This window comes from Lampetra fluviatilis, chromosome 33 (genome assembly GCF_964198595.1).
Source record: "Lampetra fluviatilis chromosome 33, kcLamFluv1.1, whole genome shotgun sequence".
NCBI lineage: Eukaryota > Metazoa > Chordata > Hyperoartia > Petromyzontiformes > Petromyzontidae > Lampetra > Lampetra fluviatilis.
In genome coordinates this window covers 12,545,214-12,616,952 of record NC_136307.1, presented here as the reverse complement: position 1 = coordinate 12,616,952, position 71,739 = coordinate 12,545,214, and the positions used below count along the sequence as shown (strand labels likewise).

The 71,739-nt window shown below is 53.2% G+C and overlaps 1 protein-coding gene across 2 annotated transcripts; it reads right to left on the bottom strand.

Moving 5' to 3' along the window:
* Positions 1–31,949: 31,949 nt before the first annotated feature.
* LOC144944094 (cytosolic 5'-nucleotidase 1A-like) lies at positions 31,950–70,772 on the bottom strand. Of its 2 annotated transcripts, none has more exons than XM_078872166.1 (7): positions 70,727–70,772; positions 69,919–70,327; positions 47,448–47,615; positions 35,349–35,478; positions 33,673–33,795; positions 33,349–33,533; positions 31,950–33,019 (listed from the first exon to the last, which is right to left on the bottom strand). In XM_078872166.1, the coding sequence occupies exons 2-7, from the start codon at positions 70,060–70,062 to the stop codon at positions 32,672–32,674; spliced, it is 1,098 nt and encodes a 365-aa protein (XP_078728292.1). In that variant the 5' UTR covers positions 70,063–70,327; positions 70,727–70,772; the 3' UTR covers positions 31,950–32,671. The 2 variants fall into 2 exon arrangements, with proteins under 2 accessions (XP_078728292.1, XP_078728290.1); XM_078872164.1 differs by having other exon boundaries at positions 69,919–70,189.
* Between the last annotated feature and the right edge of the window lie 967 nt (positions 70,773–71,739).

Here is a 71,739-nt window from a genome sequence, read left to right as displayed (position 1 = left end):
GGATCGGAGGCACACTTATTTATTGACACCAACTTGTGTACACACAGTACTTAAGGGGTTAACGTCCCCTTTACTCAACTAACAGGGAGAAACGACATCTAACCCCGCTAACCTAAGCCCGAGTCCTCCACTACGGAGCTAAGGGAGGCTACCTATCCCAGCCCTGGTCAAGCTGGAATCCCGGCACCCTGAGTCTGGGCTCTCGGGGCCACGCCACCGGCTTGCCCTGGTCGGCCCTGACAAGGACAGCGAGCCAGGGGAGCTCTGGGGCCTATGCTAGCTGGTCTTCGGTCTTCGCTAGTTAAAGCTGATACTCCGACCTCGAGCACTCCGGCTCACCACCTTTTATAGTACTCGGCTCCCGGGAGGGGCCCGTGGGGGATGCAGGTGTGGACGTCGGTGTGAGCACCTCCTCTGTGTACGGCCCTAACCACGCCCCTTGTGTTTGTTAGCCATCCGCGCCCATACACAATTACACCTCTACACATGTATAAATCACCTCATTACACCCCTGCTAATAACCGAACGAGGAAGAAGGTCGCACAGACAAACGAGTCGCCTTGTAACGAGTGCGTGGTCTCGGTGCGTGCGTGGTGAAGTCGGCGCGGGAGGTCGGGGGGCAAAAGGACGCGGAGGCGGGCGTAGACGCCGCCTCCGCGTGTCGTCTGCGGAGTCCCTCTCGCGTCTGTGGCCACAGCGAGACCCCCGCGACTCGACGGCGGCGCCAAGTGGAGACCTCGGGTCTGCCCTGTGATGTCACCGCCTTGCCACGCGGTGGCGCCACAGCGCGGCAGCAGCGGCAGCAGTGGCACCTCGCGGGTTTGTTGGTCGTAGCACCGAAATAAACTTACTAGCGTAGCAGCTACACGCTGTGTGGGCTCGGTGCGTGGGTGTAGAGGCGCTTGTGAAACGTGGACCCCCCTAATGAAATATCTGCGCTGATTAGAAACGTCTAGGCTGTCCTGCCTACGATCCATCCTGGGGTTAACCAGGCTGGATTGTGTGAGGAGCTCACAATTCCTTGAAAGATCTGGACAAAGTCCCTGCAGGCAAGGCTGCGTTGGCTGGGTCATGTAGCCCGCATGCCCAGCCACTGCATGGCCAAGCAGCTTCTGTTTGGCCGGATAGACTGGCCTAAACAGGCACGACATGTTCTTTGGGTCTTTCGGTAAAGTCACGTAGACAGGTTCAAAGAAAGAAGCAGTCACGAAAGCGTTAAGTCAAGATTTGGGCACGACATGGGCTGGAGTAGAGATTAACTGATGCGGTACGGGAGCATGTGGAGCTGAGTGGTCTTGCCTCTCTCCATTGTACCCACTACATTAGTATGTTGAAGGGTGTGTGTAAGTGTGTGTAAGTGTATAGAGGTGTGTGTGTATGTGTGAGTGTATAGATGTGTGTGTAGGTGTGTGTAGGTGTGTGTGAGTGTATAGAGGTGTGTAGGTGTGTGTGGGTGTGTGTGAGTGTATAGAAGTGTGTGTGTAGGTGTGTGTGTAAGTGTATAGAGGTGTGTGTGTAGGTGTGTGTAAGTGTAAAGAGGTGTGTAGGTGTGTGTAAGTGTCTAGAGGTGTGTGTGTGAGTGTATAGAGGCGTGTGCGTAGAGGTGTGTGTGTGTAGGTGTGTGAGTGTATAGAGGTGTGTGTAGGTGTGTGTGAGTGTATATAGGAGTGTGTGAGTGTATAGAGGTGTGTGTGTGTAAGTGTGTGTGAGTGTATAGAGGTGTGTGTAAGTGTCTAGAGGTGTGTGTAGGTGTGTGTGTGAATGTATCGAGGTGTATGTGTAGGTATGTAAGTGTATAGAGGTGTGTGTAGGTGTGTGTAAGTGTATAATGGTGTGTGTAGGTGTGTGTGAGTGTATAGAGGTGTGTGTAGGTGTGTGTAGGTGTGTGTGAGTGTATAGAGGTGTGTAGGTGTGTATGGGTGTGTGTGAGTGTATAGAAGTGTGTGTGTAGGTGTGTGTGTAAGTGTATAGAGGTGTGTGTGTAGGTGTGTGTAAGTGTATAGAGGTGTGTGTGTGAGTGTATAGGCCTGTGCGTAGAGGTGTGTGTGTGTAGGTGTGTGAGTGTATAGAGGTGTGTGTAGGTGTGTGTGAGTGTATATAGGAGTGTGTGAGTGTATAGAGGTGTGTGTGTGTGTAGGTGTGTGTGAGTGTATAGAGGTGTGTGTAAGTGTCTAGAGGTGTGTGTAGGTGTGTGTGTGAATGTATCGAGGTGTATGTGTAGGTATGTAAGTGTATAGAGGTGTGTGTAGATGTGTGTAAGTGTATAGTGGGGTGTGTAGGTGTGTGTGAGTGTATAGAGGTGTGTGTAGGTGTGTGTAAGTGTATAGAGGTGTGTGTGTAGGTGTGTGTAAAACAACCTCCTACCTCCTCGCGGTGCCGGACGGGCAACACTGTCGTGGGCAGTGCTGTGGGGGGAGGGCCAATGCCCATTGGCCTCTCCCCTCATGGCGTCTGTGACCACCACAGTGGCTAAACGGGGGCTCTGGACGGGTGCGAGGGGCTGGTAACCCCTCCACCTTCAATTAACCACCACTAAACTACGAATTAAACATAAACCTGTAATTAATAAGCTTGTGCCGGAGGCCCCGGGGGGTCAGGCTTTTATGACGTCTCCTGGCCAAACCCCATTTGGCGGAGCCAGGAGATTGAATTTTAACCCTCGGGGCTCCTCCAGAAACAACGAAAAACCATTGCGGATGGCCACGTGGAATGTTCGAACGCTCACTGCGGAGGAGAGGCTGCCACTCCTCTGTCGGGAGCTGGACCGGTACCGCCTGGATCTCTGTGGCATTCAGGAGGTCCGGTGGACCGGTTCTGGCTCCTGCCACCATGAGGGGTGGACAGTCCTCTACTCGGGGCAGGAGACTGCCAAACAACAGGGTGTGGCTCTTCTTCTGAACAAAAGAATGAAGGGGGCGTGGGAGCGTGGCGGTGAGGTGTGGGAAGCTGTAAGCCCCAGGATACTTTGGGCTCGCCTTCCCATCAACCAGAGGCGAGGAGTGGTGGTCGTGGTTACTTATGCCCCCACCGAAGACGAGGGATGCAGGCAAAGCCGATGAGTCGGACGCTTTCTATGACCTCCTGTCACAGGTGCTGGCTAAAGTGGCCACTCGGGACAGAGTCATCTTGTTGGGTGACTTCAATGCCCGAGTTGGTCATGATGCTGGCACCTGGTCTGGAGTGATTGGAAGGCATGGGCCAGATCAGCTCAATAATAACGGTAGGAGGCTGCTAGATTTTTGTGCAGCCCATGGGCTTGTAATTACCAACACGCTCTTCCGGCATCGGCGCATCCACACAACATCATGGATGCATGCCGGGTCCAAGCAAGAACATCTGCTGGACTACGTAGTGACGGACCAGCGGATGCGAGCCCATGTCCTTGACACCAGGACCTACCGTGGAGCTGATCTGCCCTCTGACCATCGACTAGTCATCTGTAAGATGCGCCTGCCATTCTTCCACTCCGGTGGTGGGTGTACACCCAGGATCCCATTCCAACCAAAAGTGGCCTGGTCTAAGTTAGCTGATGAAAGTTGCAAGTGAGAATTTCATCATCGCTTGCAGCTGGGGTTGGCATCGTCCCCAACTCCACCTGATGTCGAGGGTAAATGGGCGAGGTTTAAGACTGTGACTCATGCAGCTGCAATGGCTGCTTTGGGTACGCGGTCCAGACCTCCCCGGGAACCCTGGCTGACGGAGGAGGTGTTCAGGTTAATTGAGAAAAAGCGACAGGCCCACTCTCATCGCCTACAGCATCCCACGTCAGAGAATGAGGAGGTTTACCGCAGTCTTCGCTCGGAGGTTCGGAGAGCCGTGAGGCGCTGTAAGGATGGGTGGTGGTCACGGGTTGCTGAGGAGATGGAGTCTGCCTCAGTAGCCCGCGATCACAAATCACTATTTAACTCCATCAAAAAAGTAACCTGTAGCGCCACACCTATTACCATCATTAGAGGAAAAAACGGTGATCCAATCTCCAACCCCCAGGAACAGGTTTGCAGATTTGCTGAGCATTTCTGTGAGGTCCTGGGGGAGGGAAAATCTCTCAGCCAGGAAAACATCATGGCACAAAGTGGGGATAACCCTGCTGAGGCTGCGGTGCCTCAAATATTGGAAGAGGTCACCCCCTGTGAGTGGCTGGCTGAGGTACCAGCTGTTGAGGAAGTACTGAGGGCGATCCGGAGTCTGAGACCAGGGAAGGCACCGGGCAGAGATGATCTCCCAGGCGAAATGCTGAGGGAGGGTGGCGTTTGTGCACAGACTGCCCTATATGACATCATAACAACAGTCTGGACCACTGGACGGGTTCCGCAGGACTGGAAGGATGCCCTGGTGGTCCCCCTCTTTAAGAAGGGGGACCGTACCGACTGTAACAACTACAGGGGCATCTCACTCCTCAGTGTGCCGGGTAAGGTCCTGGCAAAGATTATTCAACATCGCCTTGCTAGGCATGCTGAGGAGAGGCTTGCGGAGCCCCAATGTGGTTTCAGGAAAGGGCGGTCCTGCACAGATGCCATATTTTCTGTCCGTCTGCTACAGCAGAGGTGTAGGGAATTCCAAAAAGACCTACATCTCTGCTTTATTGACCTGGTCAAGGCCTATGATACCATCAGTAGGACTGGGCTCTGGGTTGTTCTTCGTGCTTTCGGAGTCCCTGACCCTCTGCTCACGATCATTAAGGACCTTCATGATGGTGAGCGGGCCCGGGTAAAACTACGTGGCCGGGAGTCGGAGCCTTTCCCTGTACACCTTGGGGTGCGACAGGGATGTCCTCTGGCTCCCACATTATTTAACATCTATTTCGACTGCGTAGTTCGTGAAGCCTTCAATAGCTGTACCGGGGGAATTACCATTTGGTACAGATATAATGGGAGGCTGATCGACGCCCGGGTGCGATCAAGGGATGGCTCCCTATTTGTCAACCACGTTATGTATGCCGATGATTTGGTAATAGCTGCTCATTCAGAAGAGGAGTTGGAGACGCTGCTGCTGAGACTGGAGTGTGCCACTAAGAGGTGGGGCCTTACCATCAGCCCCACCAAAACTAAGCACCTGCCTGGGTATTTTGTACCATCGGGCACTCCGCCCCCACAACTCCCAATCGGTGATGGGGCGGTTGTGGAGAGAGTACAGAGTTTCCCATACCTGGGCAGTGTGCTCATGACCGGCTCCAGTTTATCAGCAGAGGTCTCACTCCGAATCAGTCGAGCGGCAATATCTTTTCATCGGTTGCGTAACGCTGTGTGGAAGCTACCTGGTCTGTCGCTCCGCACGAAGCTTCAGGTCTTCTCGGCCACGGTCATTCCCTCCCTTCTCTACGCTTGCGAAACGTGGACCCCCCTAGTGGAGCATCTTCGCCGGTTGGAAACATTTAGGCTGGCCTGCCTACGATCCATCCTGGGTTTAACCAGGCTGGATTGTGTGAGGAGCTCACAAGTCCTTGAAAGATCTGGGCAAAGTCCCATCAGTGAGCTCCTGCGGCAGGCAAGGCTGCGTTGGCTGGGTCATGTAGCCCGCATGCCCAGCCACCGCATGCCTAAACAGCTTTTGTTCGGCCGGATCGAGGGGGCTAAACGGGCGCGGCACGGGCTAGAGAAGAGATGGAGTGATGTGGTACAGGAGGACGTGGAGCTGAGTGGACTTGCCGATGACTGGTACCAGCGGTGTCAAGATCGGCCTCAGTGGAGGAGGCTCGTGAAGGACGCTACTGGGCAGTTGGAGGCAGTCGCCCTCCAACAACAACGGAGGGCGGAGGAGCGACGCTCACAACAATGAGCGGAGCGCCGGGTGGCTAAAGCACAGCAAGTTGGCACAGTAGGGGGCACAGGTGGTGCATCAGCCAGTCATCTCGGTCATCTCGGTCAGTCGACCCGTGGCACCTGGGTCTGCCCCGTGACCTCCTGCCAGCGGGCGTTCGACACTTCACGTGGCCTCAGGGTGCACATGGCCTGGCACAAGCGTCGTGGTGACGTCACCGCCACTTAGTGGCGAATGGCGGTTGTTGTTGTAAGTGTCTAGAGGTGTGTGTGTAGGTGTGTGGAAGTGTATATAGGTGTGTGTGTAGGTGTGTGTAAGTGTATAGAGGTGTGTGTGTAGGTGTGTGTGAGTGTATAGAGGTGTGTGTAGGTGTGTGTAAGTGTATAGAGGTGTGTGTGTAGGTGTGTGTAAGTGTATAGAGGTGTGTGTGTAGGTGTGTGTGAGTGCATATAGGAGTGTGTGAGTGTATAGAGGTGTGTGTGTGTAGGTGTGTGTGAGTGTATAGAGGTGTGTGTAAGTGTCTAGAGGTGTGTGTAGGTGTGTGTGTGAATGTATCGAGGTGTATGTGTAGGTATGTAAGTGTATAGAGGTGTGTGTAGATGTGTGTAAGTGTATAGTGGTGTGTGTAGGTGTGTGTGAGTGTATAGAGGTGTGTGTAGGTGTGTGTAAGTGTATAGAGGTGTGTGTGTAGGTGTGTGTAAGTGTCTAGAGGTGTGTGTGTAGGTGTGTGGAAGTGTATATAGGTGTGTGTGTGTAGGTGTGTGTAAGTGTATAGAGGTGTGTGTAGGTGTGTGTAAGTGTATAGAGGTGTGTGTGTAGGTGTGTGTGAGTGTATAGAGGTGTGTGTAGGTGTGTGTAAGTGTATAGAGGTGTGTGTGTAGGTGTGTGTAAGTGTTTAGAGGTGTTTGGGTGAGTAACCCTGGCAGCGCAACGCTGCTGGCGTCTCGTGCTGCCGCCTGTACCGCGCCTTGTCCACCAGAGGGCATCGCCTACCCACGGGTTGTGTGGCGTCAGGGTGAGAAGTGGAGGGTGGGGGAGGGGTCCGGGGGTGGGGGGGCGGCTGCTGCTCCAGCGCTCAGCAAGGGGTCGTGCTTGGTGCACCACTGCCAATTCTTTATTGCATCGATCTATCTCATTCTTTGTCTCTGCTTCTATTTCCTTGCGCCCGAGTATGCACCGCTACTTGTGGTACCCTCTCTGTACTCATTGGAGAGCCACGTCCAAACCACTAAATCTTCTTGTTTCTTGTGTGAAGCCCTCTCCAATATTTTATTTGATTTCTGCAAAAGGGCTGCTGCCATGACTGTGGAATGGTTGTCACGATTAACTTAAAATGTTGCGGTTCGATCTCCCAGCCTGGCCTTGAAAACATTGACCAGGATTCTTACAATTCCCTGTTTTTGTCCACCCACAGTCCATCGGTGGGTCGCGTGCAGTGGGCTAAATGGCGAGTACTCCCACCTCTTTCAAGACGTATGATCAGTGTGGAAAAGTTGGCCAAAAATACCCACCGGATCGGCACTCTAGACCTTTCTCTAGTGGAGGTTCTTTCACCAGCAGTTGCATGAGCAAGTAATTACAGGGCTGCAGCATTAACCTCACGTGTATAACAATCATCTGGTTTCCGTGCATTTCAGAACTCCTTGATCCAGACCCCAGCATCCCAGTGCTGCAGGCTCAGTGCTCTGCATCAGTGTTACCATTGCGCCGTTGCTCCTCTGCAACCCCGTGCCACCCGTTGCCGCGTGTAACGTCGCTGCGCCCTGTGCACCGCACGTGTCCCCAGCCACTGCCGCTGCTCCGCCGGGACACCGGCTTGATGCTGACGATGTCTCAGGAGCAGGCCGCCTGCCTCCTGGCCAACGCCTTCTTCTGCACGTTCCCCCGGAGCAACGCCACCGGGACCCGGAGCGAGGACTCTGCCTGCCCCGACATCAACGTCAACAGGTGCAGCAGCAGCAGCCCATCACTGTGCATTACACACCGTACACCGTGTGTCATGCAGTACACATACACAGATGCCATGCTCTCTCTATGTAGAGTATTTCTTGCTGTATATGTAGCGTCAGAAATGCAAAGCATACACCACACTGTATGCTTACCTGTAGTTGCAGGCACGAGGCTGCAGGGGGTGCCACCCTGAGTTAGAGAGAGAACCGGGACCGTTGAGAGGCCGAGTTCCCCCCCCTCCCTGACCCCAGGTGAGGGGTTGGGGGGTTATTCCAGAGCCACCTGGAAGGTTCCAGAAAGGGGGCGGTACCGGGGGTGGAGAGTCCCTGAGGTGGGTATAAAAGACGGACCCCAGGACGGCCCGAGGCAGTGCTCTGAAGACGAAGACTGAAGACCGGCTAGGCTAGGACCCTGGGACCCCGGGACCCGATGTCCTTTTATGGGCCGGGGCCGAGCACGGACCAGTGGTCGAGACCCGCACCTTGGCTGGGTCGGGTCAGCATAGCCTCCCCTAGGCCACCCTTAGTCGGAGGACTCAGAGCCCGTAGCCCCAGTGATAGGGCACGTTAGCCCGGAGGCCATACCTCCCCAAGTAGTGGGAGTAAAAGGGGCTTCTGTTATAAGATTTAAATAAACCGTGTTGCCTCTAAGCTACGTCTCCAGTCTCCGTGGGAACCCACTACATATACACAAGAAATGCTGTTCTACACATAACGGCCATGCCACGTTTCAGTTCAAAGTAACGCTGCAGTACGTGCACAGGCTACGCTCCTTTACACATACTCTGTATTATACGGCACACACTTTCATGGTGCTGTGTACACGGTATATGATGCGTTACACATAGGCCATGCTGTATTATAAACTCCGTGCAAAGTATCAGTTTATACATAGCCAATGCCACTGTACAAAGACAAAGATCCCCCTCATAGCCTTAACAGATGTTTGAGTCAAGTGGTGTTAGTGAGGACCTAATGAGGACTGGCACAGTACACAGGGGAGTGGGTAGCTAACACCACGCATTTGTCTCCCTCGTGGTGATGTGTACACACTGCATCAGGTACTCATTTGAGGCTGAGTCGACCAATGGGAGGCCCAGGACTGGTTTAGATATTTCCCACTGTTATACCGGTAGGAACAACAGATTCCACACTGCCTACCAGGGATTATTTGTCTGTCGTGCATATGGGGAGGGGAGGGTGGGGGTGGGAGGGGTGGGGCTGGGTGGGGAGGGTGGGGAGGGGCTGGGGGAGGAGGGGATGGTGGGGAGGGGCTGGGTGGGGAGGGTGGGGCTGGGTGGGGGGTGGGAGGGGTGGGGCTGGGTGGGAAGGGGCTGGTCACCCCGTAGTGCCCTTGTAAAACTCAACGTTTAACCTACACACTACACTATGCACGACACGATACACTACACTTATACAAGTGTAGTGAGTTCTCAGGGAGACAGACGACGTAGTTGAGGCACACTCTTTTATTTAACCAAAAGGCGGTAACATTACTTGAAGGGGTAACGGCCCCTTCACCCGTACTCAATGGGAAACACCCCTAGCACTATCCCCTGACTGTCCTATTCCCAGTCCTCCGCTATGAGTGCTAGGGGAGGCTATCTGATCCGGCCCTGGTCAAGCACGGATCCCGGCACCCAGCTAACCAGGCCGTGCTCTTACAAGAGCAGCGGTCCTGGAGCTCTTGGGGCCGCGCCACTTGCCCTGCTCGGCTGACAAGGACAGCGAACCAGGGGAGTTCCAGGGCCTATTCTGCCGGTCTTCAGTCTTCACTGGTAAGCTTCTCACACACTGGCCTCGAGCCCTCTGGCTCCCCGCCTTTTATAAGAATCCTCTCCGAGGGGTGGGGCTATGGGGGATCACAACGCCCCCATGCCCCCCCAGGGTTAACCGATGCGGACGTAGATGTAGAGACCCGTGTGTGGGTCCAGACACCCTTGTGTTTCTGTCCGCCTTTCTCCCCGTAACAACCCCTACATTTGTATTTAGTGTTGAAAAACTGGCAGGATTTTACGTACTTTATGCTTATTAAATCCTTTATATTAAGTTAACTTGCTTGCTTGCTTGCGTGCTTGCGTGCTTGCTTTCTTGCTTATGACAGTGCAAATCTTTCGGTCGTTTTTTAACCCACTTCCCGTGATCCACGTGAGGCGATTTCATCGGCGGTTTTGTGGATGCAGACGCTCTTCCCGACGCCACCACCGCCGTGCATCATGAGCAACTTCTGTCCGGGCACGTCGACGATTTCCAATACGACACAGTACTGGCCATCGGTCAGAAAGCACGGCCCGATTTTGACCATGGCCTCGTCATGGAACATCGGATCTACAGGGCCGCCGTTTCTTCCACAGCCACTGGCGGCGCCAACGTCGCCGTGATCGGTTTGGTGCGGTTCGAGGGCATGGATCTGTTTGCGCATGTCGCTCAGCGACAGTCGGACGTCATCAGCGGCCCCCTCGCCGTGCAGCAAATCGTAGTTGTCGGGTGGGGCATACACCGGCACCGACGGCGCCGGTCCCTTGCTAGCCGTGAGTTGGTGGGCACTCACGAGAACGGTATCGTTGAAGAGCTCATCGCACGAAGCCGTCAGTTCCACATGGGACGCTCGTCGCTGAACATCGGGGCTGGCTGCTGCTGCGATTAACTCATACATCTCCGATGGACAGAGACGACCCGTGTGCTCGGCATCCCCGTCCCCGTCGGCGTTGTCAGGTCGCAGGCCAGGGCCCCTGGACTTGCCAATGCGGACGGTGGCCCAGTAGTTGGTATTGCGCTGCCTCCAGAGACTGGTGATCAGCTCATTGCGACTGCTCCGATGCCGCTTCAACATCAGGTGGTAAAGAGATCGGAAGCGCTGTCGATTGACGACGGACTCCGAGCGCCGATCCCATGCATGAATCATCTCGGCGAGACCGTCGCCGTTGCGGGCGAACCGTGGCTCGTCGGCACTCTGCCATGGTACGAGCAGATCCAGGACGTATTTGGCGAATGGTTCGAGATTGCGCAGAGACTCGAGCGGGATCGTCGGGTTTGTTCCCCGGAAACGACGGCGGCGGTCGGCCGGCGAGAACAGCGGTGCGCATCTTGAGGCGAATGACCGCGTTATACTCGGCGAACAGAGGATGTTTGGGCCCCAGATCAAACACGTTGCCGACCAGGTCGACCTGCCCCGGCAGGCTGAGCCGCAGCAAGGCGCTGCTTGTTAGGGACCAGCTCGACGATGCTCTCGAACTCGAGCGCCGAGTATTCGGCAAAGTGAATCCCGCGGTTGTCATATGATTCGGCCTGCGACATGAAGACGACTTTGCCGGACGGCAGCTTGTACGCCGTCGCGCCGCCGACGCTGCCATCGCCCTTATCGTCAGGGTCGACAGCGAACACCAGGGCGTCCAGGGCCTCGTCGACGAACTGGTCGTCATCGACAGGCGGGTCAACGTCAGGCGCCGGAGGATCGTCGTTTTCACCGTCCTTGTCGATGGCGCGATCCAATTGCTGATCGACGTAGGCGACAGCTGCGTGTGGGAAGACGTACCGGAATGTTTCCGTCTGGACTTCTGACGTGGCGCCCAGCAGGGCATGTACCATCAAGGGCATGGACCATTGGTGGGCGCCGGTGAACGCGTTGACCGTCCGCGACGCAAAGTGCTTCCCCGTGCGGTGTGCCGTGCCTGTGTCGTCGGCCACGCTTGGGTGTTGCGCAATGTCGTCCAGGGTGGACAGGAGCACAGCAGCGGCCTGGCGCAAAGGAACGCCCTCGTTTGTCATATACGCCGCCTCGTACTCCTCGACGGTTTCGCCGGCATCCTGACCGCTAATGACGGACGAGTTGTTGTGGCAACCGACCAGATTGGTCGTGATCAGGTTCGATTCTACAAGCATCGCATCGGTCGCAGGGCGCTGCATTTCCCATACGATCGGGCCAACAAGATGCGGGCGGATGAGCTGGCCGCCCAACGGGTCGTACGGGCCGTCAATCATGTCCAGCGTTGCTTGATCGACGGGCAGGCCGACCAGAATGGCACGCTGATTGTCCTTGTGCTCCGGGCGCTTGTGCATAGCGATTATGAGAGGGCAGGTATGCTCCTCATGAACGCCACGTGGCATGCACAAGCGGCACATATACAGGCCCTTCGGTGGCTTTTCGCAGGAAAATCCATGTTTGTGGTGCTGCGACAGGGCGGACTTGTGTTGCCCCACGGCGACGAACTCACCGTAGTGGGCCATCGCATCCGGCACATTCAGGTCGGCAGCGCGCGGGCGCGCGACGTTGCTGTCTTGCGCGACAATCCCGTCGCACCATTCGCGCACAGCAGGAGCCAGGTGTGTACAAGCCGTACTGTCTAGAATGTTGCCGATGACGATCTCAACGTCGGTTGGCGCGGCAGCCAACCGAGTCAGTAGCGATGGCGTCAGGACCGAGCTGTATGTATTCAGATGCTAATGCAACCGTCCGCCCTTCTGCGGCTCAATCACGCCGCTGACGGTGGCAATATTGAGATACGCGCCGCGCTCCCACTGCAAGTAGTTACGCGAGACACGAAAATATGCAGAGCAGCCATCAGACACCGTACGACGTCATCGAGCCGGATGCGCATGTGGTTGGCGAAAGACATTGCGGCCAGAGCAGGATGGGGACGCGTCACCGCCATCCTCGCGCCGGCGTTGGAAACGAAATCGTCGGGCAGGTCGGCGCGCGTGAAACCTGTCCGCTGCAGCGGGCAGTTGACGTTGTTCCATTGGCGAGTATCGCGCATGATGGCCAGGCGCAGGACGGATAAGTCCTCAAACTCGGGCGGCAACCCGTCAGAAAATGACTCCCGATCTCGTACCTGAGACGCATCGCAGCCAGTTTGGGGCGCGTGGCCTCGCGCTCAAACGGGCTAAACGGGACAGTCGATCCGACCATGGACATGATGCGGCACACCTTGGCGTTCAGCTTCTTGGCCTCATCTGACAGCGGGTTGTCGTGCGCCCAGAGCAGGCGTTGTCGGAATGCCGACGAATTGGCCAGCTCGCCGAGTTTCTGAAGTTGCGAAGCTCGTTTGGCACCTATGCGCGCCGTCTGCCGGACGCATGTATGCCGCTGCAGCTGATTGAACGCGGTCGCAATGAAGAGCGGGTCCTCGAACCGGCCATCGTAGTAGAGAAAGAGATGGCGCAGGGACTTTTTGTTGAGAGAGCCCTTGGACAATCCCTTGCCCAGAAGGAACAAAGACGCGAAAACCGCCGACATGAGGACGTCGTTCTCGTCCCACTCGACTATTGGGTCTTCGCCGCGTGAAACCACCGCGATAGGAGGGGGAACACGATCTCCGGCATTATTGTCGTCGGGGTGAATGATGTAGTTCAGCGCCTGCAGCGCCAGGTTGACGCCGCCACTGAGGAGAGATTGTTTGGGCAAGACCGCCGCGTGAACAAGGTCACAGCCCATGTTGCTGGCCGGTGACTCTGGCACGTCGTTGTTGACGTCGTCATCGTCGACGTGCGCATTCATTGCAGCGACGTCAACATCGTCATTGCAGATGGCGTCGTTCTCGATGGTGGCACCCTCCTCGTCCAGGCGTCGGCGCATTTCGGAGGAATTGTCGATGGTAATGCCGTCGAATCGCGGATGTTTGACCCCGGTCCAGAACTCGAGCCACTGGTACGCTCCGGTGACGTCGATGTTGTACATGTCGCGGAAACGAGCCTGCGCCTTCCGCCAGGCGTCGCACGGCCCGAGAAAGGTCACCTGCGGGTGTTGCACCGGGGAAACCCGGGGCAGCACGTTGGCCACCTCGACAGGACCGTCTTGCATGAAACAAATGGCGTTCCCCGTTGAGTGGCTGGCCCTTATCAAGATGTCAATATTGAAGGCTCGGGCGGGTAAAAATGCGTTGAGCGTCGTGCTGTTCACTTTGGGCAGCGACCCCCGCCGACCATAGTCGTGCCCGTTGTAGAGGCTGAAGTCGTGATCGGCCGGATTTTTCGCACAGGTCGAGCACAGGACGACGTTGTTGATGTCGGGCACGAGATCCGGATTGAGATGGTACCGGACGTCGTTCACGCGCAGCACGGAGACGTGCCGTTCAATGAGATGCTCCGGCAGGGTGCACTGCTTGGCGACTTGCTCATTGGTGAGGCGGAACACAATGGGAAGCTGTTCGACGGGGCCGGCGTCGACGATGGTCTTATTGGCCTCAAAGAGAAACTCATTGCACGACGCGCACGCCACGATGCGCCCCGTGCCGGGGTCACGGGCAGCCGCACTGCGCTGACAGTGCACAGCGTCGTCGTGGCCTACCGCGCCGCCAATGACTCGCAGGATCCGCTCGCAGACCGCAGGTCCGTTAGGCCCATGCAGGCTCTCATCATTGAAAACAAAGGCGTTGGGATGGTTTGCGCACAGGTGGAAATACAGCAGCGCCAGACGCGGATCCTTCGCGAAATTTTGCGACTTCGCCAGGAACCTGACGGTCTCCCCACTAGGGTCCTGCTCAGCGAGAGCGGTCTCGGCCAGAGACGCGAGCATGGCGTCCTCAGTATCGACGCTGACGCGTCGCTTCTCGGCCTTCGCGACGCGCGCGCGCTCCAGTCAGGCAGCACGCTTTTCGGGCGTCTGGGGCGCGGCACGTCGGGCAGCCAACGCGACGCACGCCGCGCTCCAGTCGGGCAGCACGCTCTTCGGGCGTCTGGGGCGCGGCACGTCGGGTAGCCATCGAGACGCGCGCGCGCTCCAGTCGGGCAGCACGCTCTTTGGGCGTCTGGGGCGCGGCACGTCGGGCAGCCATCGAGACGCGCTCCAGTCGGGCAGCACGCTCTTCGGGCGTCTGGGGCGTGGCACGTTGGGCAGCCAACGAGACGCGCGCGCGCTCCAGTCAGGCAGCACGCTCTTCGGGCGTCTGGGGCGCGGCACGTCGGGCAGCCAACGAGACGCGCGCGCGCTCCAGTCGGGCAGCACGCTCTTCGGGCATCTCGTCCTTTATTGTGCGCCCGCCGCCGTACTGTGGCCAGACGTCGCCGATGGTTGCGAACACCCCCACTTTCTCCACACCGCCGATGGTTGCACTGAACGTCGACGACCGCGCCAGAAAACTTTTGCAGTCAAGCAAACTGCAATATGCCAAGACAGTCACAGTCACTGAACTGCGCAGAGTGCACGACAGACAAATATGCACGACAGACAGCCAAATAATCCCTGGTGGGCAGTGTGGAACCTGTTGTTCCTCCCTGTATAAGATTCAAATACTGTCAATAATAGCTGTATAATAATAAAATACTGTCAATTATCCTTTTTCACACTCACGATGTATGTATCATGTCAGAATAATTTATAAATAAGAAATGTCAAACCTATTTTTTTTCAAATTAAGAAATGGCAACCTCGTGTCTTACCCACAATAGTAGCAACTACCCAAAGCGTTGAGTAGGCACGTAAAATAAATTCATCAACTGAAATTGATTATGCTCCTGACAAATAAACAAGTCACGTGAGATTAGATTATTTACAATGCATGTACATTACATGCCAATGTTCATCATCATCAGCCATGCTCAATCTACTGCTGGGAGAAAAGGTTCCCCAATATTTTCCCCGATATTGTCACCATCCCTCATGATCTTGTGATCCACCCAGCTCATGCGCATGAGATTATCTCATTGCTTCATCTCTGTGGTGGTTATTTTCTCACACGTGTTTTTTTCATCGGTTGACATTCCATCCCAAGTTCTGTCCACTTGATATTATCCCTTTTAGCCACGATGTGTCTTGGCCAAGCCCAATTAAAACTCTACTTGCATTTTTGCAATGTTGCATTGAGGAGAAAGTAAAGTAATCAAAAAATAACTGTATGAATTAAAATAGAGATGGTCAAAATGAAATAAAAATAATGAAATAATGACTGTAAATCTATCACAATTAATTGAAAAACTGGAAAGTGTGCTGGGAGTGGGGGGGGACTCCAGTTGAATCGTAAACATGGCCACAGGCAGCCATTGCCACCATGCACACATGTCCAGTTAGGGATGTGCATTGAATTTTTAAGGGTGTTGCGATAATTGCATGCACAAAAGCCTATTAAAAAAACATTACCAATCTTCAGCACACCCACAATGACCGGAGTGAAGTATGGTCAAAACAAGCTCAATGACTGACATGGCGTGGTTAGGCCTTCATCTAGCAATGGCTTGACCAAGTGGTGTACGTTTATTATATTGTTTATATCAGAACAATGACATTGCAACATGCGCCTGTAAAAATGCGTGCCATGCGCCAAGCAGTTTGATCAAGTACTCAAAAAGTAGAAGATTAGAGATTCCATGACTTAGGAATCAATACAATATTCCATAAGCAAACGGTACAAATCGATAATAAAAGTGCAGGAGATACAAAACACTGAGTACGCTTCGCCAGTACTCTAACTTACAATACGATATTGTATGCGCAAAGGCAGCTTATTCTGCGTCAAGAGATACGAGAAAAAAGCTTATCAATATACTCATGGTGATTTTAGTGATAAAGCAAATATCTGTGGAGTCACGTACCGCCTTGAAGACTCTTAATAGAAGACTCTTAATATTTACGTTGAAGCCTATTCGCCATTGTTTGAAGCACCATCGGTGGGGGAGGGAGAGAGCACAGAGGTGGTGGGGTGGGAAAGGACTGGCACCAATATGGCCTCGAGCAGTGGCGGCTCCTGCAAAATCTCTAAGGGGGGGCAAATGTCTGGATGATTGATAAGGATAAGGTCCACCCATGCAAAGGATAAATTAACAGCTTAAGCATGTAAAGGCAACTTCACTTCTTTAATATTAATGAAAAATAAAGTGACTCTTACAATACATCTTGTTTGTTTTTATACTCACTATTAATACAATCCACTCATGTTTCTTTTATTAAAGATTCCACTAGGTGGCGACAAATAATTTTGTTGGATGAAACGTGCTTACGTATGATGACGTAAGCACGTTAGTGCGAGCCCTCCCGGAAGCCATAGAGAATGCATTGCAGCGCCCCCCGTTCGAAAAAAAACATCTTTGAATGTAAGTCTATGGGACCACTCGGGGCGATTCTCAGCCGGAGGGAAATCGCCCAAAAAGAGGCGGTACTCCACAGAACGTAGCATGACGCTGATTGGACTATATCCAGAGGCACAGTGACGGCTAGCGTGACTCTGTGGTTGAATGACATTGGTGGTGCGTCGCCCAATCGCCCGAATGAAGAAACCGCCCCTGGCCTCGAGTGGCATGGGAGAGTTAACGCAGCGAATAAGATTCACGACAGACAGACAGACAAATAATCCCTGGTGGGCAGTGTGGAACCTGTTGTTCCTACCTGTATGTATAAACAGGACCCTGCGGGGTGGGCTGGTAGGAACGAATAACCAAAGAATATAAACATAATGTATTATTACACTTGTTTAGCCAGGAAAGCCCCACTGAGTCTAAAGGTTTTTGTAGGGTCCTGCCAAATGTTTGCAGTAGGGGGTGATGTTGCTACACCTAATCGGACGATACGAAGGGAGACTTTGAGGCCTAGTTCTAGGCTTCAGGCCTAGCTGTAGGCTTTAGGTCGCTGTGAGTTGATTTTTAATTTAAATGTTTTAATTATTAATGTAAAAGCTTGAAATTTAAATGTTTCTATTTAAAAAAATCAGGGAATGTAACATTGTGAAACATTAACTCCCTTTCACACACGCGGGGGTACGATACGAAGGGAGAGTTTGTGGCCTAGTTCTAGGCTTTAGGTCTAGCTGTAGGCTTTAGGTCGCTGTGAGTTAATTTTTAATTTAAATGTTTTAATTATTAATGTATAATTTAAATGTTTTAATTATTAATGTAAAAGCTTTAAATGTAAATGTTTCTATTTTAAAACATTAGGGAATGTAATATTGTTAAACATTAACTCCCTTTCACACACGCGGGGGTACGATACGAAGGGAGACTGTGAGGCCTAGTTCTAGGCTTTAGGCCTAGCTGTAGGCTTTAGGGCGCTGTGAGTTATTTTTTAATTTCAAAGTTTTAATTAAAAGCTATCTCAGGGAATTATAAGGGAATGTTACACTTGTTTAGCCAGGAAAGCCTCACTGAGTCTAAAGGTTTTTGTAGGGTCATGCCAAGTGTTTTCAGTAGGAAGCGATGTTGCTACACGTAATCGGACATCGGACGGACGGACGGACGATATTATTTTTTTATTTCAAAGTTTTCATTAAAAGCTATCTCAGGGAATTATAAGGGAATGTTACACTTGTTTAGCCAGGAAAGCCTCATTAATTTAAATGTTTTAATTAAAAGCTATCTTAGGGAATTATAAGGGAATGTTACACTTGTTTAGCCAGGAAAGCGTCACTGAGTCTAAAGGTTTTTGTAGGGTCATGCCAAGTGTTTGCAGTAGGGGGCGATGTTGCTACACGGTCGGACGGACGGTCGGACGGACGGACTCACAGGGTCACGGAAGCACGGGAGGCGGTGAGACTTGCTACGGCGAGGACCCAGGCCCGTAACGAGCGGTGCGCTCGTTGATCGCGACGTGAGATGCCATGGGTTGTGGGCGACCGGGCCTGGATCCACTGTCCCCAGGTACCGGTGGGTACTTCTCCCAAATTACACAGGCCATGGCAGCGGCCTGTTGAGTTGATCGAGGTACGGAGCCCTCAATGTGTACGTATTCAGTCGGGTTCGCGCCGCTGGTTCGCTCACACTTCGCGGTTAAAACCTTTCTTTGTACCACACGTTGCTCCCTCATCCCCATTAACTACCCTGCCGGGGTCTGATGCGTCCAATGGGCCACCTCGGTTGCCGGTCGATCCCCAGAAGGGGTCTGGTTTGCCTTCCACAGACCCACAGACACTGAATGCTCCGGATGCGGCGGATGATCCTGCTCCGGCGGGATCTTCTTTTGCCAAGTCGGACGTTCCATGCCCCATTTTTCCGTCTCCTGCGACATCGGGACCGGCAGCGCGTTGCCCTGCGGCGGCGCATGGCCCTGCATCGCATACATGCTCGAAATCTGTTCCCTTTCGTTAATAACTGTTATACCTTCTTGCATTACGTGTTCATATGCATCTTATCGATTCTGTTGTTGAGTTAATTGTGTTCTTACTGCCCTTGCCTTGTGTGCTTGTGGGGCACCTTTTTATTGTTTTTGTTGTTGTATTGTCTTCATGCTCTACGGCTCTCGTATTGTTGTTGCTTGTTTTAGCCGGGATGGCTTTTACACCGTAATACGAAAGTTCACTGACGAGCGCCGATCAGTGGATAGGCTCCGCCGCTTAGGCCATCACCCAATCAGAGGGATGGGCCGAGGTTAGGGGCGGAGCTCAAAAGGCTCTGGGGAAGTAACCATCTAGAAGGTTCGTGAGGGGGCGTGGCTGTAGGCGGGGATTGGTGACGTAGGCCAGGGGATATAAGGGAAAGCAGAAGAGAGCTCGGGGTCAGTGTGTGGAGTCAGAGAGCTGGACCACGTCGCTCGCCTCCGGGACACCAGCGGCCACGTGGCGGGCCGGAGGCTTCCTCCCAGCGCACCGCCTGTCAGCAGCACGCGGGAGAGGTTGAGAGAGAGCAGGTGTGAGTAACCACCCAGCTGCGCGGAACGGAGTGCAACCATGTCAGAGAGAGAGCGGAGCTGTGGGAAAGAAATAATAAAGACGAAGACACAAGCCCAGATCGTCGTCGCAGTGGTTTATTTCACGTGTAACGCGTCAAGCAGGGGATCGACCTCGGCTCGGGCCAGGTCCTGGTTGTCCTAGGGGCAACCGGGGTCCTCAGCTCAGAGTGCAAACACCGAGTCGTTAGAGTGGCGCGCGTGTAGGGGGTGTACGGTGGCTACCGTGGTGCGCCGTCGCAGCATTGCCGGGGTGCTGTGGGGGTTGAATACCCGCATGAACAATCGGCCCCCATCTGCATTTACCAGCGTGGCTGATCCCACAACCCTATACCGTTCCGCTAATTCAGGGTGAGGAGTTAGCATTACCTCACCCGATGGTCGGTGCGCGGGGTCAGGGGAGGGTGTTGTTACTGGCACCAGCATCTCTACGAGCGGCCCGATGGTGACGGCCGTCACCAGGGTAGCGGCCACGGGTGCGAAGAGGGGGCGATTCGGCTCTCGTCCCAGGAAGGGAATCCGCTCCCCGCTGCCCTCCATGGTGGCACATCGCTGGCAGGGCTGCACGTTGAGCCCCAACTTTTCTAGGGGGTTGGTACCTGCAATACACTCGTGGCACAACACACTCGAGACATAGAACTGGGTGCACACCTGGCGTCCTATGCGGACCTCCAGGGTGACCCTTTCCAGTAGTCCCATTCCAGCTCCGCTCGCCGTGTGCAGCACGCGGTCCGGGGCCTGTAGACGGCTCACGTCGACCCCGATCACGCTGCAGTGCGCCGCGCTCACAAGCGAGGCCACCGCCCCCGTGTCCAACAGGATCCGGGTATGCCTGCCCTTCCACCAGCGATGTGGCCCCCGTGAACCCCGCCACCAGCTCCCGCAGCCAGTCGCCAGGAGTCGCCACGTTTCTTGGTGTCGTGGCCGGAATCTGCGTGGGGGTCACTCGCTCGCCATTATCATTACAGCTTATTTGTGTTGGGACCACGTCGATTGCACCCTTCGGTGGTCCCCTCTTTAGGGAGGCCGTAGTGTTTGCCCTTAGCTCTTGTCTAGCTTGGGCGATCTGGGCACAGTCCCTCACGCGGTGCCCCCGTTGGTCGCATATATGGCATGCCTGGGAAGGGTGCTGGTTCCATAGGAGGCGTCCTGGCCACTCCCTATCCCCCGAGTACACCACTGCCCAGACTCTGTCTCTAGTCAGGCTACCCGTCCAGTTAGCCCCCCTACCTCGGCCTGGACTGTCTCTACCGTAGTCTGCAGCGTGGTCATATGCGCCCGTACTTGGGTCACCTTATCGTCTATTTCGGTTACCTGCTCGCGGGTTTGGGTTACCTTCCCGCACGAGTGGGTCACATGGCCGTCTATATACCCTATGCCGGTCTGAAGCCCTGCCACCCATCCCGGGGCTGTCTCGCGGGATTCCCGGAGGCTCACTTGCCCATCCCTTTATCGTTCTGGCGAGCTCCTCCTCTGGGAGCAGGCTCGCGATGGCGTACTCTCGTCCCGATCCTCGGAGTTGCGTGCGCTCGCTGGAGAGTTCCTCGCACTCGAGCGCGCGCTCGACAAGGGTGTCAAAGGGGAGGCATGCGCTGCCCACTTTGGGCTGCCACCACGTGGTGCGAGCTAAATACCGGAGGATCTTGTCTGTGGCTAGCTCCTCAATTACCTCTGTCGCGAACCCTGGGCGGGCGATCCGTGTCAGCGATCGCACGTCCTCGGCATGATCGCGAAAATCCTCGCCGGGTTGGCGGCGCACTCTAAGGCAGCCTTTGCCTTTCTCTCATTATTCGCGCCGAAGCGCAGGTCGAGTCGGCGCAGGTCGAGTCGGTGCTTGCGGGTAGAGCTTCCACAAAGTCGGCTGCCCACCCATCCAAATGCATATTAAGTTGCTTTAACGCCTGCGCGTCCGTCCAGCCATTAATTTTTTTAGCACACGTCATGCTGCGGGCGAACGATTTCCATCAAGGAATCCCTCGCCCGGTGAATACATGTCTTACCTTAGCAGGGGGTGACGCGCCTTTTTCCTTTGGAGGTGCGGGGGATAGTACCACCTCTGACACCATTTTGTTGGAGCTGCTGCCCCCCGATTCCGCAAAGTCGCGGAGCGGTGAGGCTGCTTGTGTAGGGGCTGCTGCCCCCCGATTCCTCTCTGTGAGACATAACTCTCGGCTGGCCCCTTTGGCCACCTTGGTCATTCACACACCCTCCACGCGCACGCTACTGCTCAACCCCGTGCACACGCTAAAAATAGCACGGCAGCTGGGGGTCGGAGGTCAGAGGGCAGTGGCGTTGCTCGCACACGCGCGGCCGCCGTGGGCGGGTGATAGCGCTCGTTTAAAGGGCCGTGGGACAGGTGTTCGCGGTGGGTGCGAGCCCTCACGCAGCACGGGCATCCACAGCCACAGAACGCAGCGTGCACCCGCGGAAGCACCGACCACCCACGTTACGAGCGCACACACACAGCACCACGCACTTTCCACACACTCGTAGAATTCACACGAGGCTGTGATCAATTCCTCAGCGTGCATCCGCGGAAGCGCCGACCACCCACGTTACGAGCGCACACACACAGCACCACACACTTTCCATACACTCGTAGAATTCACACGAGGCTGTGATCAATTCCTCAGCGTGCATCCGCGGAAGCGCCGACCGCACACGTACGAGCACACACACAAACAGCGCCACGCGCTTTCCACACACTCACCGAATCCACACGAGGCTGTGATCAGTTACTAACAATGTATTATCGGCGCGACTGTGAGCCACTCTCACCGAATCAGTCGGAATCGGCAAGGCAGGATTAAACTATCACCCGATGATTCTAGATTTGAAGCTTTCGTGACTGCAAGGATTCATACTCTTAGTTCTTTCGGTAAAGTCACGTAGGTAAAAAATGAAATTATTAAAAATAAAACAATAAAAATCACGACGTTTCGGAGGCAACACAAGCTTCCGTCTTCAGGTGAAACCGTCACAGCAAAATATCTGTACCTTATATAGTGGTTAAGGGGGGAGGAGCCAGGAAGGGCAGCGGGGGAGGAGGAGTTGTGAAGTGGTCAATTACTGCTTTTGTTATACTGCTGGGTGGGTAAATGAATTAGATACGATTAAGCCGCTCTTTGTTATGCTGTTTGTGCGCAAATCACTGTGGGATGAATGGACTCGTGGTCAGGGACGTGTTGCGCAAGTAACTGTGGATGTACATAATAGAAAAGGAGCGGAAATGCCCATGTTTATACCAGTGTTGGCTGACAATAAAGAGTACTGTTAAACGTTAGGGATGTTAACACTCGGTGAAGTAAAATAGTGCCTGTCAGATAAGATAGTCCAAAAATGTGTAATTACATCTTTTTTGCATGGTTGATAACATCTTTCCAATGATTACTAAGTTTGTACCCATCATCACGGTTGAAATTATGTCTGTGTTTGTATATCTGAATGGCTTCGTGTACAAACCTTTGATGGTAGGCCCGATGGTCTGTACCCGATTTACCTAGTTTGATAGGACTTAAGCTGCTTTGACTTTTAGGCTAAATCTCAACTCTCTCTCTCTTACTCACAGTTCGATGCGTATGGCGCTCCGGCAGGCCCGTCCTCTCTGCACACCTAGACTCGTCGCACGGATGTCCGAGTGGCCGAACTGGAGAGCGTCCCGATGGCTGACTTGAGGAGCAAGAGACCTTTTTCCCTTTCTACGGTCCCTTTTATTGTTACTTACATAAAAGAAAAGCCGTCGCTGATCCAATGCCTTTCCCGGCCAATCAGATTGCTCGTCTGTCCTACAGCATTCGGCGCTCTCAGCGCCGTCCACATGCCGGTTTCCATATCAAAGGGACTGCCGCTGGGCTGCTGCGTTGGCAGCCGTGCACAAGCACATTTGTCCTGCCAATCAGATGCTTACCCTGGTTTCCCACCGCTGGTGGCTCTGCCCCCCTACTTGCCTGCCGACCCGTGTGTGGGGTGTGTGTGTTAACTGCGGTGGCTGGGCAGCCCCGTCGTGACCATGTAATTTCAACCCAAGTCACAGCGCAGCGGTGCGAGTTAGCATCGATGGAGATCGCCCAATTCCCTGGCCGCAGGAAACCGTGAAGATTATCCCTATGAGAGGGCTTCTGGGTGAAAACCTGTCGGCCAGGTGACCTCCCCTCGGAGCTCTATGTGGGGGGAAATGTGTGAGGGTATGTGGGGGGTGGCGAGGGGGAAGCAGCGTTGGCCAGTAGGTCGTCAGTTTCCCCACCTGCCCGGCTCCGATGCGAGGGGTGTGTAGCCACACCTTAGTGCCTGTCGGCAACAAGGGGGACTCCACGCGATGTCGAGTGCCCTGTTCCTGTCGCCGATGCGCGGCTTCCCCTTGCAGGTAGGCTTGGCCTCGGGCCCCTTGCAGGGTCTTCATCAGGTGCTCCACGGGGCGACTCCCTTCCTCCGGTTGGGGTGGAGGAACGCCGAACAGCAGGTCTCCGGGTAAACGAGACTCACGGCTGAACATCATTAAGAACGGGGTTTGTCCTTTCGACGTGTGTACGGTGGTGGCGTAGGCGAATAGGGCGTAGGGGAGGTGTTCGTCCCAATCCCGTTGATTTGCGGCCGCCATATGTTTGAGCTTCCCGGCTAAGGTCTGATTCATACGTTCCACTATACCGAACGCCGTGGTTCGGTCCTTCTGAATTCTGAACTTTCTGCACAGCGCCTGAAACAGCTCGGCCTTGAACTCCCTACTTTGGTCGGTAAGGACTCGTCCCGGGATCCCATGCTTAAGTACGTAATGCTTCACAAATGCCCAGGCCACCACAAAAGCCGTTTTATCGGGGATGGCCACTACCACGGGATAGCGGGTGAAATACTCCACCGCTACGAGGATATACCAGTTGCCTCGGTGGGATCGCGGAAATGGCCCCAGTAGGCCGATCCCGACCAGCTGGTTTGTACGGCTGATGTGGAACGGCCTTAGGGGTACCTGATATTGTGCCGATTTCAGTCCGCACTGCTGACACGCGTGGCAGCCCTGTACCCAGGCGGCCACGTCTTGCGCCAATTTGGGCCAGAGATACTGGCGACGCAAGGTCTCCCGAGTGCGCCGTTCCCTGTCATGGCCCCCAAGCGGGTGGTCGTGCTCCAGCCGTAGCAGATGGGGACGCACCTGGGCGGGAACACAGATGCACCCCGGCTGGCCGGTTTCGGTTAGCTCTCGTACCACTCCGTTCTGCACACGAAACCGGCCATACAAACCACTCCAGGGTCCTGGCAGGGCGTCCTTCTTCTCCCGTAGGGCCGCTTCCACCGCCGCCAGATCCGGATCCCACTGCTGGGTTCGTCTCAACTACTCGTCGTCCAGGCCCGGAAAGGTGCAGCTGACGTCCTCTTGGATCCGTCCGATCGGGGCGGGGTGGTCCTTCGGGTCCCGAGTCGTGAGCTCCGCGATCGCCGGGCGGTCCGCTGGGCCCCCGGCTTCCTCCGTGGGGGTCTCTATGGCGCATACCGCACTCTTTCTCACCAGGGGGGGGTCAGTTGCTGCGGCCTCCCGGGGGTCCGTTGCCTGCCAGCAGTGTCCCCCCATGAAACACGGGCAGGCCTCCTCTGCCCTCGTCTCGGCGCACACCGCGGGTCGCCTCGATAGGGCGTCCGCGTTCGCATGCGTCCGCCCAGCCCGATACTCGATTTGCAGGTTGTACTCCTGCAGCTGCGCCAGCCACCGGGCCATCTGCCCCCGTGGCTTCTTGAATGTAAGGAGGAACTGCAGAGCATAATGGTCCGTGCGCACGCGACATTTCCTGCCGTACAAATACGGCCGAAACTGCTTACATGCGAAAATCACAGTGTACAATTCCTGACGGGTCATGCAATAGCTCAACTCGGCCTCACTCCAGGGTCCGGCTGGCGTACGCGATAACCTGATCCGTCCCATCCTGCACCTGCGACAACACCGCACCCAGCCCACTGCTGCAGGTGTCGGTGTCAAAAATAAAATTGGTGGTGAAATCGGGGAAAGCCAGGGTGAGGGTGTGGGTGAGGTGGTCTTTAAGGGTGGTGAAGGCCGTCTGGCAGGCCTCCATCCACTGATAGGGGTTCTTAGGGGAAGTGAGTTGGGTGAGGTGGTGTGCAATCTCGCTGAATCCCTTTACAAATCGACGATAATAGGTGGTGAGCCCCAGGAATGATCTGATCTCCATCAGGTTCCTTGGCCGTGGCCAATCTACTATGGGGCGTACCTTCTCCGGATTGGTGCACACCCCTGTATCGCTGACGCGGTGTCCGAGGTACCCCACCTCGCGCTGTGCAACGTAACACTTACGCGGCTTGAGCTTGAGATGGGCCGCTCGCAGTCGCTGGCACACCTCCCGTAACCCGGACCAGTGCTCAGACAGAGATCTACTGAACCCTATCACATCATCCAGGTAAATCAGGCACTGTTCCCACTGCAAGCCCTGCATCACCAGCCCCATCAGCCGCTGTAACGTCGCGGCGCGTTAGTGAACCCGAACGGGAGTACTCGAAAAATACCGCGCTCCGGCGAGGCTGTCAAAGGTGTCGTCGATGCGGGGTATAGGAAAGGCGTCGCCGAGGGTGACCGCGTTCAATTTGCGGTAATCGACGCAAAACCGGGTTGACCCATCCTTTTTCGGTACTGCAGTAACCCACGCAGCTGATCGGCCTCCCCCTTAGGTAAATCTGCCCAAGGTACGTGTAGCGCGTCAAGCAGGGGAACGACCTCGGTTCGGGGAGTCGGGCTGACTCGCCAGGCCAGGTGGTTGTCCTCGGGGCGACTGGGGTCCTCAGCCCAGAGTGCAAACACCGAGTCGTTAGAGTGGCGCGCGTGTAGGGGGTGCACGGTGGCTACCGTGGTGCGCTGTCGCAGTATTGCTGGGGTACTGTGGGGGTTAAACACCCGCATAAACAATCGGCCCCCATCTGCGTTTACTAACGTGGCTGACCCCACAACCTCGTACCGTTTCGCCAACTCTAGGTGAGGAGTTAGCATTACCTCACCCGATGCGTGGGGTCGGTGGAGGGTGTTGCCACCGGCACCAGCATCTCGGCAAACGGCCCGACGGTGACGGGGTAGTGGCCACGGGTGCGAAAAGGGGGCAATTCGGTTCTTGTCCTAGGAACGGAACCCGCTCCCCGCTGCCCTCCAGGGTGGCGCATCGCTGGCGAGGCTGCACGTTGAGCCCCAGCTTTTCCAGGAGGTCGGTACCTGCGATACACTCGTGGCACAACACACTCGAGACGTAGAACTCCTGGGTGCACACCTGGCGACCTATGCGGACCTCCAGGGTGGCCCTCCCCAGTAGCCCCATCCCGGCTCCGCTCGCCGTGTGCAGTGTGCGGTCCGGGGCCTGCAGGCGGCTCACGTCGACCCCGATCATGCTGCAGTGCGCCGCGCTCATGAGCGAGGCCACCGCCAGCGTATCCAGCAGGATCCGGGTACGCCGCCCGTTGACCTGCCCTTCCACCAGCGACGTGGCCCCCGTGATTCCCGCCACCAGCTCCCGTAGCCAGTCGCCAGGAGTCGCCGCGTTCCTTGGTGTCATTGCTGGAATCTGCGTGGGGGTCACTCGCTCGCTATTATCATTACAGCTTGTTTGTGTCGGGGCTACGTCGATTTCATCCCCTGGTGGTCCCCTCTCTAGGGAGGCCTTAGTGTTTGACCTTAGCTCTTGTCTAGCTCGGGCGATCTGAGGACAGTCCCTCAGGCGGTGCCCCCGTTGGTCGCATATATGGCATGCAGGGGGAAGGGTGGGGGCTCCGTTGTGGGCTCTCTGCCCACTCCCTCCTCCCTCAGTGCACCGCTGCTCATACTCTGCTTCTAATTGGGCTACCCTTCCAGTTAGCCCTCCTACCGTGGAGTGTAGCTCCCCCACCTCGGACTGGATGGTCTCAATGGAGGACTACAGCTTGGTCATATTTCGGCTCATTTTGTCATCTACTTGGGTTATCCTGTCGTGTATCCCCCCGATGCCGGTCTGTATCCCGGTTACCCACCCCGGGGTTTTCTCACGGGGTCTCTGGGGCTCCCTTGCCCGTCCCCTTATTGCGCTGGCGAGCTCCTCCTCCTCGTCTGGGAGCAGGCTCGCGATGGCGCACTTTCGTCCCGACCCTCGGAGTTGCGCTCGCTCGCGGGAGAGCTCCTCGCACTCAAGCGCTCGCTCGACGAGGGTATCAAAGGGGAGGCTTGCACTACCCTCTTACCGCTGCCGTCCATGCCCCTAATCGCTTGCAAACGGCACCTCCAACAGTTCGCTCAGTGGTCGCCATACACTGGCGTGCACAGGCGAAGTAGAGATGGTTGTTTGTGGACGCTTTCTGCTTTCTGTTGGACGGGAAACTTTGTTTTCTCCATTACCCGACTGCGCGAATGTTGGACGTGCAAGAGTGCATCTGTGTCAAATTGAGTGAACGCCAAAGGCGCTTACGAATCGGTCGCCCTAACTGAAATGACACGACTACTCGCTTATGTCCTGTAACTGTAGAAATTGAGACAGTGATTTTCTGGCTTATAGTGTCCTTGCAAAATTTGGTTAAGTGGTAAGAAATAAGGTGCTTAGAAACAGTTCACCATTGACGTGCTGCAAATAGCCCACCACAGACAAAGTTTTGTTGGGGCTACTGCCCCCCCAATTCCTCTCCCCCTCCCTCCTCTTCTTCATGCCTCTCGTCACTGCCGCTTCTCCTCTATGAGACAACTCTCGGCTGGCTCTTGGCCGCCTCGGTCATTCACACACCCTCCGCGTGCATTCCCTTAAACATTAGTAGGAACTACCAGCACGTTGCTGCTCACCCCCGTGCACACGCTAAAAATTGCGCGGCAGCTGCCCGCGCACGGCTCACCTCGGTCGATTTATCTCTACGCGACACCCGCGCGGCGTGGGCGGTGAACGCTACGCTGCCGCTCCCGTGCAATAGTGGATCAGCGGCCGGTAGACCTGCCCGTTAATTCGCAGGGCAACCGCATGCTACGGATGATACGGCATGCGTGTTAAGCCCCGAGTGAGCACGCATGGGCGAGCGCAACACGTGGGTAAATACGCCCTCGCGCGCAAACAACGGCACCGACGTGTGGTCGTTTTATCACTGAATACGCACGCGCTCTTTACGTACGCCTGTACACACACCACGTTACCACTCTCTCCACACTTCGCAGAAAACACACGAAACGGTTTATTGATTACTAATGGTTTATTCCCCGTGTGACTGAGATTACCCTCTATGTGGCTCGGAGCTGAAATCTGCGAGGAAACCACTCTGTCTCTCGACAATCTGAACCCAATTCGTCCGGCTTACTTCGAGTTACCCTCTCAAGGGGTTCTTATGCTATTCACTATCTCCCTCTCTCTCGTACTCACCGTTCGACTCGTATGGCGCTCCGGTGGGCCCGTCCTCACAGCACATCGACTCGTCACACGGACGTTCGAGTGGCTGGACTGGAGAGTCGACCGTCCCGATGGCTGACGTGAGAAGAACCGACCTCTTGCCCTCTCTATGGCCCTTTTATTGTCTACTACATCAAAGGGTCCGGGTGGTTAATCCCGCGGCCTTCCTGGCCAATTAGATCGCTCTGGCTCCTTTCGCCCAGCCTCATCTCTTGCCTCGGTGCTCTCGGCGTCGTTTCCCATCCCGATTTCCATATCAAAGGGACTGCCGCGGGGCTGCGGCTTTGGTGCACAAGCACAATTGTCCTGCCAATTCGACGCCCGCCCTGGTTTCCAGCCGTTCGTGGCTCCGCCCCCTACCTACCTGCTAACCCGTGTGTGTTGTGTGTGTCTTAACCACGGGGGCTGAGTAGCCTCGTCGTGACCGTGTAATTCCAGGTTAATTCACGCTGCCGCAGCGCAATTCAACCTGGAGGAAGCCTCGGTCAATTCCTGGGGGAAAACCTGTGGCCCAGGCGACTTCCCCGCGAGGCTCTATGTGGGGGTGTGTGCGTGTGTTCATGTGGGTGGTGGAGAGGGAAGAGCAGTGTCGACCAGGCTGCTTGATGGTGGTGGGTTGGCAGGTGGGGCACCGGCAGAGCCGCTTTGCCGCTGTGGCATCACAGTTTCCCTTAATTCCTTTTCATTGTTTAACCGAGCTGGACCAAGATGTTGTATTGAGTCAAGCTTCAAGGCTCGTGGGTGTAACTTGGTAGCAGAGGGTTGCATAAAGGCAGCACGGACAGTGTCAATCTGTGCAATCGCCATGTGCTCGTGTCCCACCCCTGATTGCATGCGTGTGTTTCTACAATGCCGGGCAAACACGGCTACCTAAACTGAAGAAGCTAGCGAGTACCACAGATGCCTTCCTTCGAACCTTGTCACCTCTTCGAGATTCATGTCTCCACTGCTGGATGGTCTCAAGCCGCTATTTGATTCGATCTTTTGATATAATAATCCACCTAGTACCAGCACACTAGCCGATTACATCACTCCATCATCATTGCCATCACCACCACCACCAACTTCATTATTGTTACCATCAGGTTGGTCAGAAGCTTCCGCAGCTGACCAGTACCTCAACTGCGCTGGACGAAATGCCTGCGGCAGCCTCCACTCTTACATCGGCCTCCATGCCCGAAGCAATCAATCTCACAACTTCGGAGCAGCAGATGTGTCGTGACACGACCGCGGTGCTACGCGAACGCCGCAATCCCTTCCCGGCCACCTGCACTGAACACACACCCGCATGCAGCGCACCCACGTAGTGTCCTGGTGGGAGGTTGCCTGGTACATCGGGTTTTAATCCGAAGGGCCCCTAGGTTTCCCGGTGCCAGGAGATTGGCCGACCTCCACAGGACAGGTTACATTGCGGTGCCCCTAAATTGGCTTAAAATTGTATGGGCGCAAAAAAAAGGTTCCTTCGGCCAACCGCAATGAGTTACTCACAACATTGGGGGGAGGACGAAGGGTGGAATATTAGGCGTAAAGAGAAAAACCGAAGGCTCGAACAACTGGGCACGGGAGAGCAATGGGTGGGCGGGGCGGCAGCAAGAGTATAAAGGTGGGAGCCCCGTGACAGCTTGGAGGTTGTCTCCAACCTCCAGGCTGTCATGACCCACTTCCTGCCTGCTGTCCTGCCTCTTCAAGCCGCTCACAGCATCCGTGTGATGCCAGCAAGTGCTGCTGCGAGACAGTGATTGGGCAAGACTTCTCTCGTCATTCTCCCTCCAATTTTCTCAGCGTCCATGGGACGCCGCGATTCCAGTTTCAAGGTACGGGGTAGGACGTTTGAGTAGCTGGGTTCATAGGCAGAGTTACGCTAGGCTGTCCTCGCGAAATATTCCTCAGGGTAATGTGTATTGGCGCCATTAATAAACTCTAGTTCAGAATATCGGTGTAGTGTGATTTCTGTGTGTGGGCAGACCCTCGGCGTAGCGTATGTGATCTGTGTGGTGCGTCTGCGTGGAGCGATGGTGTGCCCGGCGTGAGAGCGGGTGCAGGGCTGCAGAGTGGGTGTGGTGATTTGAGCGTGCGCGTGACGCACGTGTACTGCAGCCGCCATCGTTTGCGCGTGTTTACGCTCGCGTTGTTTATACAGCGCGCTTTATGCAGCGCGTTTAGACAGTAAAAATAGCGCCTATCCTTTTCCGCTAGCATTAGATTTGCGGGCACGCGGATTAGGGCGTATCCACCGGGGGGGGTAGGTGTGCATATTCATACTGCCGCCGTTTCTTTCGTTCAGCGCTCACCTTTGCGAGGGAAAAACGCACCTACAGGGGCGCACTCGTGTGCACCTCGTTCGTTCTTTTCCTTTTGTGGTGGGGTGTGTGAGCATGTGGGAAATAATCCCGGGCGGTGGTGAGCCAGCCGAGTAGTTATGTCCCTCAGAATGGGCGCTGGCGTGGTGGGACCGATCACTTGATCGGCGGCGGCCCGGAGAGAGGCAGCCGATCAGGAGGGGGGAGTGGAGGGGGTGGACTTCGCGCCCCGCCCGCTCACTGGGAGTGGGGAAGTGGACATCATCCCCCACAGATGCTACCGGAATTCTCCTCCAACTAGGGGATGAATGTTTCATGCTCGCTGAGGTGAGTGACCATGTGCGGGGTATACATCATCAACGCCTCGCACAATGCAGATTACGTCCTCGTTTCAGCGGTGAACACAGCCCAGCGTGGCTCATTTATTATCATCCCTGCTCCTTGAGGGTCGTGCAGCTCTGTGGGCCCAGCACCTTCTATTATTCCCTGCCCCTTTCCTCCCTTGATTTAAAATTTGCTTTTTTTACAAGGTTTTAATGTATGCTCGGATAAGCTTATGTCCATCCCAAGTTGAACTCTTATTATTTATGTACATTAAACAAAAGCAATTTGACAGAGCATCTCTTCTACATTCACCCCTTGAGATCACATCTATTTACGTGGTCGGGGCCCACGTAAAAGCAAATTGAGCCAAGCGGCACAGTTCAAGGACTGCACGGCCCACTTGGCAGGTTTGACCCATTCAGGCTTGTTATTGTTTCGAGACTGTGGCTACGGTTGCCCTAACCCCCTATTTCCCATAAAGCCTGAGTATTGCCAACCACGGCAGTTTTTAGGAGCATAACCCCCGCGGTTGGCAAGGGATTATTGTACACCTATCTTCCCGAATAAAGTCTTGACAACTGACACATTTGACGAAGTTCATCACGTTGTGATGCCGAACATGAGTAAATCACCTGTCAGTGGAGAGTACACAACAACCAAGTGGGGATTTCAGACTACGTTACTTTAATCCAGATATAAGACAGTTGGGGGTGGTAGATGAGGTGGGAGAGGATGAGACCGCCTGAAGTGGGGCGAGATGGCTGGGAAAGGGGAGGCCGGAGGAAGAAGGCGGGCACCGTGATCAAACACGCAGAGGGCCACACTCAGTATAAAAGGTGTCCATAACAAACATGAAATGTACTTCTGATGAACAAATTATTTTGCAGTTGAATGGGTGGCAAACCATCGCTATCCCTGACTCCACCCAACTTTGTTATAGATTAAGGCACTCTCGTATGGTTTTCCTATATAGTAAGCTTGTCAAGTTTATTCTTGTATAAACACATGTTACTTTGGAACAGTTGTCATGTAAAGGACTAATGATAAATGCTACACCGTAAGGTGAGGTCCGTTGCTCATGCTGAATTGATCAATGTAATAATTTTAACGTCTACCATATAATATATACTCCCACAGTGCTTTTGTTCATAGTAAAGCACACAGCAGTAGCAGCGAATGAAACAATATATCCCAAGGAGTGTCCTACTCTCAGCCAATACCAATCCTGGCCACACCTCCATCCTGTAATATGGACGGTTGGCAAGAATGAAGAAACACGAAAAATAAAAACCCCAACAACAAAAAAACAGTAAAAAAAGGTAAGCATAGACATTGATAGATGTATCTCTTAAATTGCATGATGTTAAAACCAGACTGGCCGTTCTACTTTTTTTTCTGAGACTTATTGTATTTTTGACCAATTCCAAATGGCACATGTGCCGCCACAGTGCCGTGCTCGTGTGCACCCTCGACGTGAAACATTTGATCATCAAAAAAAACATGGGGCCTGATCTTTTCAAGCAGCGGTCCTTTCGGTGCACCGGCCAAGAAGAGGGCCTCGTCGACCTCAAGGCCCCACGTCCGCAGGGTCTTCAGGGCCCGAGCCCCCGAGCTGGCAGCGCTACGTGCGGTTACCAAGTAAGTGCGAATGGGGCACCCCAGCCGCTCGCCTTTCACGTGAAACTTTCTCTGCATGCGGCCTAGGGTCTCCAAGAACATCTTCAGTGGGCCCTGGAGATAAATAATTAAATGTGATATATGTTTTTGTTATACAGTTGCTGGGCACTGCCCCCCAAAGGCCCAATATGCCAGCAACGAACAGCAATGTCAAAGTTGTAATATATAAGGGTTAACATGTTTAATTAATTGAGCAAGGTGAAAAGAGCTTGGTGAAAAGAGCTTGGGGAAATAGACAATTGGAGGGAATTCCAAAGTCCAACAGTGCAGGTAATATAACATTTGTTAAATATCTTACACATTCATTAGCGCACTAGCATTACATTCACCGTATGAATATTTCTGCCGCGAGTCAAAATAAATTAATAGGTGCAGAGCTATACCTGGGCAAGGGGATTGTCGACAAACTTCTTTTCATGTTCAAAGAAGGTATCAAGTCCATGTTCCTTAACTATTATCTCCGATTCATCTGAGAAGAGTACCGCGTCACCATCAAACGCCACACGCAGCTCATCATTTTTTAACACGCGATCCTCCGGTGGGTTGAACATGGTTGCCGCAGCAATCCCTGTGCAAAGGAATTAAGTCACAATACCGGGACATTACTCACAAGTATCAGACTTTACAGAGAGAAACACGTCTGTTATGCACTGAATATTATTTAAATTTCCAAAATGTGTAATCCGTGTGAATAAAATTATACTGACCTTCCTCGATTGCTTCCTGCACCTTTTCCGCATCGGCAGATAAGTACAAATTTGTGAGATACGCTTTCAGGTAGCCAATTGGGCTTTTTCCACCAGTCATGCAAAACCTCTCAATGTTCAGACCTGTTGAGAGCCATGTAAAGTTTAGTGCAGCATCTACCACACCGACCATTTATGATTTGTTAACACCATCACTTTGCAACTTTAAGATTTATATGAAATACACCCTTATACATCCAAGGTCGTTACGAATACAGAATACATCTGCTTTTATATGGATGGGGGACATAGTAAAGCGTTTATCCAATTTGTGTTTATCCACCCATTTTCGTCACAACTATATCTTATTTGGAGGATTGTGCAACGCTATGATTGCCATGGCCATTATCATCATAAATATGCCACCACCAATATCAACACCACCACTACCATGGTCACCATTATCACCAACAACAACCGTAGTTTATCACTATTAGTGATGTCACCACGGTGCTTGTGCCAGGCTTGGTGTACTTTAAAGCCACGTGAAATGTCGAAGATTCACTGGCAAAAGGTCACAGAACAGACCCAGATGCCATGGGTCAACTGAGATGACTGGCAGATGCTCCACCTGTGCTTCCCACTGTGCCAACTTGCTGTGTATTAGCCACCCAGTGCTCCGCTCATTGTTGTGAGCATTGCTCCTCCGCTCTCCGTTGTTGCTGGAGGGCGACAGCCTTCAAATGCCCAGTAGAGGCATTCACGAGCTTCCTCCACAAAAGCCCATCTTAACGCCACTGGTACCAGTCATCCGCAATTCCAATCAGCTCCACAATCTTCTGTCCCACATCAGTCCATCTCTTCTCTAGCCTGAGCAGCACCTGTTTTTCCCCCTCTATCCGGTCAAACAGAAGCTGCTTGGGCATGCAGTGGCTGGGCATGTTGGCTACAGGACCCGGCTAATGCAGCATCATCTGCCAGAGGAGCTCACTATTAGGACTATGTGCATATCTTTCAAGGATTCTTTCAATGGTCTCGTTAAACCCAGTATGATCGTAGGCAAGCCTGAGGGAATTTTTCAAACTGGCACCGATATTCCTGAAAGGGCTCCAGATTTCACAAGTATAGAGAAGGGAGGGCATAACTTTTTCTGAGAAGAGCCGGAGTTTCATATGGAGCAATAGACGAGGTAGCTTCCATACAGCATTATGCAGCTGAATAAATGATGCCGCTTGATTTGGAGACCTGCGAAACCGCAGCTGGTCATAAGCACACTCCACAGGTACAAAAACGTCTTCATTCTCTCCACTACTGCACCATCACTCATGGGGAGTGGAAGGGGATGATTCGATTACATAAAATATCCAGCAGGTGCTTTGTTTTTGTGGGGCTGATGATAAGGCCCCATCCCTCGGTAGCATTGCTCCAGGTTCTACAGCATTGTATCCAACTTCTTTGAGTGGGTGGCAATTACCAGATCTGCATACATAACATGGTTGACCGCAGCCGGGCATCGATCAGCCTGCCATTGGATTATATCTGTACCGGCGACCTCTGTATTGTAAATTCAGTGTACTAACCATTACACCACGGCAGCTCCTGTTTGCAATGTGTCTTTGTAATTTAGAGAGTAAGAATCTGAAAGTGTGAATTATTAGCAACACGAGTGTCCAGCATGGCTTATTTAGAACACTCACCGTAATGGTTGATGCTGTTGATGAGTCTGACCCCAACTTGTGCGTGGTGATTGGTCATTAGCACCACATCAAATATCTGGTCACTGTCTGGGTAAAGATGGCGTAGTCGGATATTGACAGCCTCCAGGGCCTGTTGGAAACATAAATAACCTTTGTAAGTGGGATTAGTCGACAGTCAATTATATACACACATTTTTACTTCCTTATGTTGGTTGGGCTATCTAAAACCTATTTTAAAATGCACATGATGTTTAAATATTGTACTGACAAAATGCATAGGTATCCATGCCTCTCAATGTCCTTTTAAGTTCGATTTGTGCACGTTACAAATGTAATAATGATTAAACCTACAAAAAAATAAAACGTCATCCGCAATAGGTACCGAGTGGATCGGAGTAAATGTACAATCATGGTAAATATGTGGTTACCCAACTAGAGCTGCACAGCATGTGGAGGGTTAGTTATGCGTTGGAACTTTGAGGGGGTTGCATAATTTATACCATCGAGGAGAAAAGTAATATATCAATTAATGGTTTGTTGTCGGTGCAGATGCGAGTCCCACGACCAATTTTGACGAAATTTGGTCTAGTAGTACAGGCATTTCTCGCTTAATGAGTGATCTGTCCGAGAATGCGCTATAATAAGGAATTTGAATTTGGACATTTGTTCGCAAAATGTTTATTTAGCGAGCGGAGATCAATTGATCGATGTGTCCCATGGCAGCAGGAGGTGCATGGCGGACCGCAGCTGTTTGCTTACGAGCTGTCCTGTTCTGAGTGAACCACGTGCTTGGTAATGTGGGGGAGGTGGTGTCAGCGCTGATTAATTTCAGACGCTAAGGGCAGGAAGTCACGCTCCATCTCGCATCCCCGCATCTGGCTATGAACCCAGCAAACCTGGTTCAATTCCGAGCCAAGGAAAACATCAGTGACGAATGATATTTGAACCAGTGGTCCTGCATGGCCCTTGCTGCTCCCTCCACCACCTGACATCTACCATCAGACAACATCAATGCCAAGCACCTGCAAGCACTGTGGTTATTCATCTGTGGTGTTACAGTTGATGTTTGATTACTTCATATTACGTCATAAAAAAAATTCTAATTTGCATTTATGTAAAAAAAAATGTTCAAGAGTGGAACATTTTGGGCCCGAAATGTAGCTCAGCTTATAACATGGGAGTCAATGGGTAAAAAAAATTAACCCGTAAAAACAAAGTTTTTCACTATAAATCCTTTATATGCGTGGCGGCTAGAGTCCTCTCGTCCTCTGGCTTGAGATGGCTGCCACCTATGGGTCAGATGATTGTCTGGCAGCATTAAGCAATAGGTAATTAAATATTTATTTTTCCCTAAACAGTGTAAAATTTTGGAAAAAAATTTTCCCGAAAATTAATTGTCACACACAACGAGTCTGTGTAGAAAATGTCAGCTCGATTGGATCACGGGAAGTGGGTTAAAAAACGACCGAAAGATTTGCACGGTCGTAAGCAAGCAAGCACGCAAGCAAGCAAGCAAGCGAACTTAATATAAAGGATTTAATAAAGGATTTAAAAACAACAAGAGTTTAACAAGTTTTCGTTTACTGAGCAATTTTCGTGAAACAAAACTCGCTCATTAAGTGAGACACACCTGTATTAGTAGTAAACCAAGATTTAGAGGCGACTGATAATTAACCCTTCCTTTGTGCATGTCTAATGCAAAAACCATGAGAAAGTTATGAACAACACCTCTAATTATCCGCACATCTGATTAGCAGTTGGCTACGTATGGTGTGAAATAAATTCAACATACATACATACATAGGCGATTTGGTATGTTGGTGGAAGAGACTTCCAAGGTTAAACTTTTTTTAATTTCTAAACTTTGCCATCATCTAATTTATTGACTGAGCACATGCGCACCTCCATTTACATAGCAATGAGACAATGCTGGATATCACGAGATAAGCACTGTTGCAATTACATTTCAAATGCTGTGCAAATAGTTATGTCAAGAGGTCACGGGGCAGACCCAGGTGCCACGGGTCGACTGACTGAGATGACCGAGATGACTGGCTGATGCACAACCTGTGCCCCCTACTGTGCCAACTTGCTGTGCTTTAGCCACCCGGCGCTTCGCTCGTTGTTGTGAGCATCGCTCCTCCGCCCTCCGTTGTTGCTGGAGGGCGACTACCTCCAACTGCCCAGTAGCGTCCTTCACGAGCCTCCTCCACAGAGGCCGATCTTGACACCGCTGGTACCAGTCATCGGCAAGTCCACTCAGCTCCACGTCCTCCTGTACCACATCACTCCATCTTTTCTCTAGCACGTGCCGCGCCCGTTTAGCCTCCTCGATCCGGCCGAAGAAAAGCTGTTTAGGCATGCGGTGGCTGGGCATGCGGGCTACATGACCCAGCCAACGCAGCCTTGCCTGCCGGAGGAGCTCACCGATGGGACTTTGCTGAGATCTTTCAAGGATTTGTGAGCTCCTCACACAATCCAGCCTGGTTAAACCCAGGATGGATTGTAGGCAGGCCAGCCTAAATGTTTCCAACCGGCGAAGATGATCCATTAGGGGGGTCCACGTTTCGCAAGCGTAGAAAAGGGAGGGAATGACTGTGGCCGAGAAGACCTGAAGCTTCGTGCGGAGCGACAGATCAGGTAGCTTCCACACAGCATTACGCAGGTGGCTGGCGCGGCGGGGGGGAGCAGCCGGGCCGTTACTGCAACGCTACTGGGACCAGTGACGCCAATCGCCGAACCTGCACCGTCACCGCAGGCTGCCTTCATCATGGCAGCTGGGAACGGACCTCCAGCGTCTGAGCCAGAGCCATTGCTGCGGGAGGTCTACGCGGCGATCCAGGGGCTGCGGAGCAGAGACCAGGGGCGCGACCAGCCACCGCGCCACTGGCAGCCGCCTCTACAACACCGCGCCGAGCCACCTCGACGAAGGGGCATGTGTGCCGCACGGAGCCGGAGACAGCCAACTCCACCTGGAACCCACCGGGGCCGAACACCGACAGGAACCAGGCGAGTGACACCATCCCGGCCGGGCTCCACCGTCCTAGTCGGTGGCCGGGGATCGCTACGGGGCCGGGGATCACGACGGACCCGGGGCCGGGGACCGTGACGGGGGCAGCGGCCGCGACGGGGATGGGAATCGAGTCACGGGCGGACGTGACGTCGCGGACGGAAGTAGCGTCGCGGTCGGGGGTGATGTCACGGCCGGAAGTGGCCTTGCGGCAGGAAGTGATATCACGGCCGGGGATGGCGTCACGGCCGGGGGTGATGTCACGGCCGGAGCCCACCCCACGTAACAAGGGCGCATTTACCCTGCTGCGACACACCCCAAAGGAGGGAACCCCATCTTTGGCCCGTTCACATCCATTCCCCGTCACCTCGCCATACACCACAGGATAGTGAGCCGCTGCCTGGTCAGTGGCCGGACTCAGCCATACAATGGAGGAAGCTGGCAAGGTGGGTGGTAGCGGCCGCGTTGGGAGCCTCGGTACTGGTCGGTGCAATCGTGGGAGTGTCGGCACGCATCTTGGTTGACATGGGGGCATCGGCCACAATAATCTCGAGCACCATGCACGAGATGCTGCCGGATAAAAACCGGCCTTTAGTCCCCGTCAAGACGACGTTCATCGCAGCAAATGGAGGGAATATGGGCTTCCTGGGCCAGGTTGAAGCCCCGATGCAGATTGGGCAGCTTTCGGTAGCAGGACCCATCCTTGTCTCGGCAATGCTGCCCGTACCCTGCCTGTTGGGGACGGACTTTCTGAGGCAAATGCCTATGAAAATTTATCTGGCCAATGGGCGGGTGGAAGTGTAGGGAACACATCTCCATTTCCTAAAGGCGGAGGGGGCCGACCGGGGGGTACCCTACGTGCAGGCTCTGGTCCGTGAGTCTGTCTCCATTCCCCCAGCAGCCCAGATCCTGATACTGCTGCAATATTGGTCCTCCCTCGTGACAGCCTGGCCAGACTCACCCATCCTGGTGTCTCCGGCGCCAGCCGCCACGGATCGCCACGCACTGGTGGGGGCCAAAACATTTGTCCAGGGGAAGCAGCATCTGTTCATTCAAGTGCTGAACACCTCGAACAGAGCACTGACGGTGCAGGTGGGAATGGTTCTGGCCCACGTTAGTCCCTTGTCACTAGGAGCCCCCGGGATGGGGCCAGAGCTTGTGGGAAGCATCAGTCAGTCCGAGGACAAAGGGGACAACTCGTGGATGGACCAGCTGGCGGGGCCTGAGCCGGATTTGCCGCCCGACCAGAAGCACCAGCTGCACTCATTACTGCAGGAATTCTCTGACGTGTTCAGCCGGTGACCGTTCGACCTAGGACGCATACATCTGTTGCAGCACAACATCAACACGGGAGACGCCGCACCCCTGCGCCAAAACACATAAAGAATGAGCCCAATGGAAAAAGGGCACATACAGGAAATGCTGCAGGAGGACATAATTTCCCCATCCTTGAGTCCCTGGGGGGCACCGGTGGTCCTAGTCAAGAAATCAGACGGGTCACTGAGATTCTGCGTGGACTCAATACCGTCACGCTTGCCGACGCATATCCCATACCACGTATCGATGACTCACTTGATGCACTGGCAGGAGCAAAATTTAGCAGTACATTGGATTTATTATCCGGTTTCTGGCAGGTCCCACTGGACGCGGACTCCCGGCCTAAAACAGCGTTCCAGGCACCACAGGGCCTGTTCAAGTTCAACTGCCTGCCTATGGGCCTCCAGACTGCACCGGCGACGTTCCAACGCTTAATGGAGTTGGCTTTAGCAGGCCTCCAATGGTGCCTAATCTACCTGGACGTCATTGTCTTCAGCTGATCATTCGATGAACACACTGGCCGATTGCGTCAGGTATTCCTGCGGTTCCGGAACGCGAACTTGAAGATCAAGCCGTCAAAGTGCCACCTTATGCAGTCGTCGGTACACTACTTGGTCCTTGTCGTCAGTGAGTCTGGAGTGGCTACAGACCCGGAAAAGACAGCTTGCGTGAGGGCCTGGGCTGATTCCACAACGATTCCAGAGGTACGCAGGTTTGTGGGCTTCGTGTCCTACTACCGCCGGTTCATACCCAACTTCGCAACCATTGCGAAGCCCTTGCACGTGTTGACAGCGAGGAACCAGAGGTTTTATTGGGGACATCTGGAGGAGGAGACATTCCAGCAGCTGCGCTCGCGTCTGACAGATATACCACCATTGGCCTTTCCGGATTGTGACCTCCCCTTTATCCTGGACACGGACGCCAGCGATGTGGGCATCGGCAGCGTCTTGTCACAAATCCAGCAGGGTCGGGAGGTGGTTATCGCCTACGGCAGTCGTGTGCTGTCATCAGCGGAGCAGCGCTACTGCGTCACACGTAGGGAGCTTTTGGCGGTCGTCCACTTCGTGCAGCAATTTCGACCCTACCTGTATGGTCGCAAATTTACGGTCCGCACTGACCACACGTCCTTGCAGTATTCGCTCCGCATCAACCAGCCTTCGGACCAGCTGGCCAGGTGGATAGAGCATTGTCCCGGCTGGCGCCCCAGGGCCCTTGTACATGCACCACAGGTGCGGTACATTGCAAGGAGGCGAGGCCGGAGGGAATGGTCATCGCTCCCGTACACACGGCAGGGGGCACACAGGGTGAAGTCCAGCTGACCGACCATGACCTGGGGCTAACCTTGGAAGATTGGAGACGACTACAGCAGGAGGAAGCCCCCCTGCGAGCCCTACGTGCCTCAGCGGAGGCAGGGGGGGGAGGAGTACGTCATAAGGGAGGACCTCCTCATGCGATTGGACCCGGCAGGACGCCAGCGATGCCTGGTGGTTCCGGAGTCGCTGCATCGACAATTGGTCATGGACGCGCACTGCCGCCAGCTGCTACACCTGGCAGGGCGGAAAACACTGTCCACATTACAGGGTCGGTACTTTTGGCCAGGCATGACCGCTGACGTGCACCAATGGGTCGCTACCTGCGTCGAATGCGCGCAGCGGAAGCCACCACCCCCGGGTAACCCGGGCGCCCCTACAGCCCATCGCGTTGGACATGCTGGGACCACTGCCGGCTACACCACGGTGAAATAAAAACCTATTGGTTGGAGTCGAGTACTGCACGAGGTGACCGATGGTGTGGGCCCTCAAAGACCAAATGGCACAAACCATTGCCGATGCCTTCGTGGGGGGCTATGTTCTTGATAAGGGGGCACCGGAGCGGTTGCTCACGGATCAAGGTAGCTACTAAAGGATGTCTGCTCTATTCTGGCCACTAAAAAGGTCCGAACATCTCTGTATCATCCCCAGACCGATGGGATGGTGGAGCGGCTTAACCGCACCATAGCGGCCATGCTGTCCCAAGTGGTGGACAAAAACCACTCTGACTGGGACCACTCTGACTGGGATCTCCCGGTCGGTCTTAGCGGTGTACAGGGTGGCCCCGCACACAGCGACGGGGTTCTCGCCATTTTTCCTGATGTACGGACGAGATCCCGTTCTGCCTATTGAGGTGCAGCTGACGGACATTCCCGTGAGAGCCGACACATGGCCAAAAGCACTAAAGGCCTCCCTCATTTATTTAAGGGAGGCCCGCCAAGCAGCCGAGGCCACATCGGCCACCAGCCAAGGGAGCAACGTACGGATACGGGAAGAGAACAGTGACAGCCAAGCCCTTTAAAGTCGGGGACCAGGCATGGCTACACTGTCCTCAGGTGCCGGTTGGCCTCTCACCAAAACTGCACCGACCCTGGAAAGGGTCGGTCAAGGTCATTAAAGCACTCCGACCTTAGTGCGTCCAGGTCCAACTGGGTAAGTGACGATGGTTTGTGTACCCCACCCGCCTTAAGCCATACATCTCTCCACCTCAATCACCGCCATCATCAACACCCCTACCCGGGCCAAGGTCGCCGGCCACCAGTTGCCGACCTGCAGGGGGTTCGGTTCCCTGTGTTCCCTTGTCACCTACAGCGCCCCATGTGAGGCCTGACGGACAGGCGGCACGACCGAGAGTCGCAGGGGCTGGAGAGATGGCAGCACCAGATAAGGCGGCACCGGCCCCACCAAACCGGGGACCGCAACGAGAGGGTCTCCGGCGAAGGGAGCCGCCGCGATCATCTGCGGCCTGTGGATGTCCGGGCTGTTACGGGGCTCTGGCTGGAGACCCGGGCAGACCGTTCAATTGTTGTGTTATATTCAATTGTGTGGTTGCGGGGGGGGGGAGGGGGTGAAGGCCTGTCATCACTAAGTGAGACTGAAATGGTCGATGGGGTAGGCAGAACAGAAGACTTTTTTTTTCACTGGAGGGGGGGGTGATGTAAGGGATGGCAGGGGAAGGATTCCCACCAAAAGGAGGCGGAGTGGAACGGTGACAGTGGAAGGGAGAGGAGCAGGCGAGGAGATATAAGAGAGAAAACGGGCGAGAAAAAGGGGAGAATTAGCGGGAAATGGATCGAGAAGGCTGGGGATGAGTGTGGACTGGGGGAAGTAATTAAAGACAAACCCCCTGCAACCTTGTGTCGGCTCTCCTTTACAGTAGCTATACCAAAGTCAATAGAGATCCAACCAACCGCCTGGTTACGAAAACCACAAATATCATGACTGATTCGACATCTTTAATCGAACCAACCATGCGGTTTTCCTTAAAACACTCTGCTTCTCGACCACCCAGATTAAATGGCTTACCAAAAAAATACTTCATCCTATCGTCTCCACGATTGACTCACCTACAAACTGGCCCGATTTTTGTCTGAGACCGTACAACTATTCACTGGTAAGACCACCTCAGCTGTACTTAACTCAGCTCACTTAGTATCGTTAATTAAGGACATATCACTATGTCCAGATGATTTGCTCATTAGTTTCGATATATATAGTATCTTGGTTTACCAAAGTTCCTGTGCCTGACACCATTGCAATAATTGAAGATTTGATCCAACAAAGACTGAATGCTGATGTACAGGCCATTGTTAGACACTGCCTCACCAACACTTACTTCACCTGGAATGGTACAATCTACAAACAAGTTGAAGTTACCCTAATGGATTCTCCCTTATCTCCAGTTGTAGCCAATGTTTTCATGGAAAAACATTTTTTGAGACAGATGCCATCCAGGTATCCACTCTACGTCCATCCTTGTGGAAGAAGTACGTAGATGACACGTTCGTCATCTGGCCACATGGCTTACCAGCTCTGAACCAATTCCTCAACCACATAAATTCCATACACCCAGCCATCAAATTCACCATGGAGGTGGAAAAGGATGGCAAGTTACCATTCTTGGATGTTTTAATCGAAAAGAGACCAGATGGCTCAATGGGACACTGTCTACAGGAAAGCCACCGATACGGATGCCTACCTAAAACCTGACTCCCACCACCATCCATCCCAGAAGAATTCCCTCATCAAAACGCTACACTATAGCGCTCGATGTATTTCCGACCATCACCACCTAGCCAATGAACTGGAACACGTACACCAAGCCCTCAAAATGAATGGATATTCAGACTACACAATCCGTAAAACTATCACGCAACCGTTGGGAAAGAACCATCTGAGGACCCAATCAAAACCATCACCTTGCCATACATAGCAGGGGTTACCAATTTTGTTTCCAAAATCATGAGCAAACACAAGATCCAGGTTCGATTTAACATAATACATAAAATTAGTGATCTTATCCCATTTGTGAAGGATGTAATCCTTGAATGCAATAATCCGGCATCGACAAACTAAGCTGTGTCTGCAGCAGTAGTTACATTGGGGAAACTAAGCGACATGTATCGGACCGTGTTCGTGAACATAAGGAAGATCTGAAACAGGGTAGGACAAATACCTCAGCCATGGCTGATAATTGTTGTAATGCGGTAGGCTCACACGAAATTGATTTCTCCAAGAAGAAGGTACTCTGCAAACCCACTGGCTATCAACAAAGACTCGTTCATGAAGCCATCTAGATATATAAACACAGACACAATTTCTACCGAGAAGATGGGTACATTTCGATTTAAAGCTTTCGTGACTGCAGGGATTCATCTTCTTGGTTCTTTCGATAAAGTCACGTAGAAGGGAAGTAATAAAATAATAAAAATAAAACATAATAAAATAATTTTCACGACGTTTCGGCCACAACGCAAGCAGCCGTCCTCAGGTGCAGAACAGGTCCGTCAAGTAGACAGAATGGCACGCTCCAGGCTTGGAGCGACTATTTATGCTGGGATGGAGGAGCGAAGAGCGTCTTGACAAAATAATTTGCATATCAAGAGGAATTTAGCATATTTATGGGAAATGCAGATATGCGATTAGCACTACTTGTGAAATGCGTAGGAGGTTTGGCGAGGGGTTTAAAGTCATTATGCCCATGCATTATGCAGGATTAGCAGAATCAAAGGGAGGGAGTAAGGTCAGAATTAATAAAGGGAAGGAATGTTAATAATATGGTGTCGCAGCAACTAATATGCTTATTGACTATACCTTGTCATATTACACTATATTTTATTCTACCCACTCAACTGTATAGCACACTGCTATATATTCACTATAAAATAACGATACTTTATATTACCTTATACATTGTATTAAACATTACACTTTAATACTATTTATTATTATATAATATGTTATACACTATACCATAAACCGTCGCGTGAAAGGTACTAAGAGGAAGCAACGAAATATGTCAATGGGAGAATGGTGGTAGGAAGCTTGCAGCGGAGCAAAGAATCCATTCCCTGCGGAGTGCATATCAAGAGGAATTTAGCATATTTATGGGAAATGCAGATATGCGATTAGGAGGATTGGCGAGGGGTTTACAGTCATTATGCCCATGCATTATGCAAGATTAGCAGTATCAAAGGGAGGGAGTAAGGTTAGAATTAATAAAGGGAAAGAATGTTAATAATATGGCGCCGCAGCAACTAATATGTTTTTAGACTATACATTGTAATATTACACTATGTATTATTCTACCCACCCAACTGTATACCACCCTGCTGTATATTCACCATACAATAACGATACTATATATTACCTTATACATTGTATTAAACATTACACTTTAATACTATTTATTATTATACAATATGCTATACACTATACCACTGACCGTCGCATGAAAGGCACCAAGAGGAAGCAACAAAATATGTCAATGGGAGAGTGGTGAAAGGAAGCCCGCAGCGGAGCAAAGAACCCACTCCCTGCGGAGAATACAGGATATATAGTCAATGTCAGTGAGTGGAACGCGGTCCGAAAGTCACCGTAAACGTGGACACAATCAGTTAAGATCCGAAATGGTTTATTACGTCCTTCCAATGATTGCTAAGCCGGAATCCATCTTCTCGGTTGAAATTGTCTCTGTGTTTGTATATGTGGATCGCCTCATGAACGAATCTCTCATGGTAGCCAGATGGCTTGCAGATAACCTCTGTCTTGGAGAAGTCAATATCATGTGAACCCACTGAATTGTAACAGTGATCTGCCACGGCTGAGGTGTTTGTCCTACCGTGTTTCAAGTCTGCTTTATGTTCACGGATGCGGTCCGAGACATGTCGTTTGGTTTCTCCAATGTAACTGCTACCACAGAGGCAACTTAGTTTGTAGACGGCAGGGTACTGTATGTCTGGAACCACATATTTTACAGACGGGACCAGATCACGGATTTTATGTACTGATTAAACACAAGATCCAGGTCCGATTCTCCCCCTGAGGACGGCTGCTTGCGTTGTGGCCGAAACGTCGTGAGAATTATTTTATTATGTTTTATTTTTATTATTTTATTACTTCCCTTCTACGTGACTTTACCGAAAGAACCAAGAAGAAGATGGGTACAAACTAAGCAATCATTGGAAGGACGTTATTAACCAGTTTAAGTCATAACTGGCTGTGATGTTTCCATCTTACCTTCTGATGTTAGCAGTTATTTTCGACTCTCTGATTTTACATTAACAGGTTAAATGTCTCGCACTAACACAGCCACCGTCGCTCATGTCCTCGATGTGGCAGTGGCTCTGCGATCTTACATTGACATGCTAATCTCTGATTTTACATTAACAGGTTAAATGTCTCGCACTAACATAGCCGCCGTTGCTCATGTTCCTCCATGTGGCGGTAGCTCTGCGATCTTACATTGATATGCTAATCTCTCACAATACAATGGCCACCTCCGCACCCTCCTCATGGAGGTAGCTCTCCGATCTGACATTTACATGCAAATTTCTCACTTTAACATCACTCGCCAGCCCACTTTGTTTATGACATCTGGGCTACACCCATTTCAAACCTTTAAAACAGCCAGCCTCAGCAGCTTTCCCCTTCTTTTTTTCTCCTGACGATTGCTTGTAGCGATCGAAACGTCGTGATATTTTTATTATTTTTATTCACTTGATTATTTATTATTTTATTGTTATTATTTTTTCTATCTATGCGACTTTACCGAAAGACCCACAAAATACAAGTGATACTCTAAAAGCTATATAGTCAGCAGGTATTGTGTAGCAACCGTAGATCTACAGTTCACATCTATAATTCAATATTACGTTAGAATGTATGTGGGAAAATTATACTGGTGTCTAGATTACTATTTGTATGAATTCCAAATAGAACTTCAATTATAGTCAGTTGATTGCAGCTGGATTCTGGGAAGACGTACTTTCACAGCAAAATATTTACGTAAAAAATTCTTGCCCAGTGGTATTTCTCATGGGCCAGGGTTCTGGAATCATCTTAAGAATTGTAACATTATAAATTCCAGATAACAGGAAATTATGTCACAGGAAACATATTCTGATGTAATTTGCGATGTCATTAAAAAGCACAAAAGCATGATGGCTCCCATGCTGGGACAATAACTCGACATATCCAAACTTTTGAGCCTTGTGTCAGACCCATACCATTCTCTTGACATAGTTTTTTTAAAGTAGATTTTTAAAATAGGTTAATTATATCAATGACAGGAAGAAAATATCTGTATATCTCTATTGACTGTTAATATTATTAATCCTTTCCTGTTCTGAGACAACTACAAGTTGTATGGTGGATCAATGCCAAGGCTAAGCACTGACCCAGGTGAAAATGTGCCATCTACCAACATGCGCATAGAAACTCAGCACACCACTGGTTGTTTACCTGCACAAATGGGAAAGCGGGACCTTGCTTAAAAGGCTCCTCCTCTTTCTCTATCTGCAGTGCCAAGTACGCCTCCACGCCTTGCTCCCCGTACACGCGCCGCTCCTCGCGCATGTCAAAAAGGGCACGTGATGACACCGCAATGGTGACTGCATTCTGTGGCTTTGGCTGCACACACACACAAGTACATACAACAGTCTATATGATAAATGTTCCATTCATTATTGATGAAATGGCCCAGCGATAACACATTGGCCGCTTGGGGCAAAGGTTCAGGGTTTGAACCCGATAGGCTGCCCTGGTTATTACTGTATGCATATTAAACTGTAAAATACACACAGTATCCTTCACAGTGGATATTCAAGATCCTGCGTTATCATTTAATAAGAGGCCATTGTGTCCCAGCATCATGATCCAAATTTAGCAAATTAAGAAAATGACCTGCAAATTACGCAAACGAGATTACACAAAAAACACCGCTCCCTACTGTAAAACTACTGCAGACTGTCCCTGTGAAACATAGTGCCTTCTTTACTCTGACATGTGCAGAGAGAAAACACCCGATTTTGAAAAATCCCTTCGTCCAAGACTTTCCTTCTCTATAATACAGTGAATTTAGCGCTTTGAATATATGAGAGTAAATACGGTAAACCCTCCTCTCAATCCGCGAGGGTCACATTTTTGAAAACGCTCGAATGCAGAATTTACATATGCATTGAAAACTCTCAAGAATGCAGAATTCACTAATGCAGAAACTTTGTTTCAAATGGAAAAAAATGGGGTTATGTTCCTGGTACAAGTGAACATAGGGGGGAAATGGTAAACGTGTAATAACATTGACTACAATAAATAATACATTATATACAACAATGCGTTTTTAAATGACCTTTTATGATTATGATGATGATTTCATGACGATGGAAGTGGGGGTAATGGTGAGGAATTCAGGAGGATGACTCCCCGAGAGGCAGGTGTTTGAACACTGCACAGTTAACATTTGAGCACTTTAGGGAGCACAAGCTGCAAGCTGCAACACTTTATCTGATTGCATTTGCATTCTTTTTTATGGACCTCGCAGTTGACTCGTTTATACCAAAATGTATAAACGAGTCGACTGTAAGTATAGTATGCATACAGTAAAAATGCACAATAATGAGTTCAGAGTGGATCACTGCGAGACTGAGGACTAAGCGGACAGCCGAGAACACATGCCTAATCTTCAGTTTCAAATGGTTTTTTTTTGCAGGCAGAATCCGGTCGAACACTGCCAGTGCGGGGTCATCCAACACAGTGGGAAGCATTGTCAGGGCTTGATCCTCTGTCCACCTCATTGCCCAGACGGCCGTCTCGAACCGGCGGACGAAAGCGGATGATCTGGTCCTCCCTCCGCGGGTTGCCTCGGCTGAGTTTCGGGCCGAATCTCGCTCACGACCTGTATCCTTGCCCCTTGCCCGGTCAGATGCTCTCCGCTGTGCTCCAGTCGTTCATTTCCTCCGGTTGCCGCTGCTGTCGGAGAATATCGGGAGGGCAGACCAGAGTTTTCTCCCAGGTCCCGCGCGGGATGTACGGTCGGCGGCATCGCTGATGCAGCTCCATCCCCTGATACATGCTGTGGAGTGCCTGGTCGGGAAGGCTGACCGTGGCCCCCGTACCCTCGCTGGGGAGGCGGTGCGGCTGAAGTTCCCCGCCGTTCATTCGACCTCAGGACCCAGCCAGTTAAGCAGCGCGGTGACTACCTCCAGCAGCTGATCCATCCTCCGATCCCTAGAGGATGATCTGCGGCGGTGGCGGCGCTGGGTTGGTGGATGAAGGTGCCCACTCGGACGAGCAGCTGCCACGGATCTCGTCGATGAGCCGGGGGACGAATCCCGACTCGTCGGTTCCGTTTCGGAGAAAATCTCATCCCGGGCACCTAGAGCGTCTTCTGGCTGTGTCTCCCCCCTTGGAATCTTGCGTCGGTTGAGGCGAGACATCCCACTGCTGCCACCAGATGAAGAGCAGTCAGAGACTGGTTAACCACTTCTTTATTCTTTAACCCACAGCCACACTCATTCCAAAACAAACCTCGAACACGCGTCTCACAGCCCCTTTTAAACCCTCCATCTCCACCCTCATTCTGAATACACATCCTCGTCTCGCATGCCTGGTCCGGGTGACGTCAGTGCCCTTTGACCCTTGACCCCCATCTAGTGTATTCCCGTGCGTGTAATTGGTGCGTGTTATACCGAGTGCGGAGATTTTATGTCTGTGTGGTGCGAGCGCGTGAGGGTGGCTCGCAGATCCCTTAAAAATGTGTAATGTGAGGATATATCCGGGTTGCTGATGGATCACACCTCGTTTCGATTATTGGCTCTACCGGTCCTGGCCCATAGCCAATGGGAGGAAGTCTAGGGGCGTGGCACTGACGTAATGGGAAGGTGACATCTGTAAGTAGAGGATTGGATCTGCTGGCTTTAGCCACAGCCATTGGTATGCTAAATTCCTCTTCATATACACATTCTTTTGTTAAGGCGCTCCTCCTCGCAACACCTATATAAGCTCCTAGCTTGATAATGTTCTCATTCTTCGCCTGAGGACGGCTGCTTGCGTTGTGGCCGAAACGTCGTGAGAATTGTTTTATTATGTTTTATTTTTATTATTTTATTACTTCCCTTCTACGTGACTTTACCGAAAGAACCAAGAAGATGAATCCCTGCAGTCACGAAAGCTTTAAATCGAGATTCCATAGAGGTTAACCAGGATTGGTGGAAAGGTACCACGTGACCCGGGTATTAAAAGGGGTGGAAACGGACAACACGTGGTCAGATCTGGAACGAACGGAGGGTGAGGCCACGCTGGAGCGGGGTCCAGGCTGCCACGTGGCCGCGCATGTCTCTCTCTCTCTCTCTCCCTCTCACGCTGTCAGCAGCGTGAAGGAGTAAGATAGGAGTGTTGTGAACGAAAGACAAATAAAGACCGGATTACAGAAGTCGCTTCCACGACCATTATTACATTGGTGACAAAAGTGCTTCTTAAGACCGTTTGGACAATTATTAGAAAATGTCCAAGCACCTCAAGAAAAGAAACCCACCGGATCCTCCGTCGGATGAAGATGTCGAGGCGGACGAGGACGAGCTGCTGGGAGCCACGGGTCCTATACCGCCGTCTGCCGCTCTCCCCGACGCCGCGCATCGACTACAGGCCGGCAGGGCGACATCTCCGGCTGCGGTCCTGCTAAATCTTGCAACGGCGGTCGCGTCATCAGCGGCCCTCGGTCAGCCACGTGGAACTCACCCAAGGGCCTATGACCAAGATCTTCAGCGGGAAACGCTGTCCGCCATTACTCCTGCCGCGGAGGGGGAGGCCTCCATCTTGGGCGGAGCTGCTGCTACGCGGCCGCCGGACGCCATCTTGGGCGGGGCTGCTGCCACGCGGCCGCCGGACGCCATCTTGACGGAGCTGCGTGCTGCGTGGGGAGCGGGATCTGACACGCCCGATGCCTCGGATATTCACCGCGACCATCGCCTTCCTCAAATTAAAGAATTTGTCGCCGGGGGCGACTGGAGCGTGTTCACGTGGCGGTTCGAGTCAGCCTTTCGGTCGGTGCAATGGACGGAGGCAGAAGCGCTGGAGGCTCTGCCCACGCTATTGGATGACGTCTCCTTGGCAGTCTTCCGCTCCATCCCGGCGAGTAAGAAAAAGACGCTGCGTGACGCTTTCGCGGAAATGGCGGAGTTCTACGAGCCGCCGATGGCGGCTACCAGGAAATTCATGCAGCGGCCTACCGAGGGGCGCTGTTGGTGCTTGCTATGGCCGCCTACCCCGATTCGTCAGCCGATCTCCTGGATCCTCTCATCCTTTCTAGAATGATTGAGTTGTCCCAGGAACTTAACATATCATTACCGGTGTGCGGCCACGAACTGCTAACGTCTCGAGGGGCGGCGCGCTATTTGGACGCCAAGTTCAACCTCAAACGCTGGGACCAAATGGCTGCATGGACGGGAGATCCTGAGATAGATGGGCCACCGTTGGGATGGGCCCCACGTCGTGTCATCCACGGCTCCAACGACTCCAACGACGACGAGGTGATGGCAGCCGTTCCTCGCTGGGTCCCGAAACGCCGGCCGCTCGACCAGCGTGACGGGGCCAGACGTCCACGAGCGGGGACCGGGGCGGCCGACCGCCGGGCGGTGACGGCCACATGTTTTAAGTGTGGCCGACGAGGCCATTTTGCCCGGGATTGCCGCTGCCGACTTCAACCTCCTCAGCTCCCATCGGGCCGACTTCCATCTCCTCCACCGGACGCGGATCCACGGCACCCTCGGGCAAGTCAGCACATATCGGACACCCGGCAGGTCTTGACACATCACGCATCCACTCGCACCCATGTTGGCACTCCTGAAGGGAATTGTGGGTCACCTGGGTCGATGCCACACTCGGTTACACAATGGAAAAAATTGGCTCGAAGGGTGGTGGCAGCCGCGTCGGGGTCCTCGACGGTACGGGGTACTATCGATGGGATCGATGTCCGTTTTTGGTGGACACCGGCGCGTCTGCAACCATCATTTCCGATGTTATTTTTCATCTCCTGTCCATTCCAACGTCGCGGATCCGACCGGCTAACGATGCATGCGTTGCTGCAAATGGGGGTAGCATGGGTATTTTGGGGCGAGTAGATGTGCGCATTGCTATAGGGAATATCACTGCGGTGGGACCAGTTTTGATCTCGCGTCCATTGGCCGTCCCATGCTTATTGGGCACCGATTTCCTTCGTCGGATGCCCGGTAAAATACTCGTCGATCAAGGTTGATTGGAAATGCCAGGGGGCCGTAGAATGTCCTTCCTGCCGTCCCTGCTGGGCCGTTCGCCCCCAGGAAACGCTGTTAACGCGATTGTTGCTGTCACGGTAGAAGTGTAATAAACGACTCTTTCACTGGGTCTGTCTCCGTTGTCCTTTATTGTGGTTCGTACAACTTTGCCCGCACGGCGTCTCGCTCAGAGTCTCCTCCGTCTCCCGCTCGGCAGCCCCACTGCTGCCTTCGCTCCTGCAGACTTGCTGCTGGCTCACTATGCAGCCCCGCTGCTGGCTCTCCGCCTCCTCCGTGCCCGGACACCGCTGGCCAACGGTGCCGAGTCCCGACCTGTGGCGATCACGCCACTTTCCACCTCCTGCCCTGCGTGGCCTCCTCCTGTCTTTATTCCCACACTCTCCTCCAGCCCTTCCGGTTCCTGCCCTTAAAAGCTCTCCTCTCCCCCCACGTGACCCAACTCCTCCCACCTGTTACGTCATATCCGCGAGGCCGTTTACGCTCGCATTACAGAAGTACCATCAGGCTCACAAATGCTTATTCCGCTGCGTTACCTAAATCGGTTGGAAGCCGCGGACTATGCGACGGGTGTGTTGTTGTCCCCGTCGAACTCTGTGGCAAAATCCTTTTCCATAGTGGCGGCTCAAACTATCGTTCGGCCTGGTCAGGCCCTGTTTATACAAATGTTAAATGGGGGTCCGGACCGGGTCGTCGCCCCGGCTGGCTCGGTGTTGGCTCACGCCACTACCGATTTCACCAGCTTTGAGAGCGACCAACCCACAAAAATGGCCGCTGGCGTGTAGCACGATCCGATCGTTCGGACGATTGATGGATCGCAAAATTGTGCGGGGAAAATACGTCCTTGTCGGCCACGCAGCGGAGTGCCTTGCATTCACTATTGTCAGAGTACGCTGACGTTTTCAGTAAAAACTATTTGGATTTGGGCCATACCTCGCTCTTGTCGCACCATATCGACACCGGTGTGGCGGGACCAATTTGTATGCACCCGCATCGCATGAGCCCTGCAGAAAGGGAACACGTGCGTGGCGTGGTGGACAACATGTTGTCGGCCGATATAATTTCGCCGTCCAACAGTCCTTGGGGCTGTGTTCTACCCCCCGCAGACGCACAGGTTTTGAAGGACGACGAGACCCCGGACGTTCCACCTCCAACGGGGCCTGTCCCAGACACAACGGAAACCGAAAATTCTTCTTCTTCTCCACTGCAACCACCTCCTGCTGAACAGTCGGCGAGGCAACCAGGTGCGAGGGGAGGAGAGGGTCCGGTGTCGCGTATGCGGTCGAAGTCTCTCCCATTTCGCTAATACTGTTGTCCTTGCGGTCTGTCGCCCTGGTGTTACTGCGCTACAGGGGCGCCCTAATGTATGTCGGTTGTTTTAATGTTTTAATTCCTCTGCGCGTTGGCGCCTACTCCCCTTACCTTGTTAATGAGTCATGGACGCCCTAAGATGTTATTCAAAGGGATTCGGGCTGTCACTCTTTTTTCAGCCGAGATGGCTGACTTTTTACACCGGGTGGGGGGTGATGTAATGTGAGGATATATCCGGGTTGCTGATGGATCACACCTCGCTACGATGATTGGCTCTACCGGTCCTTGCCCATAGCCAATGGGGGGAAGTCTAGGGGCGTGGCCCTGACGTAATGGGAAGGTGACATCTGTAAGTAGAGGATTGGATCTGCTGGCTTTAACCACAGCCAATGGGGGGACGAGTCAGGGGCGCGGTCCTGGGAACGTACGATGGAGTCTAGAAGATTCCATAAAGGTTAACCAGGATTGGTGGAAAGGTACCACGTGACCCGGGTATTAAAAGGGGTGGAGACGGACAACACGTGGTCAGATCTGGAACGAACGGAGGGTGAGGCTACGCTGGAGCGGGGTCCAGGCTGCCACGTGGCCGCGTGTGTCTCTCTCTCTCTCCCTCTCATGCTATCTGTCAGCAGCGTGAAGGAGTAAGATAGGAGTGTTGTGAACGAAAGACAAATAAAGACCGGATTACAGAAGTCGCTTCCACGACCTTTATTACAAATGTAACAATTCTGCACGCATCTCCCCAGTGTCAGTCGTTGTGAATACTGAAGTCCGGCGGGCCGCGAATAGGGATTTAGTATACATTAATAGTAACATCGGGGATGTCACTGTATGGTGCCGGCCCGGAAGGGCAGTGTGGGTGGCTGTGTGTAATACCACCCCTAGCAAGGCTTGACGAGCACTGGGATAGTGCGGGCACCACGCACAGAATGTGGTGGGGGCTCCCCCGAAGGGGAGGGGGTGAGTGTCAGCCCAGGGGCAGGGTTGCCCCAGGCCGTGGCACTCTGGTTGACCCCGTAGACACGTGATCGGGAATGTCCACACAGGGGGCCCCAGGTGGGGGGACTAGTGGGTGATCACATGTCCGGGGAGAGCTCTTGAAAGGGATTGGGAGGGAACGAGAATGTTCAAGAAGGCGGGCGGGGCCGAGGGCGGAGCGGCCCCGACCGTAGAGAGCCCCTGAGAGGGACCGGAGTCTCTTCGTTCTGCATCTCAAGCTGGAAGCGCTTCGTCCTTCGAGGGACCACTTGGTCGGAGACCAAAGTGAGTGTCTGACCCTTCGTAGCAGTAACTCCCCTGTCTAGAGTAGTTAGCTGGATGGTCACCACCCTAGGTTGTATCTGGTAAAGGGGCAGTTACCCCTTGGTGTACTCTTTGGTTCTTTCGGTAAAGTAATGTAGGTAGAAAAATAAAATAAAAATAATATACAGTGATACCTCGGTTCACGAACTTAATTCGTGAACTGACTCTGGTCGCGAACCGAATTGGTCGTGAACCGAGGCACATTTTCCCATAGGGTTCAATGTAAATCCGGTTAATCCGTTCTGACCTTTTTTTTGGTTTTTGAAGCACAAAAATATGAAACAAATTACAACACACATTAGTACTGTACAGTATAGTAATGTATAAAGAGAGAACACTAACCTTGCTTGAGATGACTTCAGTAAGCACTCAAACGGGTGAACTGTACAATACAGTAAGTACAGTATTGTACAGTACAGTATAGTAGTACAGTACAGTACTGTATGTGCTAAAAAGCACACCAAAAAGCAAAAAGTCACTGAAAGTGTCTTCACAGTACTCACAGTACTTATTTCTGTGTCTCTTCTTCTCTCCACGATCTTCCTACAGGAAGTCACGACCATGTGACAGCCTGGAAATAGCATTAAAATGGCCGCGGCTCCTGTTCGTGAACCGAAGCGGAGTTCGTGAACCGGAGCATATTTTTATGAACTTTTCTGTTCGTGAACCGAGTTGTTCGTGAACAGTAGCGTTCGTGAACCGAGGTATCACTGTATCATGATGTTTCGATCGCAACATAAGCGATCATCCTCAGGTGGAAAAAATAATCCAGCAGTGGAACTGCTGAACCAGGAAGAACACAGCAAGAAAGCTGAGGTTATATATGTTGGCCAAGGGCAAGTAGGCGGGGTTCTGAGCTGTAAAGGAGTTCCATCCCCGCACACAAACAAGTCAGTTGTGTTATTGGGGGAGATTACGGTCGTTACTCAGCTAGCCGTAGACTATATCTACACGTTGCAGACCATGTACCAGGACGTCGGACAGCCAAGACGAGGACCTCGTGCCGCCTACAGCTCCGGAGGATGTGGGGGAGACGCTGCCGGCGGAGCAGGGCGCCAGCCGACCGTTCAATGCTTCGCCGTCGGCGGGGGGGGCGTCCCTCCAGGAGGCGCAGTCGCCTCACGGAGCTCCTCCACGCTGCGGTTTGGTTTCTGGCGGAAATCAGCCCCGCAGTCCGCCGGCGAAGGAGGGAGCGGCGATGCCGCTCGTGGAAGGCAACTCCGCCGCCATTTCACAACAGGCGGGAAACTCGGCGGCGCAGCCCGTGCTTTCGGTCGCTATTTTGTCATCGGCGCAGAGCGCACAGCCCACCAAAATTGAAGATGCGCCGTCGGTGCCGATGGACATCGACTCTCCGATGGCAATTTCCCTTCATTAAGGAGTTCGCGGCTACTAGTGGCGACTGGGTGGCTTTCAAGCGGCGATTCCTCACGAATGCTGACTTGGCGTGATGGACGGAGGCGGAGGTGCTGCGTGCGTTGCCCGCCGCCCTGGACGACGATGCCCTTGCAGTGTTTCTTGCCATCCCGCCACCAGAAAGGTCCACCCTCACGCAAGCCTTCGACCAGATGGCGTCCATTTACGAGCCTCCGGCGAATACATGCCACAAATTTGCCACGTGACAGAAGGGGGAGAACGAGTCTGCCCTCGCCTTCCGTAGCACACTTTTGGCGCTACCGAAAGCCGCGTTCCCTAAAATGGACCACGCCGGAATCAACGCGTTGGTCCTCGAGAAACTGCTGGCATTAGCGAAATCCCTCCAAACCATCCTTCCAGCAGAGGATGGCGACGTCTTGTCTCTTCGCGGGACCTCTTCAGGTCGCTGGTGTATCCAAGCCCAGAAACTTCTGCAGCGGGACAGGGCGCTGGTGACGTGTGCCGTGTCCCGTACGGAGCCGGAGCCGTCGGATGGAGCGCAACCCCTGTCGGCATACGCGTCAACCCGAGAGGGACCGGGGTCTCTTCGCTCTACAAGCTGGAAGCTCTGCGTCTCAAGCTGGAAGCGCTTCGTCCTACAAGGGACCACGTGGTCGGAGACCCGAGTGAGGGTCTGACCCTTTGTAGCAGTAACTCCCCTGTATAGAGTAGTTAGCTGGGTGGTCACCACCATAGGTTGGTATCTGGTAAAGGGGCAGTTACCCCTTTGTGTTACGGTGTTACAAATAAAGGGGTTGCCTCTAAAAAGAACGTCTGCGACTCACTACACATTTAGTAACTCGCGAATATACAAAACTCATAAATCCAGAACTCGCACATAGCGTGGGTTTATTGTACTTTCACCTACTCACTTATGTGGCTTGCATTTTCTAGGGTGGTTTTGCTGTACCTCCCATTGTATGATTTCTATGTAATCTAGGTCTCCCTTGAAAAGAGACTTTACTTCCCCATGGGCTGCGTTTCACCTACTGTAGTTATAATGCTTGTCTAGGAGATGTAAGTGATATCAGGTCTCCTTTGCCAAAAATTGGCATATTTAGTATTTGATCGGTAGGAGCTACATGTAGTGACGAGAGACGAAGCGACTGATGCTAGAGTTGGGGGGGGGGGGGGCGGGAAATAATGGGAATGATAGGATTCCAACGCTGGTAGGGGAAGCCAATGCCAGTACATGGGATTCCACGTGAGATCATGAATGGGAGGGTAACGTCCAATGGGATAGACCCCCTTAAGAAAAAAAGAGATGGGGGGGGGGGGGCAGAGGACAGAGGGAGACAAATATTGGTAGAGCTAACTTGCAAGCTAAGCCCTGTGGGGGTGGGGGTTGAAGACAGGTGGTGCTAGCGAAGAGGATAAAAAGGGCTGTGCATTTGATGAGGTTGGCACTCAAGATGAAGGGCATTCAGTCTTGGTGTGAAATAATAACATTTGCGGGGCCAACAGCATGAGTGACAGAGCGGAAGATTTAGTGAGAGGGAGGGGCAGCCTCGCCAGCACTGCCAGGAACTGAGGGATGACGGAGAGGCATTGGGGACATGAGCGCCTGTCGAGGTACAACGCCGTGGCGCCGGGTGAGGGGGAAGAGGCGAGCTCTGGTATGCATTGATAAGAGTAGATATTGTACACACCATAGACACGTTAAACAGACCACATTGAGATACATATATTTTGACGAGCAGGAAGTACCTGGCAACGCCCATCATTCTGCTCATCGGTCCGGAGTGTGTGGCGCGCATCGTTCTGAGGGATGGGCTGCTGATGCGCCGTGATGACGCCTCCTGCAGACACGTCCTCGTTGTTCCTACGACTCTCCGTAGGATTGTGTGGGCTGTCCACGACCGGCTAATGCACCTGGGTGTGCACAAAACCTTAAACACTATTCGTAAACACTTTTTCTGGTCGGGCATGGCAGCTGACGTTGCCGATCTGTTAAAGGAATGCGTGCAATACGCATGTCGAAATCACCCGGCAAAGCCCTGTTGCCCACCGTTGCAATCAATAAAAGTTTTGCGGGTCAATGAGCTTGTCGCTCTTCACATCTTGGGGCCCTTTCCCGCCACCCCTCGCGGAAATTGTTTTTGTTGGTTGGGGCAGAATATTTCACACGTTGGCCCATGGCCTGGCCTCTCTCCAACCAATCTGCGGCAGCCATCACAGAGACATTCCTAAATGTGTACGTGTTTTACCCTGTGGAATTGTTGACAGCCAGGACGGCTGGGTGCTACAGAGGGGAGAGAGATGTTGCGCCATACCAAGGTGCTGTATGTCTTCTTACTTGTCACCACACTCACAGGCCGATAGGGGGCAGCCGAGAGTGAGCGGGAGGTGTAGCGGTTAACCTAAGGTAACCCCCTCCCTGGGTGCCCCGTGACCGGAGGTAGAAACCCCAGACCCCCATGGGGATGGGGGCTGGGGGCCAACGGTTAAATCCCGACCCTTCCAGAACCCTCTGGAAGGTTCGAGGGGAAGGAGAAGCTCGGGGCGGGGTAAGCCCCAACTGGTGTATAAAAGCCGGTCCTCTCAACGGGACCAGCAGTGTTAGTCCACTCAAGACCCGAAAACGTCTGAAGACTTGAAGACTAGGCCAGCACCCTGGGACCCTCAACCGAGGCTCTAGTAAGAGCCAGGTGGTAGCGGACCAGTGGTGAGACCCGTACCCTGGCAAGGTCGGGTCAGCCTAGCCTCCCCTAGGTCCTGTAGCGGAGGACCCGCGAAAGCATAGCTCTGAGTCTGTGTAATATCGTTGAGGACTCTTGGACGCTGGGGTTGAGGCACACCTATTTATTCCGCAACAGTTGTCACAACCGCGGACATACAACACTGGAGGCGGTATCGGCCCCCTCACCCGGCTAGCTGGGAATACACTGCTAGCTATCTCTGACCTACCTCCTAGTCCTCCACTAACGGGCTAGGGGAGGCTGTCTGGCCTGACACTGGTAAGTCGGGCTACGGTACCCGGAGTCCCAGAGCACTAGCTCTGGTTCTCGGGACCACGCCGCTGGCTCGGTCCTGCGCAGCCCTGACAAGGGCGGCGACCCAGGGGAGTCCAGGGCTCTAGCTAGACGATCTTCGGTCTTCACTGGTTTAGCTTTAACATTGTCCCCCGAGCTCTCCGGCTCATCCCCTTTTATAACAAAACCCCCCGCTGAGGGGTGGGGCCAGCCCCCCCAGGCTGCCCTGTGCGGACGTCGTTGAGAGCACCTCCCCGTGCACTCACGAAGCCCCGCACACTGTGTTTGTTTTCCGTGTGATCCTATGTATACAGCCCCTCCGTAACACCCCTACATCACCCCCCCCTGTACAGCTCGCAGCCGTCCCGGCTGCAACAAACGACAATAAAAGTTTATTTACCCCTCGACCCCGCGTGTGCCTCACAATTTTTTAAACAATAACGCGAACGAGAACAACAACAAGAACCAGAAAAGCAAGAAGGGAAAATAACCCGACGCACCCTACCCCCGAATAAATACGAAATCCGTAAAACCAACGTATATACAATTTGCAGGGAACCCCAGCACACACACAACACACAGTGAACACAACATACGTACAATCCAATGTGCCAGGAACACACCACCGACGCCGCACACAGTGAACATAACATGTGAAAAATATTTTTTTTTCTTTTTGTGCATCACAAGAGTCTGCGCATTCTTGCGCGCGTCCTTGCAGCAGGCCCGTCACACGGTGCAACCCCGGATGGCAGGCCGTCGGGTGGCAATTGTCCATTTCCAAGTGAGTCTCCTCTCGATGTCGCGAGACCCTCGGCATCCCCCGTAGGGGTTGTCGGGCGTGAGCCCGTCATTCCTGGTGCACCTGGGGGCGGGACAGCCGGCAACACGTCAGGCGAGAGCAGCGGAGACGGACCCTTTGAGTCGGTCGACCCCCCACATGTTTGGCCACGCGTGTGTGGAGTGGGACTTCGCACCGCAATGAAGGGTTTCAATCTGGAGGGGTGCACAAACCACCGGCGCTTTCCCCATTTGATGCGTACGCACTGAGGCCGCAAAACCTCAACCACCTCGACAGGGCCCCGCCACGGCCGCACCAGTTTAGAGGAGGTCGCGAGTGGTACCTGGGGACAGTGCAGCCATGCCTTGTCCCCCGGCTTCCACTGTAGCACGTGCGCGCGACCCAGTCTGAGCCGCTCATTAGCTTTCTGACGTAGGTCGGAATTTTGCATGGCAGCATCCCGTGCCTCTGTTAATTTCGCAAGATTAAATTTAACATGGTCGGCCAATTTAGTTTTACCCTGCGGCGCGGGGATCTGCAGCTGGGCCCGAACAGGTGGGTCAGGTTCGCGGCCATACATGAGGAAGAAGGGGGAAAATCCCGTTGCCGCATGGGGGGCCAATCTGTATGCTGCCAGGACCCCTTGAATTTGCAGGTCCCAATCGGTCTGTGAGTCCGAAACCTGCTGTGACAACATGGACGTGATGGTTCGGTGCAGACGCTCGACCATCCCGTCAGTTTGCGGGTGATAGGGAGAGGTACGAATTTTTTTCGTGCCCAGGAGCTCACAGACTTGTTGGAGCAGTTTGCCGGAAAAATTTTTGCCCTGGTCGGTCAGCAGCCGCTCGGGAGCACCTTTGTCCAGGACGTATCCCTGGACAAAGGCCTCCACGATGGCTGCTGCCGACTGGTTGGCCAGGGGCCAGGCCATAGGCCAGCGCGTAAAGTACTCCACCCCGGTCAACAAATATCTATTGCCCCTGGGGGTGGCGGGGAATGGGCCCAGAATATCCAGCGCGACAAGTTCGTTGACTCTGGAGACTCTGATAGACTGCAAAGGCGGGTTAGACTCCCGTGCTGGTGGTTTACGTTGCGCACACCGAGGGCATGACCCCAACAGATCTGCGACATCCCTTGTCATGCCCGGCCAAAAAAAATCAAGCTGGAGCAAGGCGAGGGTCTTTTGGGTGCCCAGGTGGAGGAGGCGCTCATGAGCGGCCCACACCACCTTACCCCGTAACCCAGAAGGGACCACCAGCCGGTGTCGATGGGATTTCCCGTCCCAATGCATCAGCAGACCCGTGACCATTTCCCATGCGTCGGCATCACCCCTCCCCCGCCCAGCATCCCCGACGCGACGACGCAACGCGAGGAGGGAGGTATCCTCCATCTGTAGGCGCCCCCATTCAGTGACAGGCAACCCCAACAGGGAATCTGATCCCTGTTGTGCGATCAAATTCGTCATTGACGCTGCGTCGTCTGCGGCCGCCAAGACCGGAACAGATATTTCACCCGGATGCCTGCAACGACCCGACCCCAGGAGGCATGCGCATTCGGGGGTGGTTGGCATGCGCGACAGAGCGTCCGCATTGGTGTGGCGGACGCCCTTACGGTACGTGGTTTCAAAATCAAAGTCCTGGAGAACCTCCAACCAGAGACAATTGTCCCGATGGTTGTTGAACTCGCAGGGCGTACTGTAGTGCCGCATGATCTGTACGGACGGTGAAACGCTGACCGTACAGATATGGGCGGTACGGTTGGATGAAATAGACAATTGCCAACAGTTCCCGACGGGTGACACAATATCTTTGCTCCGCTGGAGAGAACACCCGACTACCGTACGCGACTACCCGTTCCACGCCGTCAACCACCTGGGAAAGCACGCCCCCAATACCTGTGTTGCTCGCATCGGTGTCGAGCACAAAGGGTTTAGAAAAATCGGGGTAAACCAAGGGAGGAGCTTTAACCAGAGCGTCCCGAAGGGAGTGGAAAGCAGCCTCCTCCACCTGTCCCCATTGAAAGCGGACCCCCTTTGACGTCAAAGCGTGTAGGGGCTTTGCAATTGTCGCAAAATCCGCGACAAAGCGTCGGTAATACGACGCGAATCCAATGAAACTCCTGACCTCCCCCACAGAGGTGGGAGTCGGCCAGGAGCTGACGCACTGCGTTTTGGCGGGATCGGTAGCAATACCCGAGCGTCCAACGATGTGTCCCAAATAACGCACAGATTCGCGTAGCAGATGACATTTTTGGGGTTTAAATTTCAAATTAGCAGCCCGCATTTTGAGGAAAACCGCCCGCAACCTCTGGAGATGCTCGTCAAATGTTCTGCTAAAGACGATAACGTCATCCAAATAAATTAACCACGAGTCCCATTGCAATCCAGCCAAAACCAATTCCATCAATCGCTGTAAAGTCGCCGGCGCCGAGTGGAGTCCCATCGGCAACCGGTTGAATTGGAAGAGACCGTGCGGTGTACGGAATGCAGTTTTAGGCTTAGAATCATTGTCCAGAGGAAGCTGCCAGAATCCCGAAAGCAAATCCAATGTGGAGAAGAATCGCGCTCCCGCCAAAGCGTCCAGCGATTCGTCAATCCGTGGGAGCGGGTATGCGTCGGCAACAGAAATTTTGTTGAGGCGGCGAAAATCGACGCAAAACCGCAACGAGCCATCCTGTTTCTTAACCAGGACGATCGGCGCACCCCACGGGCTGGTAGAGGGAGAAATGATGTCGGCGGCTAACATGTCATCAACAGCCGATTTGACATGGTCCTTTTCGGCGGGACTTAACCGAAAAGGATTTTGGCGTATTGGCGCGCTGTCACCTGTATCAATATGGTGACGCAGCAGATGGGTACAGCCCAAATCGAATTTGTTCTGACTGAAAACGTCGGAAAATTCACGCAGCAGCGTCCTAAGCTTTTGACGCTCTAAATCCGACAGGTCCGTCGATCCCGCACAAAGCGCCTCGAGCCACCCTTCATCGGTGTCCGAATGTGGATGCGGCAGAGGGACAGTGCCTACGTGATTCGCGACAGGTTCCTCACAGGGCACCGGCGTTGCGTGAGCAAGCACGGTCCCTTGAGGAACCACCACTGTCTGCGACCCCACATTGAGGACCGCGATGAAAGGGTCCCCGTCCCCTTTTACGATGGTCTGGGCCGGAATCAAATGAGGTCCGCTAACCCCGGCCCTAGATGGCCCCAGCAGAATTCCCTGGTCCCCAATGCCTTTAGCGAAGGGCCGACGAAGTTTGAAAGGCACCAACATTTGTGCCCCCGGCGGTACGCGAACCGTTTTAACGACGAACGCCGGTACCATCGCGAATGCCGTCCGAGCCGCAGTAGGGGACGGCAGAAACGCCATGCGTCGTCCCGACGGGAGCTCAATGCAGCCCTGGTCTATTAAAATACGAATCGGCATTTTGCCCAAGAAGTCCGTCCCCAGCAGGCACGGAACCGCCAGCGAGGAGGAAACAAAAATCGGGCCGGACAATTTTATATCACCGATACAAATTTGTGCTCGAATCTGTCCAATGATGCCAAGTGAGCCCCCGTTAGCAGCATAGAATGGGACGTTAACCGGCAGTAAAGGACGGCTCTGGACAGGGAGAATATTGTAAATTAGTTCCGAAATGATGGTCGCCGATGCTCCTGTATCGACCAGGATGCGCACCTCAACCCCGTCAATGTGCCCCACCACGGCTGACGACCCCGACGATGCAGCCACAACGCGATGGGCCAACACGGACCACTGCCTGGGTTCGATCTGAGTCCCCATAGTGGTGCGTGTTGGCGCGATGGTGCGCAATGTCGGCCCCCCGTTCGTTGCGGTGTGCGAGTGTGTGACGGGTGTGTGCGTGGGCCAAACATGAGGGGTGCCGCGACTCGCCGGGTTATGTTGATGGAGCTTGGGAGGAGGGCCGGCGTCCTGTCGAGGCGTCGTCCCGCGCTGCCGAGGAGAGCGGCACCCCGAGGCGACATGGCCCCGGATGCCGCAGTTGTAACAGCGCGGGAGCGCAGGCGGCGATGACGGATGGTCGGAGCGGCTCGATCCATCCCGGCCCGCCCGTACTCCCACCCTCTGCTGCAGTCGATGGTCGATGGCGCAAACTTCCTCCGCCGGGAGGGTGGCTGCAGCCACCGTACGCCCGGCCGCTGCCATGCTGGCCTTCCGTCGCTGCGACAGCAGGTTGGCATGGAGGAGCCGCGCAGCCTGGAGGGAACCCATTTCTGTGTCCTCCTGTGCAACGACGGCGATGTCCAGGTCGTCCGCCAGCAGGAGGATCTTTTCCGTTACCATCGCGTCCACGCCTTCGTCGTCCATTCGTGGGAAGGCCGTCTTCGCCAGCGCCAGGGGACTCGTACGGTACGCCAGGGGCGACTCCTTTGCACCCCGCTGGCGATCATAAAAGAGCTGCCTGCATTCCGACGATGGTCCGTAGACCGCAGCCAGCAACTGCAGCGCCATCTGTAGCGTGGAGCGTTTGTCCTTCGGCGCCGATGTAAGAGCGGCGAGGGCGTCGCTGTCGAGGAGCGCCGGCAGCGCGCAGAGAGCCTCGGCATCCGACCACTGCGCCATTTCCTGGTGCGCGAGGAAACGCCGCTGGAAGCCGCCCCAGTCGCCCTCCTCGCCCACAAACTCTTTGAGTGGAGGTAGCCGTTGGTGCAGCGCAGCGGCCGCCGTGGAAGCTCCACTCCGCTGTCCCCGTCACTCGGCTGGGCTTCGGCGCGAACGACGGATGGCATCGCCGGTCGCACCAGTGGTGACGCTCTGTCCGCTGGTGATGACGCGGCAGCCCCTGTGAGGCCGATGTCGGACCCGAGGTTCAGGCCGGCCACGCCCTCAGCAGCTGCTGCGGCGATGGCGGGAGATTCAAAGTTGTGCTCCGTTGAAATGGCGGGAAGGCGCACCGGTCGTCGGCTGTCCTCGCCCCGTGGCGGTCCACCAGCCCCCAGCCGTGTGATGTGTTCGAGCGTGGCGGCAGCAGCGTACAGCAGCTCCGCCAGTCTGGCGTGAGCCAGCCTCAGTCCGTCTGTTGACGGCTCCCCTTCATCCCGATGCTGCGGTAAGGATGCGTCCGGGCCCGGCTGCTCGATGCCTTCTTCAGCCGTCTCGGGCTCCACAATTTCAGCGGTGTCCTCCGCCTCCGGTACCCCGGCTCGAGCTGTCCGGCGCGTGTCCATGTTCGTGGTCGTTCACTTCTGTCACCAAATGTAATATCGTTGAGGACTCTTGGACGCCGGGGTTGAGGCACACGTATTTATTCCGCAACAGTTGTCACAACCGCGGACATACAACACTGGAGGGGGTATCGGCCCCCTCACCCGGCTAGCTGGGAATACACTGCTAGCTATCTCTGACCTACCTCCTAGTCCTCCACTAACGGGCTAGGGGAGGCTGTCTGGCCCGACACTGGTAAGTCGGGCTACGGTACCCGGAGTCCCAGAGCACTAGCTCTGGTTCTCGGGACCACGCCGCTGGCTCGGTCCTGCGCGGCCCTGACAAGGGCGGCGACCCAGGGGAGTCCAGGGCTCTAGCTAGATGATCTTCGGTCTTCACTGGTTTAGCTTTAACATTGTCCCCCGAGCTCTCCGGCTCATCCCCTTTTATACCAAAACCCCCCGCTGAGGGGTGGGGCCAGCCCCCCCAGGCTGCCCTGTGCGGACGTCGTTGAGAGCACCTCCCCGTGCACTCACGAAGCCCCGCCCACTGTGTTTGTTTCCCGTGTGATCCTATGTATACAGCCCCTCCGTAACACCCCTACATCTGTAGGGCCCGCTAGAAGGGAGGCTGTACCTCCCTTAGGTTATCGGGTGAAGGGGCCGTACCCCTTAAGTGTTACGGTTGTTATTAACATTTGTTTAAATAAACGCGTTGCCTCCAAGAAGACGTCTCTGCGAAGTTATAGCCCCAACAAAGGCATTGATGGCGTCCCAGAGATGAGCATACTGTTCACACTCAGGCGGTTTTGATTCAGTTGAATGTAAAGAAGGCGCTCACTCTCAATGTTGGCATACTCATCGACAACATACTGGTGAAAGAGGTTGGCGCACCATAATATGCGGTTTCCTCCTCTGTCCATGATCACGAAGGAATATAATTTTTTTTAGAGGAGACAGTTTTGTGAGCATGTCTTTGTCCTGCAGCTTTGTAATTGGAGGAATGTTGATGTGGTACCCATCTTGGCCTTATCTTCTTGGCCGAAACGTGAGAATTATTTTATTGTGTTTTATTTTTATTATTTTATTACTTCCCTTCTACGTGACTTTACCGAAAGAACCAAGAAGATGAATCCCTGCAGTCACGAAAGCTTTAAATCGGAAAATCATCTTGGCCTTGCGAAAGGAAAATGTGTTATTGTAGGGCATCGTATGCTCTGTATCAGAAAATCGTGCGATGGTGTTTTCTTGGTATGGAAGAACATTGTCTCTCTCATAATGTCCTTCACCCACCATAAGAAAGCAAAGGTCAACAAAATTCAGGGCATTGAACCTCCCTGCGTGCTCCCTGCTTTCGTGGAAAGTAAACGTGCGGTATCCCACGAATGTAACAAAACGATAGACGAAATGCAATGGACTGTAGCAAATAAAGTCTTTAGCAGTATAACATATTAATCAGCATCGCAGTACTACGTATCAGTAAAAAGCATGATGTGAGCAATCGAAACAATAGAAATGCATTGAAGAAATAAGCTTAAATAAGTCGATATTAAAGAGCAGTAGTACGCACAAATAAGTTGAGAAGCAGGCTACAGTCTAGATTATAGACTGCCAGTGCGCCGACTCAATGACATAAGCATTGTTACAGTCGACATAAAAAGCTGGCAATACAGTCAGCAGCTGAAAAAGCAAGTACACTGAGTGAGGTAAAGAAGCAGGCAACAGATTATAAACTGCCATACACTCATAATGGGTAAAAGCAAAATTATCAGTGTAGATAATAGAGTGCCAGTGCCCTGACGTTAATTAATCAGCAGGCAGCAGGTCACAGCACAGACTGGCAGTATACCGCCTCAGCGTCATAAAACCACAGCTAAAAAAAGGAAATATTTAGCAACCTAATAATTAAAATTTAGTTTAGTGCACACAAACATTATTGTAATATCTGTCAACTTATTTGTTTCATAATAGTAAACAATGAACCTGAGTACTTATCTGCACACAAACATTATTATTGTAATATCTGCCAACTTATTTGTTTCATAATAGTAAACTGTGGTGAGGCCTAGTCCCATGCAGAGCCCGCTGCCTCGCCTAGATTGCTCATCCGGAGGTGACACATTGCCAGGCTGAGGGGCTGGGCCGCTACCCCCCCCACCACCATACCCCCGCCCGCGCTACAATAATACTATCTAAGTGCTATAATATTAGTATCTACCGACCCTATAGTATTTTACTGGTAGGAACCACCTGGTTCCACCAGCCCACAGGGGATGATTGTGTCTGTCCTGCATCCAAAAATGGGAGGGGTGGGGCTGGGTGGAGAGGGGAGGGGCTGGGTGGGGAGGGGCTGGTGGGGTGGGGAGGGGCTGGTGGGGAGGGGAGGGTGGGGAGGGGCTGGGTGAGGAGGGTTGTGCTGGGTGGGGGGTGGAGAGGTGGGGCTGGGTGGGGAGGGGTTGGTCACCCCGTGCTGCCCTTATAAAACTCAACGTTTAACCTACTCACGCCGGCTTGTGCCCGCCCTCACAGTCGGCCATATTTGCGAAATACACCACGCCGCCGTTGACCCTGGCCATTGACTGAACAACCCAACGTTCCTACCAGCTCCCTCCGCAGGAATGTGTTTTTTTGCATTTTGAACGCAAAGGAGAAATCCCCCCACCCTCCACTGATGACGTGCGTGGGGACATAAATACATAAATATCGCACAAAAAACGCTATTTTTACTCATTTAAAGATGACGGACATGGAAAAGAAATAGCCTATGCCAAGCACGGGGCTTACGGAGTGGTACCCGGCTAATTATTTTTTTACGAAAACCCCACAGTTAGCGAGCCAAATCCTTCGCAAGTTGCGTGTCCACATACAGACAAATGGAAAGATAGAAAGACAAAGAATACCTTGTATAGGTAAGAAGAAATGAAGATACCAAGATACACTTACGTTTTCAAATATTTGCATTGGTGGAGAAATGATCACTCATGGAAAGTCATATCTTATATTTACTTTTTCTGTATGAATGTGTAGTAGTATTCAGGAGGCTTGACGACGGGATCGGAGGCACACTTATTTATTGACACCAACTTGTGTACACACAGTACTTAAGGGGTTAACGTCCCCTTTACTCAACTAACAGGGAGACACGACATCTAACCCCGCTAACCTAAACCCGAGTCCTCCACTACGGAGCTAAGGGAGGCTACCTATCCCAGCCCTGGTCAAGCTGGGATCTCGGCACCCTGAGTCCAGGCTCTCGGGGCCATGCCACCGGCTTGCCCTGGTCGGCCCTGACAAGGACAGCGAGCCAGGGGAGCTCCGGGGCCTATGCTAGCTGGTCTTCGGTCTTCGCTGGTTAAAGCTGATACTCCGACCTCGAGCACTCCGGCTCACCACCTTTTATAGTACTCGGCCCCCCGGGAGGGGCCCGTGGGGGATGCAGGTGCGGACGTCGGTGTGAGCACCTCCTCTGTGTACGGCCCTAACCACGCCCCTTGTGTTTGTTAGCCATCCGCGCCCATACACAATTACACCTCTACAAATGCACGAGGCAAGCAGTTGCATTCTCAATGCAACCCCCTCAATGTGCACTGCCACCTATCACACATACACAGGGCTAGGCACCACACAGTGCACACACAAACCATATACATTACATAACACACGGTACACCGCACAATACCTACACAGAACACCACGTACATACCATAGAAAGTACGAGACACCAAACACGCACAACACATTCAGTACGACACAAGGCAAGGACAAAGATCCCACGTATAGCCTGAACAGACTGTTGTGGCAAGTGCTGTTAGCGAGCACCTATCAATTCCGGGTGGCCAACACCACACCCGGCCGCCTTTGTCTCCCCCAATGGCGTGTTTTTACACACCGCATCAGGTACTCATTTGAGGCTGAGTCGACCTAGGGGAGGACCAGTACCGGTTCAGATAATCGTCACTGGTGCTGGCCGTGAGCAAGAATCGGGTCACCAGGTTCGTAGCTAACCGCTACACGACCGCTCCCCACGACAAAGATCCCCCGTATAGCCTTCATAGACTGCTGGGGATGGGTAGCCAGCATCACGCCCGACCGCCTTTGTCTCTCCAGTGGCGATGCTTACACACCGCACCAGAGACTAATTCGAAGCTGAGTCTACCTAGGTGAGACCCAGGACCGGTTCAGATAACAGTCAATGGTGTTGAGCGAGAATCGAACTCGGGTTGCCGGGTTCGTAGCGCAGCACGTTGACTGCTCCGCCACTGCTTCCCCATATAGAGTATGACACACCCTACATACAGTATGACACACCCTATACATACAGTATGACACACCCTACATACAGTATAACACACCCTACATACAGTATAACACACCCTACATCCAGTGCGATACACAGCACATCCGGTGCGGCAAACACACCGTGTACAGGACGACACACACATCGAACACCACACTCACACACCACATGCAAGCCCGATACACCTCACAGTACGGCACATACTGCAAACAGTAGAACACGTACCACACAGTACGACACATGCACCACTAGCAACGATGCGGCGGCCGCCGCCGCCTCATAAGAGAACGCCACACCACAGCACAGGGCACGGCATACACCAAAGATCCCCCGTATATCCTTGAGAGACTCCTGGGGCAAGTTAGCGAGCACCTATGAAGGCCGGCACTGTTGGCACACACGGGGGGGGGGGGACGACTCCGTTACCGTCTTGGGCTTCTTCTTGGGCGCCAGGTTGTCGTGGAAAGCCTTCGCGTCCGTGGTACTGAGGGCAGCTGCCTCCTCTACCACGGATCCCGCCAGGCTCGGGGTCCCGACCGAGGCCTCCGCCACCGCCACGGGGCTGCTCATGGCTGTGCTTGGGGTGGTGAATTGCCAACGAGCCGCAGAGACGCGGTCGCGACTGCGGCGGCGGCGACGACGGGCGGAGACGACTCGAGAAGACAACTTGCGGGGATAGGGGGGGAGGGTGCCCGGCCTCGACACGGAGAAAGAAGGCGGAAGGGGTTGTGGCGTGGGCGGGAAGAGCGGCGTGGTGAGAAGAAACCCGAGTGAGAGCTCGCAGGCAGTCGACTCGGTGAGGTAATAGGTGAGGCGTGTGTGTGGTATATAGACCCTATTGACGGTGTGTGGAGGGAACGAGGTGGGTAGGATGAAAGGAGATGGGGTGGAGGTGTGGAATGGTGAGGGAAGACGAATTGGCGATCGTGGTGAGCAGAAGATGAGGCGATTAGCTTCAAGCGAGTAATATGTGTTCAAGGCAGATAAATACAGAGCCGCGATAGATTCTCAAAAAACACGCTTTCAAAAGGGGTTGTCTTCACAAGGTTGATGCGGTAGTCAAACGTGTAAAATGTCGAACTCAAGAAAATATTCACTCTAATACTTATGAATCTGTACAAATGTTAGTAATACAGTACAAAATAGACGTGCTATAACCATCGCTGTGTTGCAAACAGCGTAATAATATCTGTCACTTGTGCATACATTCTGGTAAATAATGGAGACTACTTACTCTCTGCTGCTCGCCAGCAAGCGCGCTCCTGAATGTCTCCCCTCCAACCGCCCCTCACTGCCTCCTCCTTGCCAGACGCCCTCCGCCTGTCACTCATTCAACCGTCCACTCCGCCCACTTTCTACTCGTTATAAATCTACCGTATGTAGATAGTATTTATTACACTTTGCAAACAGGTTTTTGTTGTTGTTGCAAATCCAGTGTTTATGGGGTATTTTTTGTTTATTTGAGAGTTTAGATCTGAACAAAGTTTAACACCCACCCTATCAAACGGAGTCTGCTCAAGAATATTCGTGTTTTTTAAAACATGATCTGTATACAACATCATCATGCTTGTCAACCCCTTATCAGTTCCTAACTTTTTACAGACCAATTCAGTCAGACCTTATTGGTCACCCGTGCCCTTATACATTTCAATGTTCATCCTACAAAGTCCCATCACAAGGGAGCAACACAAACAAATATACACAACAATTTCGCCCGTATTGAAACGGCTGTACGCTGTATGGACCTGAAAACTAAAATTTCCTGGACAAGTCTACGGGTAAACCGTATGGGTTGATAGGTATGCATCATACAAGATCCTCCCTTGACACCACCTCTCAATGACCCACCCCCCACCTGACAGCCATTTCAGGTACACCCAGCACAGGAATGTTGCTGCCACTCATTCAAGCTACAGCCTGCAGTGCGGTGAGCTGCTGCTGCTGACTCATAGGTTACGTGGGAAATGCCCTCATAGCTTCACCTGCAGCACGATTTTAAAAATTACTACTGTTTGTAGCCTCACGTTCCCGTGGATTCAGCCCATTGATTTCTCCACCCATGTGGAGGACTCGGTCGAGAGCAGACACCGACTGTCTATCATCTCCATCCACACCTTGTTCAATCGCCACACCTAAAGGTCACAACACAAAATACAAAGATCGCCCCCATATAGCCTGTAACAGAGCGCCTATGAAGGACGGCACAGCACACAAGGGCGTGGGTGACCAACACCACACCCAGCCGCC

Excerpts from the sequence above, each read along its gene's own strand:
- LOC144944094 (XM_078872166.1), bottom strand. The coding sequence starts at position 70,062 with ATGAGCAGCCCCGTGGCGGTGGCGGAGGCCTCGGTCGGGACCCCGAGC. Across the intron at positions 47,616-69,918 it reads CCAAGAAGAAGCCCAAGACG|CCAAAGCCACAGAATGCAGT; the intron begins GTAACGGAGTCG and ends GTGTGTGTGCAG. Across the intron at positions 33,020-33,348 it reads TCGACAATCCCCTTGCCCAG|GGCCCACTGAAGATGTTCTT; the intron begins GTATAGCTCTGC and ends ATTTATCTCCAG.